General features: G+C 38.5%; 1 protein-coding gene across 4 annotated transcripts; it reads left to right on the top strand.

Annotated features, from left to right (window-relative positions):
* Positions 1 to 18478: 18478 nt before the first annotated feature.
* Positions 18479 to 47853, top strand: SLC35B3 (solute carrier family 35 member B3). Of its 4 annotated transcripts, none has more exons than XM_087763141.1 (10): positions 18479 to 18987; positions 23551 to 23829; positions 25172 to 25293; positions 27215 to 27369; positions 28925 to 29032; positions 33770 to 33867; positions 36756 to 36848; positions 37256 to 37367; positions 40480 to 40549; positions 47083 to 47853. In XM_087763141.1, exons 1-10 carry the CDS (start codon positions 18814 to 18816, stop codon positions 47150 to 47152), a joined length of 1281 nt encoding a protein of 426 aa, XP_087619267.1. In that variant the 5' UTR covers positions 18479 to 18813; the 3' UTR covers positions 47153 to 47853. The 4 variants fall into 4 exon arrangements, with proteins under 4 accessions (XP_087619267.1, XP_087619259.1, XP_087619277.1 ...); XM_087763133.1 differs by lacking the exon at positions 47083 to 47853 and adding an exon at positions 41662 to 45374 and having other exon boundaries at positions 18482 to 18987; XM_087763160.1 differs by lacking the exon at positions 47083 to 47853 and adding an exon at positions 41662 to 45374 and having other exon boundaries at positions 18958 to 19082.
* The last annotated feature ends 24236 nt before the right edge of the window (positions 47854 to 72089 follow it).

The raw sequence follows: 72089 nt of genomic DNA, 5'->3' as shown, positions 1-72089 counted from the left end.
CAGCTTGCCTGCAATGTCCTAATAATGTTGAAAGAACTTACTTTTTAGTCTAATAGTATGATTCTGACCCAACAGCAAATCAAACACAAAGAGACACTAGAAGCGTAAGTAATCCCTCATCTACACTAACAGCCTCAAAATCACCAAATCTAAAACGTGTATAAATTCTTTGACAATCTAAATTATCAATATGCTAATGGAAGATAATCTGCAGCTGCACGATTCTCACACCTACACCTGCAACACTCCTCTGTTATGACTCCTCTCCTCTAATCAAATCCTAGCACATTCCTAACAGCCAACTCACGTAACTTCTTGCACAGGCAATACTTTGCTATAATTTGTTTCCATTCATTTTGTTTATCATCATTTGCACTGAAACAGCAGTCAGGCAGTGTGTTTTAATTCCTGTACACTCACAGTAAAAAACAAGTTCATACCCCTGAAAAGCTTGCAAACCCCAGTCTCGCAATATTTAACATAATTACAAATATGTGATATCAGACCTGACCTTGCATTCCAAAAAGTGCTTCAATGAACCAAAATTCCCACTACACTGAGTGGAAGCAGCAACATGTCTCATAACACCTGAAGTCTATCATATCCAATCAGTACAGTCAAGTGATACACAACTTAATTTGTGACTGAAGAAGCACAGTTACTGAGTGATGTGCATCTTGCAATGCTGCATGCTGCAATCATTTTTATATCAAACCCATGTAATCACTAGACAGCCCTGGGGAACGCTATTGACTAAAGAAACAACTGATAACTTAATACTCAAAATGAGAGGTCTGACTAGATACCCTAGGACCATGCTGGCATGTTTGTTATCACACAAATCTCTGCCACTGAAGTCTCTGTTCCTGACAACAGGGATCAAATAATTAAAAAAAAAAAAAAAAGCAGCATTGTATATTTATAACATCGTACAATTGTGGGTTAACAGCCAGATCATGCTGCAAAGCGGCTTAATTCTGTGATCTTCCTACAATAGTTGACTTCAGATCACTAAAAGCAATGTGGTATTAAAAAAAAACCAAACACATATTAAGTAGTTTATATTTTAAACCCCTGCGTTTGATCTTAAGATACTTAATGTCATGAATTATGGAACAGCATATGAACTCCTGAAAATTGATATCAAATTCACAATAGATGAAATTTCATTAAAGAAAAAAAGTGCAACCAACAGGTTTAGACTTCTTGGGATATTGTGCTATAGACAGAAATACAGAAAACAATGGCACTGGTTTTGTTTAGTTTTTAAAGGTTGGCTTTCTGTAGGTTTTGAGTCTTTCTGAAATTATGTACAAAGAAAACTAACAGAAAATTCATCATCCTCCTCCATTTTTGTCTTTTTTTTTTTTTTTTTGTGATGATCTATGGTACTGCCAAGATGATTATACTTCACCATCTGGTTAACCTTATCAGCAAGACACTAGAAAACAAATCCTGTGCAGTACAATTTTATCTATACTTCAGTTATTCTGATCACAAGCAGTTATCCAAAACTATGAAAAATTGTTATGGAGTCTTGAAATGTGCTGAATAAACCACTTGAGACTGAATTCAACCAAGGGCTCCTGCACTTTCCAAGGAAAAACTTATCCCACAAAACTCTACTCATGATCATGGTTTTCACGACTGAGAATATGCTACATTAGATACTAGACAAATAGGTAATACTGGTTGGTACTGGTATTGGGAGAGAAGAGCTCAGAGCATCCAGAAGCAGGTTAAAGTTTTTCATAAGCAAAAACCCCCAAATATTCCAGTCTTGGTAAATTATTTGGGACCTAGGAAAAATAAGCAGCAATGACATTTTGCATTTGAATCTTCAGGGTAGAACATACATGTTTATCCTACAGAATAACAGTTACATTGAAAGTCTCACACAGTAGTTATCCATATACATGAGAGAGAAACACCTTGTATTTACAGCGTAAGAAATAAGCAAAAATAAACCTCTCATACACTACGCAACGGTCATGCTGATAACCATAAGTAATCTTTTAATAAGAACGCTACATTATTAGAGCGATGTGGTTCTGTGTTAATTCCATGAAAATTGCCTCTTCCCAGTTTTTGAGATGCTACAGTCTCCTAAATGGGCCAGAAACTAAAAGAAATATAGGCCATGCTAGAAACTGAAGTGCAAGCCATCAGCCATACTGACTGGTTCTTCTAATTCCTCAGTGAAAAAGATTTGCCAGAGCAGATTTTTTTCTTGTAGGCATTCTCAAAGAAAGGACAATGATCTGTTTTTCCTAAACAGCACCCAGGAAATCCTCTTATCTAATTATTGCTCCATTGTCTACAAAGGCTGAGCCTTTGTGAAGTAAGGGCAAAAATCCTAATTGGAGTTAGTAAAAGAATACCTCTCCAAGAGTGATCAAAAAAACTTCCTCAGGTTTTCTCTTCCATCTTTCTCTGGCAGAAATACCACAGTCTTACTGTCTATTGTAAGGCTGCTTCTAGCTCTCATCATCAGAAAGAAATAAAGAAAATGAGAAGAGAAAGCATAAAGAGGTAAATTGTGACTACCTCACAAGGTAGTCAATATTCAGCAGGTAATATTCCAAGTCGATTGTCCATCCTTAACTTTTTGATGCAGCAGTTTTTAAAAACAGAATTCAAACTGATCAGTTTTAGTCCTGTTTAGTCCCATGTCTGATACAAGGTCATAAACAACACAGAGGTCTGCTCTGTAAATGAATGCAAAATGTTCTACTTGTACATGACATTTCGATAGGTATGCAGAGCTGCTTTGGGTTTCTGCCATGGCCTTTATCTACCACTAAAGTGATAAACAAGAAAAATGAGTAAACTGCAAGGAGGTAGGGATAAATTACCACAGGAAGGCAGCACAGATAGAATCAACAAAAACTGCCTTATACTCCATGCCAGGCCCTAGTACAGAGCATGGTTAGGTGTGCGTGGAAAACTTGGATCTCAGTGCTGTAGAAAATATATGGTATACTGCATCGCACTGGCTAAAGAAAGGCTGCTATGAATTATAGCAGTCCCCAGAAATTCTCTAATTTATGCCAGAAGCTGTCGTAATCCCTCTCTTGACAGAGCCTTCTGTATTTCACCTCCTAGGAGAGTAGCATCAAATGATCTGCCTCACCGGGTCATGTACATTACAGGAATACACATCTTTTCCAGCAGGACTTCAATTTAGTGGGCAGTCCACCCTGTTATTTTTGGAAAGAACGAAGCCAGTCTCTTCTGATAAACACCTCACTTGAAAAGAATTGAAACAATTTTATTTTACAAAACAAAACAGTCAAATGCCCCTGTATTTATTGTTACCCAAATGAGAGGCCAGTAACACAACATAGGCTTACCCTTAATACACAGATTTTAGAGAACAACTGTAACCCTGTCACAGTTCATAGTTCACCAATCTCAAAAATTACCTTAGAGGACCACCACATCCTGCTAACACTGAACTTGGTGTTCTGCATTCCAAAGGAATTCCATCACTCTTAACCACCCGTACAATCTCTCTCTTCCTCATACCTACAGAATGCCAAGAGCTTTGAAATGCATTACTATGCAAATATCTTGGGTGCCTTTACTACACATTTATATTGCAGAGTAATCAATAAATTATTATTTCAATATTTATTGGAATCTCAGAATAAGAAAGAAGACAGATTACACAAATCCATTTTAGTTGATTAATGGGTACTCCAGCGAAAGGCATACACTGATGGAGTGGGTCAGTATGCAGACTATATTACTGAATATTTCAGCTCGGTTGTAAATATAGTATCTGTTTCTCTTAGGGACTGTCACACTGAGTGCAGTATAAAAGGCAATAAATTTCAACAGATTAATTAACTCTTTGGTTACTGGGGCTGTGTGTCACCTATCCTGGCACCTAATAAAAAATCCTTTAATGCCAAGACATAAAGAAGGGCCTCTTTGGAAATGAGTTATTAACAGCATTTCGTGAATAGATGGAGAAATTGTAGCCCAGCCATTTAAGTGTCATAAAGTGCAGCAAAGGCTGCTGGAGGCCTCTGAGGGACGCCAGGCAATACCATAACAATCAAATCTGAGATGGAAGAGGGATTGAGCTGTCCACTCAGAATTTTTATATTGTCAAAGAGCAGCGAGGAAATAATGTGATCAAGAAGTGAATTAACCTTGTGTGTGAAAGAAAGGGGATGATCTGATGGAAAAGGCAGTAAAGTAAAAATCACTCCATAATGCCTACATTGCAGGCTGGTCATGAGGGGCCCCTAATGTCTGCAGGCTGTCAGGGAACAGATCCAGCCCTCTAAGTACCATAAACCCATTACTTGCATTAGTCTGTAATTGGAATACATTTACTCATACTTTTTAAGTTCTTAGGGTCCTGGTGCTGGCTAACCACACAGCATTAATTTCTATAAATGTTCTCTGTTTCCATCCTTGTGATAGAACATGGACAGTCTTCTGGGGCAATTAATACTCAAAAAGGGATGGAAGACTTATATACCATGTTACATTCATACATATGTCTATATTAAACCATACTGTTTAATCTGGTTTCCTTGGTGTCAATTCCCTATGAAGCTATGCTGGCATTTCCAGTAAATAACAAGCTGCAGAAATTTGCACTGTTGGAATTGACACAACCATATGGGAGGACTATACCAAGGAGGAAATAATCCATACCAAGTCTAACAAGGTTGCTTTGACCTAAATGTCTTTAGTAACATGCTAGCCAAGCAAGAGGCAGTGAAAGTCATACAGTATACTTCTGTCACATAGGAGTATGCAATTTTTTTTTCTCCTTACACAAGACAAAAATTTTCCTTGGACCACTCTTTATGGAGGTGATGGGCACAGCCCAGGAGTAGATTATGTTTACTGGGCACAAGCCTCTTACGTATACATCATTCACAATCAGATGCGACACCAGTGAAGCCTAGTATGAACAAAATCATGCATGGCCATGCACACTTAAATTGACCCACAAAGACACAGGTGAATTACACAGTGGGCTCACACTTGATGTTTTGTATGTTTAAAACTATTTTCTGTTATTAATTAAGGCTGCCTTCCTCACAAAAAATTTGTTCACTATTACCTCAAAGCAGAACATATGACAGTGCAATGAGAGCTAAAGACCATCTAAGCAATTGGTTGCAGCATCACTATACGGACTGAGCACAAGAAAAGCATCCTTTAAAGGTCTAACAAATCCTTATCCTGACTATTAGAACTAACTAGAATTACAAAACCAATATGCAAGTTTAACAAAGATTTTAAAACGTACTATGGCTGTCCAAGTATTCTTACTTTAGCGAGGAAAATTTAGTTATCATCCATTCCAGCATACTTTAGTCCATCTAGCAATCAAAGTCAGGTTGAGAAATGCAAGCATGCAAGGTCTCCTTGTCACTGCCAAGAATATTTGCCAAAAAGAGTGTTTCCTAGCCAGCCACTGCCCTGAGAGCAAGGGCACAGGACTTCTGGTATAAGTCATCTCTCTCAATAGTCATGTTCAGCCACCATCCTGGGGATACCACTTCCTCTTGGCTTACAATTCTCGTCAATCCAGCCCCTAGCACTTCTGACACTCAAAATCTGAATACAGTTTTAGTTTAACCAAGAAGGTTTATTAAGAACTACTGTTGTATCTAATTTTCAGAGGGCCTAGAGGAAGTACTTTTGCAGCTCTCACAGTCCACCCTTTCCTCTAACAAACTGGCACTAATAAAAAAATCACAACTGACATTCCTGTAAATAGCACTTCATAGACAAGCTTTTGTGAAACAGTGTGTTTATATTTATGCAGAGGATTTACTAACAGCAGAAAGGGATATAAAATTAAACAATTCATTTCATAAACAGAAAGTATTTACTACTCATGGTGAATGTATTCTCTTCCTCAAATTCTATTCAGTAGGTCAACAATAGCAGGAGTTGAACGAGTTTGGAAAGCTTTGGACGTGCTTGTAACAAAGAGATTACATTATGAATATAACCGTTGAGTTACCCTTCTCTGCTCCTTCAAGATTGTCCACACTCTCTTATATGTTCATGACAAACATAGAGCAGAATACCTTGTGTCAGTCAGTATTATATCCACTTTTAGCTACCACCAGAAAATATACAAAACCTGCCTCTAGAAGCATCTCTCCAGGGCATGGAAAAATGCATCCCTAATCTTTCTGTCCCTTTTTTTCAACCAGCCAAATATCCAAAGCATCTAAGTGAACAAGCAATACTGGAGAATACATTCAAAGCTGAAATAAGGTTAGTCACTTCGCGACTCTGAAGAACAACAAACAATGTATCCAAATCTATTACCCAAGAAAACATGGAAACAAACTGTGCAGCCCTGAGCAGATTTAAAAAGCACTTCACCAAAAAAAAAAAAAAAAGTATTTGCAACAAAACGGCTAAATGAAAAAGTCTTTCTCCACGTCTGCAGAGCAGCAGTGAGTGCCAAGCAAGGCTCAAGTACAGCAAAATTAAATCTAGCAGAAGTCCAGGCACAGACTGCCAAGCATTGTGTGCAGCAGGGATACAGAAACCATTCGTCCTGCTCCCAGACTTCCAGTTCAGTATCAGGTGAAAACACCTCATAATTTTTAGTGACCTCACGCTGATAATCCAATTGCTTGAAATGAAAAATAGTTTTGCCAAAGAATATTAAATTCAGGCAATATTTGCTGAGCCTAATGGCATTTGAGCACATGGCCACAAAAAGAGCAAGACCAAAGATCAATTTTTCAGATTCTCTTTCAGTGTGGTTGGAAACAGACACTTTGCTCCTCAAAAAACATTACAAAAATTGACACCTATATGAAAAGCTTGTTTAGTAGTTCGGTTGCATTTTTGTTCCCTAAAACTTATGGCTTCTTAGTCCACGGGCTTCATGTTCTATTTATGAAATGGGCACTTCAATCCACAAACTACTAGGAGGAAAATTTACTTAACCCACAGTACTGTTCACGTTCACATTCGTGATCAGAGAAGCCTTCCTAATCCTGATTAACTCTTGAATCTCATCCAACTAAAATCAGGTTGGATGAAACTTTTTTCGTGACTATCCTACATGCCTAAAGATTTCTAAAAAAAATTTCACAGAACAGAAACATACATATATGAGTAAATAAAAAACTGACAAATGCACTGAGCCAGCAAAATTTTGAGAACAAAGACAAATCTGCCTGTCTTCAACAACAACAACAACAAAAGAAAAGAAGAATCAGCCTACATTTTAGACTGCAAAATGAAGTCAAACTCTCCTCAAAGCTGAAGCATTCTGGGACAATGATCACTGGGCTGTGAAAGGAATTAATGAGCTCTAATAGTAAAAGTACTACTGCCCACTGTGTTATAAATGCTTCACTCACTTCTTCAGTTTTCTCACCTATAAACAGGCACTAGAAAAAAACCAGCATGGTGTTGAAAGACTACTTGTGAGAGCTTACATCACCTTCAGAAATTATCAAAGACTGTACTAGTTCAAAGTATTATAGATAAATGGCTGGACTAAGAGACCACATTTCTATGCAGATGACTTTTCACTTCAGGAAACAAGCAAACAGAATGGTTTTCATTCTTTTGTAATGGAAAATGTTATAAATGGATGGTGTAAGTCATGAAACATCACTGTTCATTGCTTAAGGTCATGTCTACCACCAGACTCAATCACTTTAAACTGAACTCCTACTCAGTTCAGTTTTGTAGTCATGGAATTTAAACATCCACATGGGCACTTCAGCATGTAAAACACTAAACATCAAGAGACTGAAGAATTCGAGGGAAAATTACACAAAGGAACTTTGTTTCAATCTAAAATAGAAAATCTGTTGGTTTTCGAAGAGTCACTGAAGTACGTCCAGACACCTCAGCCAAAAGCAATGATTCTGGTTAGTGAGCCCTGGAACCATTGCGCTGGTGAGTGAACTATCAAAGAGTTCCTAATAAGGAAGTTCAAAACTAGCAGAGCTCTAGCTACTTTCAATAAGGAATGGCCTTTAAGATAGCTGAAGCATAATATCTTACAAGCAAAGGACCATGAAATGAATATTTTCATATAACCAGGTGCTCCTCTAATACAACTGTAGTGTAGCATGTTTTCAGAATGGCCAATTGTGATTAATGCTCACACAAACAAACAGAATAATACGAACCATGCTTACCAGTCAAGGCGTTTGCCACAGCCAATACCATAAGAAGAACAGTTAGTCATTTTAGTAAATCTACAAAATTTATTTTTCCCTCTAATTTCTTTTTCTCTCCTGCAGTAAATATGAAAAAAAGAATTGATTAATCTTCAAAATTAAATGCACTGGGTACACGGGAACTAAAGGCCACTAGTTTCTATCTAAACAAAATTTGTTCAACACTACCTTTAATCCTTTACAGTGAACCCTGCTGGTTCTTACTTGTGGAAGGATTTTCTGCCACCAGCTTTTGTGCCCCAAGTAATTTTTACCTTACTCACACACCATTAATAATGCTACTGCTCCAGGTATCACTAAACAATATAATTAATGGAGTCCAACTACGCTGCAACCTAGCCATGTTGCAATGTGATTTCGGTCTATAAAGAACATGCTGAAGGCCTTGGCAGAATTGGCCAGATTGCCCCAAATAATAATGCTGTGTAGGTTCAGAAACAAACAAACAAACAAACAAAAAAACAAAAAAACTCACAAAACCCACAAAAACACACCACCTTCAATATAACCAAGCAATTGGAATACAACTGTAATAAACTGAGAATAATGATCATGTTATAATGCTACTTAACTTATTCATAAATATCAGTTTAAACTGCTTAGCAAAGGAAAAAAGCTTGCAAGATGGACCACGGGGAAAAAAAAGACTTTAGATTATTGGCCTAAGTTCAGCAGCAGAGTTAGCAATTTATGGACTTGATTATACCTTCAAAATGAACAATAACCCAGTAACTACTGCAGTAGAAAGGTACTAAATTTTTATGATATGGGGTAATCAGGTTGGCTACCAAAGACATAGTAGACATGCTGCAAAGAAGAAACAATTCACATTAAAATAGCCGAGTAACAAATTCCCTTCTTGAAAAGGATATTTTTCTTTATATGATGTCTTTAGCAGACTGTAGGCTGTTTCTTTAAATGAATGCATATGACACACTGAATTTTCAGGCACACTTGGTTACAGAAACAGGCACTGCACTCTACATCATGTTTAGAAATAAATAGAGCTGTCATACCTGGATTCATATTGACATTTACATCAGACTCTTAATCTGTATAGATTTGACGTATAGGAAAAAGTCCATCACCCCACATATAAATGATGCTTATATATTCATAATCAAAATTTTCTTGGTTGTTTACTCAGTAAAGCAAAACTAGTTTCTTTATACATCTCTACTATGGCAGTAAATAGTCTGACATTTCAGCATATTTGCAGACAGTATGCTATGTTATTGCAATTACTGTTTATTTCCAGCAAAAAATTAAGGGGCAAAAATTATGGTGATTTTTCAAAAAAATAATGTATTCATTTTTGTAGAAGGTTGAAGAGAATTGTATTCTTTGCTTCATGGTGTAATGGGTACTCACAGACTGTGGAATTAGCAATTTCATGCAAAATCAGTAAACTTTTCACTTTTATTTAGTGCATGAGTTGCTAATAAAAATGAAATAAAAAATGAAGTACCCATGACGACTCAATAAGCACTCAAAGGAATGTAATGCTTTTTTAATTACTTAATGCCTACAGGAGTAACTCAGTTGCTATAAAAATTATGCAAGTGAAATTATAAAATAGAACATTCAGATTTTAATACAAGTAATACCCAAATATTTTTATGACTCTACTATGGGTTTTCCAATTTCTTGCTATCTTCTAGAGCTTAAAACAGTTCTTATACTGTCCTCTCCTGAAAGTTTATGTAATGAGTTGAGCCCAAAGTTGGGCACCATCCCCATGCAGTTAAATGTTGGATGCATCCATAGGGATTTCCAATGAAGGCAATGAAGCCACATGTGACATGAGACGATTTTTACGACATCATTGAAGATAACTGTCTAGATATCAATTTATCTTTGTCAGCTGCATTAATTATGCCACAAAATATTTTTCTGTTTAAGCATTTTAGATAGACTCTGGACACATTGTATCTTACCCTATTTCAAAAAGCCAATACACGATGTTTTAGAAGGAGAAAAGAAGGCTTACCAATATAATTAATCCTAATAAAAAGAAGTCAACGTAACACCAATAATGCTGATAAAGCTCAACCTTCAAAGAGATAACTCTTTGCCTGAAAGTACACATACAAATCCTTCCAGTTATTTACCAAAATGTGTGGAAAGGTTGATTTCTGTTTGGTTGGTTTTTAAAATCATATATTTACAAGCTAAGAGATGTAATGCTTGTCAGCAAACTGAAGAATGTAACCAAACTTCTTAACTGGGTATTTCTTGAAGCAATAAAATTCCCAGTGTAATCCAAAGCCCAGGGGCTCAGGTATCTGTGAGTCAAGGCCAGGTTTTAAGCAGCACACTGTGTAATGTCTATTCAGGTTTACTAAGTTGTGAAAGACTACGTAAGCTAAAGCCACGCAGGAAAGGAAAAGGGAAAACATAAACTAAAGTGAAACTGCTGAAACAGTAATAATAACTCAAGAGCTGAAGTGAAAAATACCAACGTGACACAGTACAAAAGACTAAGAAAAAACCTGAAGAGTCAGAAGAGACACTTGACAGACTAAGGATCATCCTGTTCCGAGGAACAATGGAGACCAACACTTCCATACCTTTTGGAAAGCTCATCAGATGTCTGCATGGAAAGCGGTGAGATGTTAGTGCTTCACCTCATGGCACATTAGCCCTAGCTATCCACCATGCATATTAGCAGTTGGTAATTGCTATATACTGGAACGCTATACATGATATGCTTGCACTCTTTCCATGCACAGTAAAAGCTGCCCAAATAAAAAGTGACCGCACAGAAGGTGTATTATACCAAATGGACTGTACATCATATGAATTAGTATTTATTTCTATTTTTCCCTAAGTTATTCCACATTATAAATTCCCCTGGTTAGAGAGGTTTATTTACTGTAAGTTTATACAAACTCAAGCACAAGTGAAGCCCTGTCTTGCTTGAAGACTCTAGATGCTATAGTAGTAATAATAAAGAAGATTCAAGCATGATTAGGAGACTTTCTTACTAATGGGAAAAAGGAGATACTTATTATGCTAATGTGCACAATTTCAAAAAAAAAATATTGTTATAAAAGGACAATACTATGGAAATAAAATGCTTAGAGGTCTTTTCTGACATACATTCTTCATACATTGAAATACCTACATAATAAACATTTTGTACTTCTATTGGTGCTACAATTAAGCTTGCAAAATGTGGGGGTTGGGGTCTTGGGGTTTTGGGCAGGCAGGGTTTGTTTGGTTGGGTTTTTTTAGATCAAAACCCATCTCTCCAGTCACAACTTTCTTAAGATAGCTATCTGCAATAGTATTGCTGATTATTTATTCTAATGCACAGGGTTTCACCTAGTCAGAAAACACAGGCAGCCTCTTGCTATTAGATGGGAAAGAGATGGTTCTTCAGGAGTCCATAGTAGTCAGTAGCTGCACAATGATCATGTGCATGTCTGAAAGCACACAGCACCCTGCTGCCTTACAAGACTATCGCCAGCTGGCTTGACCAGACCATTAGCACAAGAAAGCAGAGGTCCTGTTCACTGTAGCGGAAAGTAGGCCATGCCAGTAAATGTGCATTGACAATATAACACTGAAAAGCATCAACTAACTCTGCTTACTGTCTCTGTTCGTCATGGTAACATTGAAATCACACAGACAAAAATCAAAAGTCGATACAGCATCTGGGAGATTAAGTACAACTTTCTTGAGCGAAATGATACTTTTCAGGGGTGGGGGGGCGGAAGAGACAAATGCTTGCTCTGCAGTTGCCTCTACTCCTCTTCTGTAAGCTCCGAAACTTGAACAATTCACATTTCTAAGATGTTTTAGTCATTTTCATTGTCTTCATGCCATTTTAGTATAAAAGAGCAGGTAAGATCTTGAATACTAGGATCTCAGCGTAAGACAAATACTTAGAAGCAAAGCCACTCTCTTGCAGGCCCAGCACCACTGGTCCAGCCCTCTGATTACACAGTAATCATCAGCCTACACAAATTTTTCCTATGGCCTGTTAAGATACGGCAAACGATGGTGAGATTGTACAGAAGGAAGGACGTGGTCAATACATCACTCTTACCTCATCAGTTCCACACTGTCAGAGAAGATGCCAGAGGGTGAAGCTGGCAGTTACAGAAGTCTCTGGCTTTGACAGCTTTGATCACCTGCCTGTTGCAGAAATTGAACTACATTTCTCACCAACAAGACCACAGGAAGCTGGACCTGGCACATGTCAGTTCAAAAGAGATTCCATCCAATGACAGGTAAAGAATATCTTTGACGATGACTCTCTGGCTACTCTAGTAAATTCCCTGTAGTCTCCAAAATAGATTTTAATGTATGGAAGATATAACTTTATGTTGATTTGGGGCAGGGAGAAATAGGCTCAATCAATCATAAACATTTTCAGTGGATACTCTTTGCCATAGTGTGCCATATGGATCCATTCCCAGATAACTGCAGGGCAGAGATTAGGACAGCTTAATAGAACTTTTCATAAAAATGAGTTTGGCACATGGATGACAAGTTCTCAACCCTTGTAAAACAAGAGGAAGAGTTAACACAAGAGGGAGATCTGCATTCCCTTCTTACCTCAACCACTGAAGTCCATATAAACCGAGACATATGATTGTGTCTTGTAGCGTACCAGTTCTGATGCCCGTAAAGCAGTGACAAAGCTACTTCACAGAGTGCTGTTTTATCAATTCATGTTTGCAAGATAGTCATAAGACACTATAAAATATCAAAAAACCACCCATGAGTACAAAACAAGTGATGTGAGAATTCATTTCAAAACCTGCCCATGCGTAACGTTAGTTTCTTCAGCTTACGTTACGTTATGGAGTTTTTCACAATCTTTCTTGCCTTCAGAAAATTTGAGAATACATTATTTATAGTACCAGGTCTTTAGTAATAAATACAGTATATTGCTTTTAACGGCAATTGTGGTTAATTCCCAGCTGATTTTATTTTTCTAGCACATCAGCAAAGTATACAGAGTTCTTTGACTCAAGTTATTAACCGATATTATTAACTAATTCAGCAGAAGAAACCACTGAAATGTAAAAATTACTTCAACCCTCTTTTAAGAGGAATTAAGATGTAATGATGAAAGAACTTCAGAAACTCAATAATTTTTATTCAAATTTATTTCAACACGATATAAAATATTTTGATGCTTATCTAGAACTACCATTCTCCAGCCAAGCCCGTGCAAACCTATTCTCTCCCTAAGGCCACCAATTAGAAGCATAAAATAGACCTCATATTCTCCTTTCCTTCTTCTGAGGGATACCAATCCTTCCTTTCCAGTACCCACTTGACACCAACAAAACTGTTTGTTTTGCCTTCCAGGAACATACCTTGCTTGTCAAACACCTACCTTTCAAGTTCATGTATCTCAAAATACTGTATAACGTCTCCACTTACCCATTCCGTGACCTTTACAGTACTCTTCAGTCCCAGATATATCCAAGTTGAGAATCTCTTAAAGCTCCCTACAGCAGCTCCTTAGCTGAATACTACAGAGGCCAAGAACTTAAATGGCTTCAAAGCAAGATGGACAAAATGATGGAGGAGATGTTTACTAGTGGCCATTAAACTATCTAGACACAACCTCCACACAAGTTACTAGCACAAGCCGGGGGCTATGCTAGGAGGAGGACTGCTCAATGTATCCCCAGCTCCTATGCCCCTCCCTAGACTCCATCAGGGAGAGTGAACAGACCTTTGATCTGACCCAGTATTTGTTCTTAGATTAGGTCTCAAGCCCAGATATCCCTCAACATTTCATCAAAGCACACACCACGTATCTTCAGGACATATAAAAAGCCACATCCTTACTCAGCAAAGGTGCCAAATCTTACGCTTCAAGAAAGAACATCCATCACATCTTCACCTCTCAGAAGCAGGGCCTGAATTCAAACTTTGCACCGCCATGATACACCCTATTATTTACAGTCTAGAAGGCCCTAAACAATTACAGAAATCATGTGATAAGACAGTGAGAAATTTTTATATAGAAAACATTCTATCAATCAACCTGCCTCACTAGTACTTACTCTGCCATTGTCTCCAGCGTAGCACAAGACCTGCAGGCACAAGCGCGACAGCTTTTACTCACATGCTCTGGAGTGTCATCAGTGCAACGCTGTCAATTTTGGGTCATAACACGTGTTTAGAACTGCTTATGAATAAAAAGTTATTCTAAAGAAGGCTGCTTGTGACCTAAACCAACTGGTAAAGTTACTTTAACTCCCTCAGATCACAAAGTAGAAAATAATTTGAATACATCCTGGCTTAAGCACAATTTTTCTGATATCAACCAGTTATGACTGCAAAATTCCCTAGGATGTTATTCCAGACAAGTGGTAGAATATACATCTGCACACCCACTCTCTCTGAAGAAATTACTTACTGTTTGCATTTCCAAGTACGAGCATGTGCATGCACCAGTGACAAGACAGAAATAATGAAGTTGTATCTAGACAGTTATCAACACTTGATAGATTATTTGTCTGATCATATGTTCCATGGTTTAAGTGCAATTTAAAAATTTAAAAATCAGTATTACATTACTCTGTAATGTCAGAGGCAGAACCTTAATTTAACTTTATAATTCTAGATACAATAGCTTTCCCTTGAATATGAAGTGATGTATCACACATTTCAAACTGTCTATTCTATAATCGTAGAGCTTTTTGTTACTGTTAAAACTGCAATTTAGTTTCTGAGGCGGTAAAATGCAGCAGTACAAGGAATAAATTAGAAAAGGGTTTAAAAATTAGAAAAATCATTGCAGCTGAAATTTAAGTACAGAAAATTATAGGAAAGGATTCAGAAAACATTTATTAGAGAAGCCTAAATAACATATGCATTTTAAGGTAAAATATGTGCTTTTTAAATTGCATTGATACTGTGATACTTAACTAGCCATCCCCAGTTTGGGTAGGGACTTATTCCTAATTTAAAAAATATTGCTAGCAAAAAGCCAATCAAGTCTTTCTTCTACATATACCTTATTTATTTTGTTCTCATTCCACAGCATCTCAGAGTAACAGCAATAAAAATCTGTACAGAGCTGGCAGGAAAATCTTACTGTGAAACATATGGTATTAAATTATCAGTAACACCATCATATTTGTCAACAGAAGAGAGCTATTGCTCTTCCTCCCTCTTCCCCATGCTACAGAGATGAAAAGCCTCTCTTCTTTTTGTCAATCAAGTTTCTAGGTTCACCTAACTCCCACAAACTCAGCAGATGACAAGTTACGACAGCCAAAACGCGCTTTCATCTAACCAAAATACTTACTTTTGCATAATACTTGGTTGTCTTGAATGCAAACCCTAAAGCAGAATTCATAGAAAAATAGGAGGCTTTGCCTGTAATTTCCCCCCATTTTTTGTGAAGACAATAAACCAGTAAATTACATTGGTTTTAGCTGTATCAAGACTCACAAACTGCATCCTCATTTGCATATATCATGTTTTAGTCAACACAGCAGATTCTAAAATTATTTATTCAAAGCCAAAAACCACACAGCTCTGAGAGGTGGATTCAAGCTTTTGAAAGTGGTATTAATTTGCCTTTCATGCTGAAATATAACAAAAAACCCTCATTGTTTTGCTTCATTAGCTCCATTTTATTTATCAGCCGGGCGAAAATGTTCGTGGATACTTGTGTCACTAATGGTATACCTATTTACATGTTTCACAGGGAAACATACCTGTACTGGGTAATTTTTGCACACATCGGAAATATTTTTTACTCCTTTAAATTCTTAATAGCAACACACACTATGCCGTCCATAATCCACCAGCAAAAAGCCAGATGTGCACCTGTTAAAAATATTCCATATTTGTGTTCTCTTCGACAAACAAGAAATGCATAACACCTTTGTCCTGGTTAATTCCCAACCTACTATATAGGGCATGGGTACAGGCATACCATTTCACAGTTGAAAAATTAGAAATGCTCATATTCAAAGAGCTGAAAAACAATCTAGGCTAGATGAAAATACTACAAAGGTGGCATTTCTAAGTTAGACTGTAGTGAACAACAGTTTGTGTCAATAAAACTACAGCCAACAGCATTACTGTGTATCCTCGCCTACGTATTCCAGAAGAAAGACATAGGATTAAGTTTGCGCACAGAGTAAGCTTCCCTATTGGTACCTTGAGTTGGTCAAGAAGGAGAAGTACAGAGAGGCAGCATGAGAACTTTGAGATCTTTAATACTTCCACTGCCTCTGCTTGTGATGTACAATATCTATTTCCTGGATAAACAGAGAAGTTAAGTCCCCAGAGTCTGAATCCAGTACCTTTCATAAGCCCTAACTTCATTTTTAAAAACGATAAAAGAAAATGTAATTTGCTTTCCAGCTTTACCAGTAATCCATACGTGTTCATATTGCAGACTGCAAAAACATCTGTGAGATCAATAATAAACATCCTACTCATGGTTCATTCTTCTGCTTTATTTAAAGAGAACATTCCACAGCATACACCCCGCTCTGCACTTTCTCCAGTTTGAATGATGGAATATGGATAATAGAAATCCAAAAAATGCATTGCAAATAGCAAAATGCATGTTCTTTACAAATAGGCAGGAGACCTTCTGAGATGAAATCAAGCTGTCTAATTTCTACACTTCTGAATAAAAAAAAAATGTTACAATAAGACAGCAACAAGACTGAGAAGTCTCAAATATTAGGGAATATCAGAATCACATTTGCCAGCGTGTCTCTCCTCAACGCTCTTCCTAGTCAAGAGCCCCACGCCCCCAGGTTCCTCATTCCAGTTACGGTTTACTTAGTCAATCCCATTTAGTGGTACGGTTTGATTTTCCCTCCTATCTGCCTGCTTCCATTGAGTCATTCAGGCACACTCCAAATCTTGCCTCCTATGTATTTTAACTTGCCTTCAAACTAACTAAAGTTGGAAGCTTTGCGCTGCCTCTTGATACCTATTTCCTACCTAGCAGTAGCTGGAAAAAAATAACATCGTGGACAAGTAACCACTCCACTTGTATCCGTAATAGTAAAGTTCATTATAGATGACATATCTAGAGAATTTACTTATAAGAAGCTAGAAAATCCCAGCTGACCACGTGCAAGCTTGAATTTATTTACTTGAGTTAGTGGGGTAGTTCCTTCTACCACGGAGACAGCGAAAAGCACCATCACTATTGTTGCAAAAAAGCACCGTTGTTTGCTAAATGTGAAATCCCTCAACCCAGACAGAGGAAACCCAAACCAAGAAGCAGTGGAACCTCTCAAGAAGGTGGCTGCAGTATTTTCCTCGACAATCACTAATCCCCTTTTTCAGAAACAGCTATTTTGCTGAAGGTTGGGGGGGGGGGGGGCAAAAATATTTTTTTTTAATAAAGTCAACCTCAAGCACATACTTTCTTTTTGGTGTTTGTCACTTAATAAATATCCTCAAAAATATGATTTTAAATGCTGCTGCACTTGCTGCCACTATCCATAATACATACTGATTTACTACTCTAGCATTGGAAAAGGTAAAGGAAAACTTTTAAAACACTGCAAACATAAAGGCTTGAATTTCGCAGACACTACAGGACAACAGATATATATTTATGGATAACATTAAGTATTTCTGCAAGTTGTTACGAGAAACACAGCACTTCCATTTTATAGCCTGATATGATTAATAACTAGATTTTATGTATTTTCAAGTTACATCTAATTCATATATTTTCCAAAAAATGCCTTTAGCTACCTTTCTTCTAAGCTTTTTACCTGTTACTTTTGGCCATTATGTTCTCTACGCATTTTGCTGTTATTTCTCTCATTTACCTTTTGCGCCTGTCATTATTAAATATTTTTATTATTTTCTTCCTGCAGTCTCACATGGAAAGATCACAAGGCAGCCTCCCCGCAAAGCAAAATGTGTTTTTGCGAGTTTTATGAAGGCAGCCGCTTCACGTGGGTGATTTACTATGCAATATTAGAATAGCACAGCATCAGCCAAACCTTCGAACGAAATTTTTTGTCAAGGATTCCAAACTATTTCGATTTCACCGTGGTGTGAAACACGGCCGCGTTCTCCTGGGGCTTTTCCAGGGCATTAAGGCTGTCCCGCTCCATGCCGATCCGGAGCAGCGCCTGGCCGAGCCACGACTGGGCTGACAGGACACACCTGCCTGCCTGCCTGCCCGCCCGCCGGGCGCGAGGGCGGCCGTTGGAGGGCGGCCGTTGGCCCCGCCCCCTGCACCCGTCTCGCTGCGCCCGCGCCCTCGCCAGGCGGCCGCTACCCGCCTCCTCCGCAGAGGGAGCCGGCGGGCGAGGAGCCCCCGAGCGGAAAGACCCTCGCTCCTGCCGCCCGGGATCGCTTCCCCCACGCCGGGAGACTCGCACCCCGGTTGTGCTCCGACGGGGCACAGCGCGTAGCGGAGTTATCCCCCGCCGCGCCACCCGCCTACGAGGGACCCGCTCAGAGAGCGCCCGGCGCCAGCCGCCGCCGGGTGCGGATAACCCCGCTCCGCCCCTGCCGCCGCGGTGGGCGGCTCCTAAGGAAGAGGCCCCGCCCCCAGCGGGGGTGAGGCGGGAGCTGGAGGGAGTCCCCACCCGCCTCAGGCCGAGTAGCGGAACGCCGAGCGAGCGGCGCTCTCTCGATGCGCTCGATGCTCGCGCCGACCCCTGGCATCCCCCCCGCCACTTCCGGCGGCGCGGGAGGCTGGAGAGGGAGCGGGACGGGCGAGCGGCCGGGTCGGGTGCAGCGGCCGTTGGCGGAGGAGGACGGTTGGGCGCTTCCGCCGTGCCCCTCTTCCTCCTCCCCCGCCACACAGGTACGGGGCGGGGCCACGCACCGGGGCGAGCGGGGAGGAGGCGGGATCGCTTCCCGGGGAGCGTCACCCGGCAACAGGGGGCCATGGGCGCGACGGTGAGGAGCGCGGGGGCCTGGGCGGGGGAAGGAACCGGAGCTGGAGCATGAGGAGGAGGAGGCCGGTTCTGACGGGCGGGAGGGGTTTGGCTGGCCCGAGGAGGAGGTGTCCCGCGGCGCTGGGCCCTCGGGGCCCGTAAGCAGCGAGACATTCCCTTCCCCGGAGGGAGGAGCGAGGAATGGCGGCCTGTCGCGGCGGACAGCCTCTGTCCCAGCCCGGCCCGGGGCAGCTGGCAGTTGCTGGGGCAGGGCCACGTCGGTTCTGGCCTCCGGGTGCGGCGTGGGCCAACTCCCGGCAGCTCGGCTGGCAGAGGGCCGGGCGCAGGCGAGTGGGCAGGAAGGAGGCTTCAAGGATCATGCTGGTCCCTGTCCCTCTTCCCTCTTGTGCCTCCGGGGCAGGAGCCAGGTACCGCCAAGCAAAGGATCTGCTCGGGTTTCCGACAGATTGCGTCCCTATGACAGGGAGCATCCTTGTTACTGTGCCAGCTGCTGTCCTGCCACCGAGCGTTTATGGAATTGGCTCCAAAGGAAATGGATTTTGGCCGGGGCCAGCGTGGAACATGCCTTGCGGGGGTCATGCGAGCAATTTTTCTGGGAGTACCAAGATGCTAGTTTCTGCCAAACTGATGTTTTTACTGGATGTTCTTCAGGGTTAAATAAAAAAGCCCCAGCTCCGTCATAATGTTTTTTCTATGCTTGGTACAAGTCATTAACTTTTTGGAGGCCAAAGAAATTTTGCTTTTCTAGTTACTTGTTTATTTGCTTCTCTTTCGTTTTACTCTGTTTTATTTGTGTCTTAGGTTAAAATCTTGCTCTGCATGGGACTTTTTTTTAAAGGGGAAGGAACAAAAACTCTTTGATTTAAAGAACATGTCGTTTACATTTTTACACACAGGAGAAAGAAAAGGAGGGGAATATTTTACATTTTTTACACACATCAGGGCAGCTCTTAAGACACTTGACTCTTCATAAAACAGATTTTTGCTGCATGCTTGCTGAAAAGGTGAATCAGTTGCTTGAAGGATTTTGGGGAGAGGAGGATGAATAGCATTTTTGATACTTAGAAATATCACAGTTTGAGAAGTCACAGTGGACTTCAGAAGAGTTCTGTCACTGTTGGTAATGAAATTACGTGGTGGAGAGTGTTTCAAATGGATACATACATTTATAGTTTCTTCAGTTGTTAAATAATGTTCCTTGAAATGTTTCTTGAACATGGTAAATTCTTTGCTTTCTTTAGAACATAATAGAGAACAAACAATTACTCTGCATCACCTTCTTATGGATGGCCTTGGGTGTGACTAGAGCTATCAGTGTTGTTTCTTACTACTTTAGTGGTAGACTCAGTAATCTGCAAGAAATAAATGGAAAGATTGTAAGAATTGATGGTGTTCCCAAGGAAATATTTTGAATATAAAGAGTTGAAAATCGGAAAAATTGTGTTAATTGTGGTGTGGGTTAACGCCAGTAGGCAGCTAAGCATTGCGTAGCCGCTTGCTCACTTCCCCCCCGTCCTCAGAGGAGGAAGAGGAAAAGGAAGAAAACTTATGGGTTGAGATAAATTGTTTAAGAAGTGGAAAAAGAGAGACAGAAAACAACACAGGTGATGTAAAGGCAACCACTCCTCCCACAGGTAGACTGGTGCCCAGCCAGTTCCTGAGCAAAACATGGCTAACCTCCCTAAACCCCCTTCTCTCGCTTTTTATTGCTGAGCATGACGCTTTATAGCATGGAATATCTCTGGTTAGTTTAGGTCATCTATCTGGTTGTGCCCCTTCCCAACCTCTTGAATACACCGCACTCTATTCACTCGGGGGAGGGCGGGGCAGAGGGAGAAACAGAAAAGGCTGTGCAAGCTCTGCTCAGCAATAGCTAAAACATTAGTGTGTTATCAGCATTGTTTTGATCACAAATCTAAAACAGCAGCATACAAGCTGCTGTGAAGAAAATTAACTCCATCCCAGCCAGACACAATATATAAATACACGTGTTACTGTTTCTTCTTCCCTCTACTCCCAATTCTTCTGATCCTAACGCAGGTATTACACAAATAATATCTAAATTAGTGGCCAGAGTGGAAAATATAGGTACAAAATTATGCATTATACAGTTCACTCCGTTTTTGGACTTTTGAAGCACACATGACAGTACATGGCTGTGTCTTCTGCTGGGTATATGTCATTCTCTGTGTTTCAGCTTAGGTGAATAATGAGGCTCAGATTACTTCTGCAGCTCTTGTTCCTGCTGAGAAAGTGTGACATTAACAAATACAGCGTGCCTATCAAGAGGAAGTGTACACTGGACAGGAAAGATCTGAACAGGCAGCAGTGAAAATACAAGTTCAGCGAAGACGTCAGCAATGGATAGATTTCTAAATACATTGTCTTTCCTTCATGGTGATTTGCTCCTTGGGCTTGAACTGGGGAGTCCTAATTTTGTGTGCAGTTCTTCTGGGGAGAGTAGTAATTCATATCCTGGTTGAGTGACCAAGTAAGGATCACCGAGTATCTTCTGCAGGCACCTTTACTCTGCTTTCTGTGGTGGTGGAATGCTATAAACACAGGACTAAAGGGGACTGCTCAGTCATCGGGCCCATCTTAACAGCTCTACATAATTGCTTTCATAAACTTCCCCTTAAAAACAGTTTAGGTGTTCCTTCTTTCATTTTTAGGCTGCTCTAGAATACAGATAGTCTAGGGATGAAAAGGTAGTTTCTAGTAAAGTTTGTTCATCATCACTCCATGCCCATTTGCTCTCATGCTACTGTCCTTAAACTTATAATTATTTTTTCTCCTTAGTGGTAATCCCTGTGATACTTTTATTGAAAGTAAGTCTGTTTTCTTTTCATCAGGGTTGTGCTAGTCTAGACAATTTACACACTCATCTTATCTCAGTTCATAAGATGGACAATCTGTTCCTCCATCCTGATAACCTTTTTTGCAGTTGTTCTTTGAATCTGTCTTTGAGGATGATCAGAACTCTGTATGATATTGTGCATGAAGGCTCACTAGTGGCTCATTGCATGACATTGGTACTTTTCTATTTTTACTGAAAAGAGTCTACTTAAACTTTTTCCATTTTTTATGGCCACCTCATTTTGGGATTAGCTGGCAATCCACAAGGGTAAACTTTCTACCTCTTGCTTTTGGTTTTCAACTGAAGAGCTCTGAATTTAAACACAAATAATTGTTATAGTCCCTAAACTCCTGTTATAATCCCCAAGCTATTCTTTCAGAACTTTAATAAGAATCTTGTTCCAACCTAAGAGTAGGTTGTATCAAAAAAGAAAACATAACCTCATTGAAAGTTTTATATTAATCCTTAATTTTTCAGCTAAACTTGTCGTTTCTTGTATTGTATAACAAATTACCAATGTCCATGCAGATTACATTTAGTACATTTATTGCATGATCTAGCTTTTCTATACTAGCACATTTTCCATCTAAAAACAGTGGGAAAAGCATTTTTCTTACATGTGTGATGAGGGGAAGTATTTTTGAGCTGGGGAAAACAAACAACTAAATAGTTGAGGCAAACAGAATTTAATTACTGACTGCTCGCTGAACTAGGTGGTGACCTGCACTTAAAAATCTTGGGATGGCTGACCAGTGTGTTTATCTTGAGGCTGGAAAAAAAAAAAAAAAAAAAAAAGCCTCAAAGATCATACTGTCTGCTGAGCTGGAGAAAAGAATTATTTGTCTGTCAGTCTATTAAGCTGCTAAACTCCTTCTCCAGGATTCAGTTATCTAATTTTGTTTTCTATTACATGTGGAAATGACTGCATGTGGTTAATATTAAAGGGATTGCCATACCATAGACCTCATCAGATAACCAATTTAATGTCTGAGACTGGCTTCTTAATCTTCTTGTTTCCATCTTCATGTTCTTTTCCTCAGAAGTGTGTGAGAAATAGTGAATAAATGTGAGAATGAGGGGATAACTTCTTCCAGTGCAATGCTTGTAACCAATCATAGGCTCAAATCTGTAGTTTTTAGCAAGGCGTCCCATGTAGTGGACTAGTCTGGTATATTTCACTGTGAAAATGAAGTAGACAGAACTACAGTGTTTCAATGCCAGTTCTTTCACTGTGATTTGATCATGGGGATCACTTCTCTCCCAAGCAGTTGCTCCTGTGAGTACTGGCATAAAAGGGCTAATTTGACCTATTGTGAAACTGAAGCTGGTTTTCTCTTGCTGGTGTTTTGGGGTGGGTAGGTTGGTTGGTTGGTTTTGTAGGGTGTAGGAATACTACTTCCCACGTGAAGCAAAAGTGCTTTCATAGAGCGCTGTTGGCCTCTGATATTAACTGATGTTAACTTTAGACATCAGAAAAGATGAATAAAATTTGTGCATAAGAACAATCCAACAAAACTCTTAAACCTTTATATTTTCCATATGTCACATTCGTTTACTGTGATTGTTGGAAGGCTGTATGTTGCGTCTTATCTGACTTTAGCATTTCTTTCAGCTTTCAGTCAAAGGACACGCAGAAGGAGAAGAGCAGAAAGAAGATAACAATAGCACCGAATGCAGCGAACCAGGAATCATGGATCTGAAATTCACTTCATCAAGAAAATACATTTCCATCAGTGTACCTTCCAAATCTCAAACTATGTCTCCTCATATCAAATCAGTAGATGATGTTGTAGTTCTTGGCATGAATCTCAGCAAATTTAACAAACCTACTCAATTTTTCGTCTGTGTTTCTGGAGTTTTTATGTTTTATCTAATCTATGGATATTTACAGGTAAATGCTATGAACATGTGTCTTAGGCCAATTCCTCCTACCGCTTTTCTTTTTCAATAGCATGATAATATAGTATGTATTTTAATATGTATAGGCATTTAAAGTAGATATTGATTGCAAAGACAAGCTTTCCGAATTCAGGAGCAGTAAGTAATTGTATAATGTAAGATTCCATTATAGTTCATGTGCCTACAAGGTTGGGTTCAGTTGGACTTTCATAACTTGATCTTTCACTTCTGTGTGCAAGATATACCTTTCAATATTGTTTTAAATATGTATTTTTTAGAATGTGATTTCATAATCTTCTGAAAACAAACAAATTGTAGAACCATACAAACTGACATGTAAGTCTTCATTGGTGTTGAAACCTTTAGATCTCCTTGAGTTCTGTGAGTGCCATACAGTAACAGTAGTCTATTGTTCTCTCTGCTCTCCCTTCAGGACAGAGTTGAAACATGTACTATGGTTGTTTGTTAAGCAGACATGTTTATGCCATTTTAGTTAAACATTTCTCTTCCTGCTAACCTTTTCTCTTATCTTGAGCAACTACATTTCTGTTCCTTTTTTTTGATTTTTTTTTTTTTAAGTTCAGTGAGTCTTCTCAATAAAGCAGTGATTTAAAAAGTTGATAATTAAAAATCACCATGTTTCCAATGCTGTTTTCAAAAACAGTTGAGAAGTTTGTTAAAGTTACTTCCAAAGAGTTAGACAAAGTTATCGGTAATTGAAAGCAGAATCTCAAAAAGGAAAATACTAGGTAGCCTTTCATGTCTAGAACTGACACATCTACATAATTCTTTATGCAGTGTATGTGTTTTTCAATAACAAATTGCTCTGGGTTTACAGCCTGCAAATTTATAAGCTCACAAGTGCTATTTAATGTGGGCACTCAAAATATTAGGTGCGCATCCCTAAGAGATGAAAATTACCAGTAAATATGTCTGTTAGAGAAAGTTTGTATTTAATTTATTGTGAGCTATTTATAAATTCTGGATTAAAAACATTCTGCTGAAGTAAATGAACTGAAAACCAACTGAAAAGCAGCCAGGAAACCTTCTATAATTTGAGATAAATATTAAGGGATCGAATGTATTCCCCTGATTAATCAATCCATTAATTTCAGTGGATTTACACCAGCAGTAAACTTTCTCATTGCATTTTGGAGAACCTAAATTGTCTTTTTCAACACTTTGCAAGTTACATATGGCAGGTAAATTCTAGTTAGTAACCAGCAGCTGCAAAGGCTAGATTTGCATGTACATGAAGAAAAAAATCATCGATTTTGTTTTGATTTAATATTTTGTTGTATGTATGTGACCTTGGTGGGTTTTTGTTTTTATAGGAATTGATATTTTCAGTGGAAGGTTTTAAACCTTTTGGTTGGTACCTCACTTTAGTGCAATTTGGATTTTATTCCATTTTTGGACTAATAGAATTGCAGTTGATTCAGGACAAAAGGAGAAGGTATGTGTTTTTCCAAGCATTCTACCCACTGTCCATCAAATTGGAAGCATTTGATATTTATGGTAAATTTAACTTCTGTTGTGAATACTGTGAGGCATTGGTAGCAGTTCTGTAGTTAAAATAATGTGAATTTACTGGATGATGATAGAAAATGTTTTATAAGCACCCGCTTAGATTTCAGATCTGTAAGTAGCCTTGTTGACTCTGCTGTCGCTTTGTCTCACTTACAGAGCATATTCTATCCTTAAGGTAGCTGATACAGACTGACTCGTGTATTTGTTGCTTGGGATTATCACGTCTAGAATAGGGCCAACTGCACGTCACAGCACTTGAAGCCATCTGTCACTGAATACCTTTTCCTCAAACCTTGGCACCTCCTCACCAAGAGGTTCCTCTAACGTGCTGTGCATCTTGGAGAGTGTCAGAGGTCTGCTCTCTGTTTGCCATGTGGCTGTATAGGTTTGCTTCAAAGGATGTGCTTAGGTTTTGCATTTTTCATTTAAGATAGCACTCATAACACCCTGCCACAAAATTATTCTGTGTTTTCACTGCAGTTGAGAAAGGAGATTCTTGCTGTCTTGAATCCTATGGATATGGAATAGTTTGATCTGACGCAGTGTAGCCATTCTATGGCTTCCTGCTCAACTACAGCCTCTGCAAACTGTGTATTGAGGCACTCTGGAAGCTTGCGTAGAGGCTGTCATGGGCTATATGAATTTTAAAATTGCTTTAAAGCATTATATCCTAGTTGAGCATAAGTAGTTTTCCTCAGCTGTAGTCAACCTTGGCTAATTTTGCATATACTGATTTTAGGTAATAGCATTCTTTTATAGCCAAACGACATAGCTTTGATAAATTATTTTAAACACTGACAGCTTATATTTCAAGTTATTTGACTTTTTGAGGTGCATCAGGTAATATTGCGTAGTTACCTTTTGGGTGTTCCGTAACTAGTATTTAGGTTTTGATTACCAAGTAGTTGCTAATGCTTACAGACCATGATCCTATAAGTAAGTTACACTGGAAATGAAAATCTTAAATATATTTTACATTTTATTTTCTATAACCTAGGCATCTTCTTGTAGACATTAAAAAACTTATTTCTTAATTTTTATGCAGAGTTGTCTGTTTCTTAAATTTTAGGTTTTTCCTTGCATGCCTCAGAGTATGCCTACGTCATGTAATGAGTTATGGATAAAACAGGGTTACAGCAAGACATCTCCTTATGTTGCTTGATGTGGCTCTGAGTATGCATAAAAAACAGCTGAACATATGCACAACAGTAACTGTAAAAAATCACAAAGTGAGCACAGCGATTGCTAAAGATTACTGTTGGATCATCTGTTGTCAGGAGATAATTGCATCAAATTGCAAACAGTACATCTGAAAATGTTCGACAAGCCCCTCTGTTCATGATATCGGAATCACTTTGTCTTAGTTCTGTTGCATTTTATAAAACAATGGTACTTTTTTCAACTTTCTTCATTCTAAAAATGTCACTGTTCAAGTGAAAACTTCACCAAAAAAATTGACACAGTGACCATGACAGGACTAAGATTCAGGATATATTGGTATACCAGTCTTCTGTGTTTCCTTTGACAAATAACCTGAAGCCTTTGTCTTGATTCTTCTGTAAATAATACACCTTCTCAGAAGGAGGTTAAAGAATTAATGCTTGAATACTTCATGAGCCATAAAGTTTTTATTGTCTTCTATTTGAATGCTGTTTATTAGCAGTAATTGAAAGAAACGAAATTTGAAATCGGTCATTTATGTGCGTTTTTAAATTTCTATTACGGAATGAAATTCAGTGAGAAAGATGGTCAAGTTGTATTACAAACGTATTCCTTTATCTAAATTTTCCAAGCTAAATCTCTAGATGAGTTTGTAATACCAAGATTTCTATGTTTATATTTTGTAGAATTCCTGGCAAAACCTACATGATAATAGCATTTTTAACAGTGGGAACTATGGGTTTGTCCAATACCTCTTTAGGATATCTGAATTACCCTACTCAAGTCATCTTCAAGTGCTGTAAACTGATTCCAGTTATGATAGGCGGGGTTTTTATACAAGGTAAGTGTTAGTCTTGCTATTAGATGATTTGGTTTTGTTGTTTCTTTGGGAGGCAGTCATGTATGGAATCCTGTACTTTCTTAAATTCCACTGAGGCTCTTGGATAGAGAGGGACAGGTAGCATTTTTCCTATAGGAGGAAAAATGTGAATTTCTGAAGCATCTCCTCAGAAAATGTACAGATACAATTAGATGAACAGAAAATGTGGGGGAAAAGAAGTTGTGCGAGTCACTTGCAAAACTTCATTTTTATGCAGGCTTTCTTAATTTTTAAGTAATGTAACTTTGTTTTCTAGACCAAATCACTTCATAAATGAAACATATTCAGTACTGAAATGAAAAACTTGAAATGGAAAACAAAATAAAAATCCAGCCATGATTTGTGAAGAAATCCCCTACTCTTGTTTGAAAAGCTTGATTCCTAAATTCCTAAATTTTGATTAAACGTTTAATCAGAAATACACCTGACTTGACAAGTCTTTGGCTAGTCCTAAAGTCATAGTTCATATTCCAAGAACAGAAAAAGGGATCTGGAGAACAACAGATAAAGACTATAATTATGTGAATAAACATACTTCAGTATTTCTGGATTTAGAAGACTTAACTATATTATAAAAGTTTCTGTTTGTTCAATACACAAGGATTCATTAAGTCAGTAAAGCTCTGCATCAGCAAGTGTTACGGAACAGAATCTAGAATGATATATTTCTGTTTCTGTAGTTAATTCTGGCCTTCTAGTTGCAATAGAAAGCTGAACTTTCGAGGAGGTTCCAAGTTTACATACAGACATGTGGATGTGGTATTTACCTTTTATTAGGAGTCATTTTGTATCATGTTAATGCAGAGAGGCTGGTATTCCCTTACAGCTTTGTGAAACTTTATATTTTGTTGTAGTACTAGTGTATTCTCAGAAGCTGTGATTTTATTTTTTTTTTTAATTATTATTTTAAAAAAAATTTCAGTTCAGAAAAAGTTCCTTTGGAAGCTTATATCAAAAGTACAGCTTCTGGGAAAGGAATGTGTTATTTCAAACAAGATATACTAACTCCTGCCTTTTCATTTCTCTATTTCTTTCTCCACCCCCCACCAAGTCCCATCTCTCCCAAACTAAGGGACAATGCAGGGTTCTAAAAGTACCCAAATCATCTGTTAGCGTTTGGGAATGACTTCTGTCTAATCAATAAAGGCAGTCAAAATGTCTTGCATGAGGGAAAACTCTTAAGAAAACAACTAAGCTGTCCTGAAGTTGCCGGGATGGTGCTTTGTCAGGGAGGATGTGCTTTATGTCATTGAGAATGTGCTTTATGTTGTTAGGAGTAAAACTAAAACTGACCACAAGAATCAGATAGTATCTGTTAAGTTTCTCCTCCATAGGAACTGCTGTTGTAGAAGAAAATAATTCCAGTCATGAAAGGCCAGAGCATTAAGTCTTCTGCTTAAGTAAAAGAATGACATTGGAACAGTTTTTCCTTTGCCTTCTAGTCTGCCGAACAGCATAAACATGAAATTCTGAGAGTGTTAACAGTCTATTCATGTTGTTTGTATTGCTTTTGTAGGAAAACGTTATAATATCGCAGATGTGTCTGCTGCCCTGTGTATGAGTCTTGGATTAATATGGTTTACTTTAGCTGACAGCACAGTTGCACCAAACTTCAACTTGACAGGTAAAGATATATTATATTTTAGAGTTTAACAAAATGCTTGTTTTTTCCTACAATAAGCATTCCATAGAAATTCTGAGAGTTCTTGGTGGAGTGCCTTCAGGTATCATACGGACAATGCAGTTTGTGTTGTAGCTTTGCACTAGCAGAACTATATCTGTGGCAGAGGAGGCCTTTATTTTAAGTGTTAGTTTTTAGGTTATTAAAATTTCTGGAAATTCCACCCTTTAGGCTGAAATGTCTTGCGCTTGTTCTCAAGAAATAATTACTTCCCACTAGATAAGTTAAAATAAATATGGTAAAATTCAGTTTGACCATTTTAAAACTTCAAAAGATTAGTTCTCTCTTCTAGTTAACCTTTAAGTCTTTTTCCATTTCAGAACTGTTTACTTTATATCAATGGACAGTCTCACTCAGGTTTGCTGTAGTTCTTAGTTGGAGTGCCCATGTTCTAACTTTTCTCTACTGTGTAAAATAAGAAGCAAAGAAAAGATTTTAACCTGTTTGGGTTTAAAAGCTTAGTTGAATTTCTTTCTCAAAGGACAAGGGAGAATTGGTTATTCATAAAATGCATGTTATTTACTTGGCCAGTGTTTGTATTAATAATGAACCTTGAAAACTTTTGAATACTCAACCTTTAGTGTATTCTTCTTTTGAAATTCTGAGGTGAGTTACAACCATTATGACAGATGTTCAGTGTGACATCTGTATTTCTTAATAGTGGAGGCACTGATTTTTAAGTTTGGTTCCTAAAAATAATAATAAATTCTCAGTTCTAAGGAAAAGACTTTCTGTCCTCACAAAATATGATTTCATCTCATGTTAGTAATGATCAATTTGTGATGTTGTCTAAACTGTATGTATCTTCTGCCTTGCTCATAAATTAATTCTCATGCCTTTTAATATCATTTTAGTGCTACTGGTAGTGGAAGAAATTACAAAAATCTGTGAATTACAAAATTTGCTGTGCTTTTAATGTGCTTATGTGTGCTGTAACTGGGTGGCTACTTGAAAAAATATGTATTTTGGGTACAGTATGATGTTGGTATGCATGCAATTATATTCTAGTGTTTCTGATGTATAGGTATGTGTTACCATTACAGCTATTTTTGACTATAGCCTCTGAGTGCATTCACATGTTAATATATTCCTTTTGTAAAATTTGAATTGTTTTAAGTATGTGCTATGACTTCATTCTGAAAAGATTTGGAAAGTTGATTCTTCAACTGAATGGGATAAGATAAAGTGCAGCGAATGTAGCAAAGTCCTGACACCCTCAAAGATCCGCAAAGCGCAAGATAAAAAACTTTAAATGTCTTCAGAGAATAAACAGCGTTGTCTTTCATTATTAATTTATTTTGAACACTTCAAACAAGTCTGTATATATTTGCAGTTTAGAGCACTACCGTTTGGAGGAAGTTAGTTTTGTGAAAATAGAATATAGAACTAGAACTCAAAAGTCTGGATCTCCCCCTAGGAAGGTGATTGGAAATTCTTCTGCTCACTGTCTGAGAAGGTTCTTTCTGTATTTCTCTGTTCCCTCTTGCCTGTTTTGTTTTATTCCCATGTCATTTAATTTAATCAGAAGAAACTTTTCATAATGGGAAAGGTGGAGTTTGTCCTTGTCCTACATGAATTATGGAGATAGATGGTCCCTTCCTTCAAGAAATGTAGTGATTTTTGGTATTGGAGAAATAGGTGGCTGCTGAAGTGTAAAACCAGTGATAAGAATTATTAAAAATGTTGCTGACTCTGCAGAATGGCATATTCTTTTGAATAATTACACTTTTCTTGATGTAAATAACAGAATAAGAACCGAAAGCGGAGAGGCAGAATTTAATTTTGTATCTTCATATAGTATCTTCAAAGAAATAACAAAGTATTTAAGGATATTAAAACTTAAACAGCAAATTAAATTACTGTTTTCTAAAGTTGCAGTTTTATGTTACTGCCCCCTAAATTCCTGAGTTTGTTCTAGTGATTTATCCACATTTATGTAGAACCGTTTCCAAGCAAACTAGTATGATTCTAGCATGATTTCATAGAACTTCTACTAATTTGTTAAGAACAAGCTGTTTACATTTCGCAGTTGCAAGAGAGCAAAACTATACTGTGAAGTTAAACAAAACACATAATCTTTCTTGTCTGGTGTAAATACTAAAAATGGAGCATGAACAGACATAAAATGTTATCTGGATGAACAATTTTACAAGTCCTTTTTTTTCCCCCCCTGCTATTGAAATCTGATCTCAGTATTGCTGGGCCAAAAAGGGAATCTACACAGATTTTGTTTACACGTGAAAGAGGTCAGCCAAGAAAACAGAAACTCTCTTCTGCCAGAACAGGTGCATATTTGTAACTAAGGAAGAGGTATACTTTTCAAGATGGAGTTGGTGCTAAGAGCTCAAAGCATCTCCTAGCATTATCAGATTAGAGAGGTAGTAGTAGATATCCTAAATAGCTGCGAATAATAGATACAGGACTTCCAAAAGAGAAACCACAAGAGAAGGGTGTGCAGAAGGAGACAGTCTTGAAACATTGGTGCTACGGGAACTTCAACTGTTCTGGCATTACAGGTGTAAGTGGAAATTAACTATTTTCAGTGAAGACACAGTAAAAATATCAATTGCATGAAAATTCCTCCACCCTAGACTGTTGGTACAGGTGCAGTTTAGTCTTTTGCAGACTGAGGTGTTTTATCCTTAGCTTCACTGTTGTTAGGATGATATTACTTGGTTAGCTACCTCTACCATGTGTTCTAACCTTATGTACGGCAGGCTTCTAAAATGTGAAGTATTAAAGAGGTCTTAATGGGCAGGTAAACTTCAAACAACTCACTTGTCTAACACATTTGCGTGGCGGGGGTTGCCAGTGTGAGAATGTATTGTTGAGGAACTTATGTAAATATCTGATAGTTTATAAATGTATAAGCAGTGTTAATATTTTAATGACTTCAAGCATCACATTAATAGTGTAAAATACAATGTAATGTAGTGTTTCAATTAAGCCTGTTGGTGTAAGATGTCCAGGTTTACTTTCTTTCAGGAGTAATTTAGGACCAGTTCTTCCAATCATTTTTACTCGTGCTTTACATACTGCATAATGTTACTGGTCTCATTCATGGTTTTGCTGCTGCTGCTCGGCAGGTGCAGTGCTGTCACAATGAGTGGAACAATTCTTCTCTTCATACTCCAAACTGTGCATGTGTACATAACATTAACGTGTGTCTTGTCCCTACATTTCTCCTTTCCATGCACACTTGCGCTTCAGATTCCAGGTAACCTTTTCATCTCAATCCAATACTGAACCCATGTATTTGTCCAGTGATGTGCCTGGGCCATTAAGTACTGCTGGAACCAGCGTGAACCTCTGAATGCAGAGGAAGACATGCTCAGTCACTTCACAGAAGTGATCTGCAACAAGGCTATTGCTGAGCTGGAGGTGTTGTTATACCTTTGGACTAGAGCTGAATCCATGGAATTAATATCTCTATACTGTGCTCTTTAGCATAACCAATATTATCCAGGTTATCGTGTCACTTCTGTTGACTTATACCTTTTCCAATGCCTGATAACTTTGAAAAATGAAGAGTCTTTTTCTGTTGCTTCAGTTGCCTAAGTCTAGCCTGGGAAAGGAAATGGTTCCCAAAGTAAAAACGCTGGTTTGGAAGTTCCCATATATCCAGAAGTTGGCCAAGGAGATGCCACCTTAAACTTCATTGCTCTTAAAAATGTTCAGTCTTTCAATTCTGAAAATCCTAGGAGCCGGGATTTTTTTTCTCTGTCAGGAGCTTATACTCCATTTGGTCCATCAGAATGCCTGTTTTGAGACCTCTGATAGTAAGGACTTAATATTAAGAAAATATAACACTGCTTGTTTCTAGTCTTCCACTCCTCATTCTTCCCTGATACGGTATTTTAAGGAACCAAGACTAGAGCAGACAGTAAACATGATTTTGATGAGTGATATCTTCTGTAATGTTGTATACTTAGGAAAAGTGGTATTTCAACCTGTGTGCATCATTAATTTCTAACTCTTGCAACGTTAAATAAAACAGTTTCTACAGTCATGAAAGAATGGAATTTTGGAGGTTGAGAAATGAATTGTGACTGGTATGGATAAAGAGTTATTAATTTTTGTTATTGGAAAGCTGATTACATTATTGGCTGTGTAGTGACTTTGTTGTGAACATATATGGTAACGTAAAAGCATGGGGTTTGTACCTGAAGTATAGTTTTTTAAAATTAATATTTCAACAATGAAATATTCCCACTGTGAATCCTCCTGCATTTGTTTTGTCATTATATCTAACATTTCTATTTGCCTTTGTCAGGAAGAATAATCTAGGATTAACCACTCAAAAGAATATGTTCTCTTGTTACTTATCTTCATCAAAAATACCTCAATAAATGCAATTGACATTCTTTCACTCTTGTTACTACAAAAACTACAGCTAGCTTCTTCATAGCAATGTCCAGATGTTCCTGTCAAGCTTAGAGACACACAGTGCTTGGGGCTTAAAGTGGTTGAGGGAGTGCGGGTGGACACTGCTTTATACCAGTATAATGAAATAGTTTTGCTGACATTTAGAATATGATCTCGAAGGGGGTTTATTATTATTTTTTATTCCTGAGATTTTTTTATGTTTTTCACGATAAGTACAGAGTGGTTTTCATCACTACTCTGCTTTGCTGATAAATATTCTGAACAGGTTTTTGTTTGTTTGTTTTCTTATATTAGGTGTGGTCCTAATATCCCTTGCCCTCTGCGCAGATGCAGTTATAGGAAATGTACAGGAAAAAGCTATGAAGTTGCACAATGGTTCTAATTCAGAAATGGTAAATACCAGATTTGCAATTTTAAAAGAACACGTTCTATCATAGACAAGGCATAAAATGACAAAACATGAAAATTAATCTGCTTTTCTGTTGCATATGTAAAGAAGGGCTCTTGGTGTACTATTCTTGGGGTTTTCTGTTTCTTTGTTCGGGGGCTTTTGGTGATTTTTTTGTTTGTTTGTTTTGTTTTTTAACCTTTCAGGTGTGCTGCTTTCTGTGTGCAACTTCAAATGTATACTGCAGCTACAAAAACACTTATTCTAGCAACAATTTGTTTGTCTACCCTGCAGGCCTGAAATCAACGGAGTTTTTTCTGTATGATCATGCACTTAATCTCTGAAAAATATGTACTGTTCTTCTGGTATAGATAAGCATGTGTTACATGGAACATGTTGCTTTTCTTACTTTGCTAGACTTCCGATTCTAGAGTGTGCTAGCATTTGAGAGGCAGCCTTTTTTTAACCTTTTGAAATCAGTAAAACTCTGACTTTCGGAATGGGTGAATATGTGTGTTCCTGATTCACTGAAATACATGATTTTGAAAAAGTCTTGCTGAGTATTTTTTATATACTTATTTGGAATTGGATTACCTGTTCGTATGGTCTGACTTTTTTTTTTTCTTTTTAGACAAAACTTATATTTGAATTTGGCATCTTTTCCTCTAAAATTGAGTAAATACAAGAAAATCTTTTATTATAACAGACATTATTTTAATATGCCACAAGTAAAAAATTATTGAAATTTAACTTGCATATTTGGCATGTATTTGACATTTAACTAGAAAATCTAGTTTCTCATTTATGAGAACAGCTTCATAAATGGAGAGAAAATTAGTTAGAAGGAAGCTTCATTTATGACTGAAAGTGATTTAGGTTGGCTCAAGAAGTTTGAGCTGCAAGTTTCTGGAAAGTGGAAGACTATACCTGAAAAGTGTTGCTGCATTCTGGTTTTTTATTTTTGCACTTTTTCCTTAGTATTCACTGTTGACTGCTTCCAGAGACAGAGATCTTAGCTAGATGGACCTCACCTGGGACCTCCAGTCCTCACTGACTGGACCCAGTGCAGTCTTCTATAGCTGTAATCTCTGAAATCCAAAACAAAGTACAGCCTGTAACTCTTTTCGTGCCCACTTTGCATGTTGCCAGCAATCATCTGATGGTTTGTAAGTGCCTCACCTGCGATGCTCCTGTTACCTCCAGGATTTTGCTTTTTATTCTGTGTTAAGTCTGACAAATGTTGGTCTTCATATTGCATACTCATACTACTTGTAGAGAATCAGTGTAGTGATTAAGGATATAAAGGTTTTGCCTGTTTGAGGCCTAGAGATCACACTCCAGGATTTTGTTTGGAGAATTCAGTGCAGAAGTACAAGCAGAATTTCAGAAATCATTTTTCCAGACCTGAGACTGTGGGTGAAAATTTAAGAGGTCTTCTGAATCAGAGATCATGTTTAATGGACAGTGATCTGGAAATAAAATTGCATAGTAAAGGAACCTGTCATCCACAGGATCTCTGTTTCATTGCTGAATTTGGGACTTGCCCTCGATTAAACAATTCTGAAAAGAGAAAAGATTTCTTGAGGCTGAAATAGTAACCACTGCTCTGGAAAGTTACACCTGATTTTGCCTTGTGTGTGATTCTAAGGAAGTGACTTCTGTCACACTGCCTAACAAGGAACTAGCAATGTCGTGCTCATTCCTGTTGTGAAAAGTGAGGTCTTTGGGTAGTTTGGGAGAAAAGCTGGATGCAGAGGCAAATGAAGAACTGGAGACTAACTTCTGGGTGTATAAACACTGTAAAATAAGAGCTCTGAAGATCAGGTCACTGGTTTTTAAGAGGTTGAAAGCAGTTCTGCTCTTGAAATGTATATTCATCCTCCTTTATTGTAGAGCAATGATAAGGATTTTGTTGTCTCATGGCATTGTTCTCAATTGTTAATAGATTTATTTTTGTGAATGATTGAGATTAGTATAACAAGAAAACAATTGATGAAACCTGTATCAAAAGAAGTAGGCCTGTAATTTACACTGAGTTTTGAAAGTGTAGTAAATCAGAGTGTTCTAGCTGGTAATGTGTAGAACAGTTCTGTTCACTGTCTCCCTTTTTCACAAGAAAAGGCTGGTAAATGTTACCCAAACAGCTGGATGCCTCCTACTGCATGGGAGGATGTATGGATGGGCAGTTCCAGTTTCTGTTGTTTCCTCTACATGGAAAAAGATAGGATGAAGATTCTTTTGTTGCTTTTGTATGAAGCTATGAGTTAAATAAGAGTACAGACAAAATGAAGAGCTTACTTGTTTGCTGCATATAGTGAGTTCTGAGTACTGAACTAGGCTAGAGCTGGTCATATGTGAAAACCTTGTATCCTATAACCATCATGCAGGTGCGCCATGTACGTGAACTAAAGTGACACAGTTGAAACTTATGTGACGCTTCTTCTGGCAGTTGATAGTGATTATGTGCTACCCTTTGCACATGTAACGTAATATGGATCTTTACTGTGCAGGATAAGTAGCAGAGAACAAAATATGTTTAACATACTATTCAAACTATTTAATTATATAGTTGTGTGAAGTTTTATTTAGGCTGTGAAATCCTGAATTTGAAGGATTTACCACAGTCAACATTGACCTCAGGATATTATTAACTGACTAGCATACAAACTTTTTTTTTATGTAGTTGTGGGTAGGAAGAATGTCTCTAACACTTATTATTCACCTTTCACTGTACCTCAGCTATTATAGAAATCCTAGTAAAAATATCTTCAAACATGGCAAATTCAACTCTGAGAAGTTGAACATATTAACAGGGCCAAACATTTGAGAGCATTTAATTTTGTCCTTTTGTATAGTATCACCTGGTAATTATTTTCTCTTGAACTATTCTAGGTTTTGTATTCCTATTCAATAGGTTTTGTGTATATTTTATTTGGATTAACATGCACTAGTGGATTAAGCCCTGCAGTAACATTTTGCTCAAAGGTAGGTGTAAAGATTTCCTTTTCTCTATGAACAACCTCACTGGAAAACATTGCTCTGTATGGTTTAGAAAATCTCACCGCTTCTCTAGGTTATGTTTTCATCATGTAAACCGGTTGACTTGTATAACTCATACATTAAGCAAGTTGTTACAGTCTTTGATGTATAAGATAGGGTAATGTTTTAAAAAAAAAAAAAATCGCAGGACCAGATTTATGAGCTTATAATTTCATTATTCTTTTTCCATTATTTAACTAAAATTAAATAAGGATCTTTGCATGAATGCATTGTTGAACAGCTTATTATTGCTCAAGCAATTGATTAAAGTCTGTAGTCTTATGTCATTTTGCAATACCTCAGGGTTTGTTTTGAATTTTCCTAACAGGCTTTTGTTGTTGTTGTTGTTGCAGCATCCAGTTCAGACTTACGGTTATGCATTCCTTTTCTCTCTGACTGGGTATTTTGGCATATCCTTTGTTCTAGCATTGATTAAAATCTTTGGTGCCCTTCTGGCTGTAACAGGTATGAACAAGTGTGTGTGTCACTGGTGTGTCTCTAGCCGCATGTGAATGTGGAACAATATAAGTCCCTAAAGTAGGTTAAAAGTTACTGGAATCCTCTCCAGGCTAAGAAAGTCACCAAATACCATCTTCTCTGCTTCCGTGATAGCTCACGCACAAATAAAAAGTTTCTGTGATGTGGCGTTCTCAGCTAGTAATATAATAATTTCCTAGCAATAAATGCAAGTCAGACCTATCTGTGCTGACATACTGCAGGTATGTGATGGATGAGGAAAAGGAGGACGTGAAGGAAGAGGCAGTCACAACCATTATAGATTTTCAACCTTTTGTAGATATTCAGGCTTGACTCTTACGCTGTATGCAACTGGACATATTCTTCATGTTGAGTAATCGGTCATCTGCGAAAATCATGCGAAGGGATTGAAATCCTGCTAGCTGGGATTGTCTGGCTCTCTATGAATGAGGAAGCCAGCGAGCACAATGAGTGTCAGCCCTGTGCTGGCAAGTGATGACATAACTCTATTACAAGTGAATGCTTTTAACCTGTAACATTGTCAGTTTGTAAAACAGGCAAGTGACTGAAGTGTTTACGAATATCCTCAACTGTTCGAATAAGGGGAAATGACCCTGCTGTTCATTCTAGCAGCATTTAATTGTAATGTTAACGTTTTTTATGTATCTAACAACACTCAAGGAAAAGTCTGACACTTGACCATTTTTCAGCATCTTCCTGTACACCTGTTTTCAGGCTGTCCCTAAAATTATTACTCTTTACTATATGCAGCTGCTATAGAACGTAAAATTGTCTGTAGAAAATTGTTGCTTCCAAACTTAAAATGTAACTTGAGTGTATTTTTCAAAGGTCAGTTATTGCCTATTGTATTTATTATTTATATAGTCATTACAGTAGTCTGTCAAGAACAGTTACACGAGGCTTGTTCCTTCCTGAGGTTACCTTTTCTTAAAACTACAAACATTAGTCACGAGGGCCTGTGGGGGGAAGGTGTAGCAAGATGCCTTGGAGCTACTTTCCTCTCTTCCCTCTGTCCCTAAAAGCTGGTTTCCATCAGGTGATGCTCTACTTCATTCACCGTAGTGGAGAGGAAAATACAGACTGTTGTTTTCTGACCTGAGCATTGCATGCTCTTCTCTCCTATTAATTGTTGCTTCTGCAGCACTTCTGTTTCACATTTGTTTTTAACAAAGCTCAGTACGTCTCCTGACTGGAAATTGGCCTAGATGAGAGGGTTGGTTCATGTATTAAAATAGCTCTTTAAAAAAAAAAAAAGTCTTACTGTGCTAAAAAATGTTTTAAAATGCTGTGGAATAGCAAAACCTTCCCAGGTTTTCTTATGCCTGACCTTGACAATCCTAACACTTGAGCCCTTTCCATCTTGCCTGTAGCAATGTGAAAATGTTTATTGTGCCTTGGAAGAACACCACATTCATTACTGTCCCTCCCACCCCCCATCCGTCCTCCCCCTTCTTGGGGGGGAGTGGGGTGAAAGAGTTTAATGAAAATTGTATTTCTATTAGCAGAATGAGAAATTATCAGACTTAATTGGGAAAAAGAAGAAAAGGCACTTAATTTAGAAGGAAATGGTTACATAAATATTTTAATTAATAACTGATTTGAAAGAACAGAAATAATCATAATTAGAAAAAATGAAGTAATTTAACCATTTTTTAAATTATTCATCTGTAAACTGTTTTCTAATTAAAACTCAATTTTCTTTTTCATTCTCCTTTAATTTTTCATGTAATAGAAAATAATTTTATTTGATGCGCATAAATTTCTTAAAATGTAAAGAAAATTGTTACTAAAAAGTTGAGATCGGGGCAGATAAAGCAATGGTGAAGGCTGTTTCTTCCACTTCAAAAGATGCTGTTAAGTAAATATTTGTTTGTGGGGGAGGCTTGGGGAGAGCAAAACTTGCTTTACTAGCCATAACAGCATGAAAATACAGCAGTAGTCATTGGTTACTTTTGTCAGTATGTTACAGTAAGACTAATGCGGATGTAGTTATACCAATAAGGCTTTCCAGTATGGTATAGTAAAAAGTACTTCATGGTAAGCAAAATGTTTTCTGTTAATACAAAACATCTTTTTCTTCTGGTGCAGACAATTGTACCTGGGGTCTTTCTTAAGTGAGAAGCCTGCACTATCATATAACACCTTCTCAGGCCCTTAACCTTCACAGCTAAACTTGTACACCTGGCTGCATTGTTACATTATTCTTTAAACATTTTCTATAACTTTTACTCATTTATTGATTTTGTTTCAGTGATAAACTATATAGGTTTCCCAGTACACAATTTGCTAGCAACACTGTATTCTTCTTCATAGCAGATAGCATTGAAATTGTTCAAATAATTGTTGGAGGTATAGTTAATTTGAGAATTACCCAAACAGATAGTTTACTTCCATTTTTGGTAACAGCATTGTGTTCTCAACTCTTCTTGCTACCTTGATTCTTCCTAGTGATAAGGTCACATGTAGAAGAAGGTCTCTTGATGGTTTTGGTGAAAACTTCCTAATGCATAATCACTGAAGTCAGATATCCTTGGTCTCTTGGTTTTCTAACCAAAATTGTATTTCTCTGCACTGTTAGGTAAATTTTCAGTATCTTCAAAAGAATGACAAGATGCTGATCCCATTTCAGTTAAAAATAAAACCCAAAACACCACTGAACTGTAATAACATGAGGTAGAAATGCAAAGATATTTGGTGTATCGCCATTTTTTTCTCCTTTAACAGATTAGGTTATATCATCAGTTACTTTCAAGGATTGTGTGTTGCTTTCAGCTATTGTGAATTGATTAGCATGAAGTTATTAAATAGCAAGTCTTATTCTGGAAGTTTAGCTACTGCAGATACTGTGACTGGAGCTGATACTACTGATGCAATGTACTGGTTTCAAAGAGCATACGATTCTAGCGCTATTTTGCACTGGACTGGTGCATCTGCAGTCTGTGTTTGCACCAAGGCTGATCATCGTTTTAGCCAGACACTTAATTATGTAATGAGTTTATCTACTAATGTTGACAACTACATTATGTTCTTTTGCTGTAACTGAATTCTTAAAGAAATTTATATTTGTTTTCCTCTGCAGTAACAACAGGAAGAAAAGCAATGACCATTGTGCTTTCTTTTTTGTTCTTTGCAAAGCCATTCACATTCCAGTAAGTATATATAGTTTTAAATGGGTTTTTATATATTTTATAAAAAAAATTATGTTCTTGATCATGGAAATATAACAACAGTAATTAATCATATTCAGGCTTTAATGCTTTTCATTTCATATCATCTACAAATGTTGGCCATCTGCTGTAAATATTGACTGGCTTGTTGATGCTAATCATGCTAGAGAAAATAGTTTCCATTTCTCTAAAGGTCTGAAAGACAAGGTATTCCATGTGTTGGCTTTTTTTCTTTTTTTTTAAGAAAAATCTTACATAATACCTAGCGCTTAGGATACTTAATAAATTGTTTGGGTACTTTCTCTGTGGAGGAAGACTTGGCTAAAGGAAGGCATTTTCTTCATTACAGTATTGTTTCCTGTTTTATGAGCTCAGATTTGAGTTCTTAGCCTTTTTAAATAACTACAAGCTTCTATTATCTCGATATATTAAATTGCAAGACTCTTGGGTTTGGGTTTCTTCCCTTTTTTTAATCTCAAGGAAGAGCTTACATTGAAAAATGCAGCGAAGTTGCTGCATTGATCCTAATTGCTTCTGGTTTGAAACAAAATAGTATTCAATTTTATTGCTATGTATAAATTTATTTGAGATTTAAGAACAAAGCTTACAGCCAAATGCCCAAATGGAATTTACTCCAGCTAAAAATCTTGAGGCTTAAAATAATGGAAAACTGAAACAAAAATGTGCTTACATGGGGAAGTATGGATATAAGGCACTGAATGAGAACACATTTTGGACCAGTAATAGAGAGTGTAGCTCTCATAACCATAGGAAGGAAAAACATACTAAAACCCCTCAGGACTACTTTATTCATGTGAGAAAGAACAGCTACTGTTTACTTACTGTTTAACTATAAGTGTGCCTTCATAAGCTCTCCAGCCAGGATGAGAAAAAGAAGGGTGGAAGGATAGTAATAACAAAGATTCAAGCAAATTCTTTCTGAGAGTCCACTGATTTGGGGGGGGGGGAGGAGTCCTTAAACTCTTCTCTCCTTAATGCAGGGGCTTTATTTTTATTTAATCTGCAAATATTGCTATGTAATCGTTACAGATAAAGTGCCAATGGTAACTTTTGTTCCTCTCCCTCCCCTTTAGGTACGTGTGGTCAGGCTTACTGGTTGTCCTTGGTATATTTCTTAATGTTTACAGTAAAAATATGGATAAAATCAAACTGCCTTCACTGCATGGTCTTTGGAAAAAAAGTGTGGAAGAAAGAAAAACAAGGACGTTGTCACAAACTGTATAGGCAGTGGTTTATGCCTTGTCTAGACTATGACTCACTATTATTGTTTTATTGGAACAGTCTTCAACTGATCCACTTTCCAAAGGGAACGTTATTAAAACCAAAGGAGCTGAAGACATATTGTCTGTTTGCAGATTGCTAGAAATGCACATTTTTGTGAGCCCTTTCTTCAGAGCACTTGAGTTCATCATAAAAGGTGGTGTAGGCCACTGTCAGATGGCATTATCAGGCAATGAAGGACAGCAGCTCCTGGCAGACTGCTGAGAAGCTGCACTCCAAGTGGGACACAGTAGAAGACTAACTTGGGCATTTTAATAATATTGGCCATGTGGCTGATCTGAGATTAGTGGTTCTTTGTCTTTGTTAATTGTCTAGGCAGGGTAATTTAAATGTAATAGCATATTAACGTTTAATGGAACCTAATCAGCAACTGGTTGACCAAATTGCGATTTTAAAGGTGGAAGGTTTAGAATATGGTATGTTGTCACTCTTGTTCATTTTAAATAAAAATGTTCGGGTTTTTTTTTTTTTTAAGTTATTGATTAGATCATCACAGAACTTGGTATTTATTGTAATAATTGAAATTTTAATGGAAATTTTACGGTGTTACTCTTTTTGATTATTGCTTGCAAGTAACAAAAATGAGATTGAGTTTGTGTTCAACACCCATGCTTTTACAAGGGGGGAATGGGCTTTTAGGCCTGAACAGGGTGAGAACACAAAATGAAAAAGTCATGATTGAAACAATGGTGTAAGAAGCTGTTATTTGCTTATTCTGTGGTGAAATACAAAATTTTTAGTGGCCTGGGGCCCTCCATATCATAGTGTTGTAAAGAGGCGTGGAAGTCCTCTAAATTAGCATCATCAAATCAAAACTCTTCATTTTCAATATTGGAATGAAGAATAACAGCATCTGCTAATGTATTTGGAATATGTATTGTGTCAGTCTTTGTGTGGTCCTGTGATGAACTTAAGAGGATTAGGGTACAGATTACAATTTTCTTTATTTAATGACAGGAGGAGACAACGTACTACCAGTGTGTCTTTTTCATCCTGAATTTAGGAAGACTAAGTCCATTTATCTCTCTTACTTTCATATTCAACTCACTTTTGAATCGCTTCCCGTCTCTTTCATTTTATATATTTAACAATAGCACTTTAAAAATACTAATCACCGTACAGTTCATTGTTCTCACGTGGCCATGATTTTGTTGTTGTTGTTGTTGTTGTGTCCCTTAGATGCATCTTGGTGTGTGTTCTTTCAACTTAAACAAAAGTAAATTGAATAATAGAATTGTATAGTCAGGAAGAATGTACAAAGACTTGAAATATCTCATAGAATTGCCTTCTGCTAAAAATACTAGTTTATGAAAGCATTCAAAATGTGCAAAATGTTTTTCCGACATTTAGGAAGAATTGCTGTTCCAAGGAGCTCGTAATCAAAGCACAGACACAAAATGTGCCTTAAATTTTGCTTATTGAGTTGGTAGCTAGCATATGCCGTATTATGTTATAGAATACAACATGGAATAACATAGCCATCTTAGCACGATGGGACACATAGGTGGAGTGGAGAGCTGCACTAACGTAACTGCACTGTTGCCAGCACTCAAGCTACTCTGGTGTGTCAAAGCCTTTCAACCCACGTATGCCTAGTGTTGCCAAGTTATGAGAATTTATTGCGTGTGACAATTTTGTTTTTTAAATTCCCAGCTGCTGCGTGATTGTGTCCTGGATAAGGTAGAGGGATGTGAATTTGACGAACAGATACACCTTGAAAGAGAAGGATGGCCTGCCATGACTATCCATTTTCACGTTGCAGCCAAAGTTTTATGATAAAATATGAAAAAGGGTTACAGTTTCTAATTTCGTGCAAGAGTGCATTTGACCAAGTCAAGGGGCTTGATACACATTTCTTTCCTCATAATATTTATTAACTCTTATATTCTCTTGCATTCTTTTCACTAAATGAAGTTGCCCTTTCCAGTGAGGTTAAGTTACCTATCAAGCTTAAAAGAGGGACAGTTTTTGAACCACTGAGAAGAAGGTAATTATGGAGCATTTACTGCTCTGTTCACTGGCTTGGTGGAACTTGATAATTAGCATTAGAGCATCATTTTGGCTATTTTTCAGTCTCAGTTTTGCCGTCTGTAAACTCTGTCTGTTGCTAAACATTATTGAACTTCAGGAAACCAAATTATGTGAAAGCTACCATATATGCAGAAAGTCATAGTAAATATAATTTTTTTGACATCTGTTTTATATAAATAGATGAGAAGTCACTCCCAAAGTTTCTGACGAGAATTCAAATGTAGTATGTAGGTTGCCGAACTGTTCATATAATCCAGTTTTGTCTCTATTTTCTCTGGAGAGCGTAGCGTTCACAATAATTCCCCTTTTAATTTATTCTCTATTGTATACAAGACTGAGTTAATGGAGCACACGTTAGGGGAAGTTTTGATTTATTTTTTTATTAATTTTCCTTAACTATAGAAATGTATGTTTTGTTTTACAGGTGTACTTTAAAATAAGGTTTTTATAGACGAATATTGTAGGTTTAGTGTCAATAGCATAAATTTGAGTGTCAGATTTTTATTTTCAGAGCTGTGAGTCTAGTACTTGCTAATCAACAATATGTAAGCGTGTAACAAAAACGCACACACAAGTGAGAGTAGTTCATACTTTGCCACCTGTCATGGTCTGCGCAGTTTCATGCTTTCATTGAGACGTTAAGAAAACCTTCATTTCAGTGAATGCTGTTTGTGGGTTTTTTTACTAAGCTTTATAGCACATGCAAGTAAGAGAACCTTACAAACCTCCAAGTGTTCGTATTACAAAATTTTGTTTTAGGATCTTCTGTACTGTATCTGTATGTTGGTTTTGTGTTGTCGATGAAATATGAGTAAGGGCTTGTCCACAAAGTAATTGTAAGTTCTTTCTTTTTCGTGTAAGAGCACTTATATTGGGGTGTTGGTTAACCCTTCCTAATGTTGCTATGTAGGCTGATCATAATAACCTCTGCATTTTATACTCATTGGCTCCTGGACTCTTTACAGTAGGCATTATGAAACTACAGAAAAACCCATTCGTTCTTTCACCATAAAATTTATTACCTAAATATAATGTGAATTAGTTGCTTCTTATTCTTATGCCACACAACTTTCTCCTCTCTATAGAAAAACTGTGATGTAAGAATTAGTTACAATGGGATTGAAGTTCGCACTAAAATTTAAGGCTGCCCAAGGTCTCCATTGATGTCAGCAATCTACCTCTGTGACACCCTCTACTTCTGCCTCCTTTGGAGGACTGAGGGAGCTCCGTTTTCTTAAATTAGTAAGCATTTGCAGTTGCTTTCACATTACATTTTTTCATTTATTTGGCACACTTGAATACCGAAGTAATTGACCGTGCAGTGGATTTCTTCAGTATTTCAGTACATCAGGATCATCAAACTGCTAATTGTTCAGACACATGTATGTGAATACAAGTGTGGAAGAACTAATGCTCTGAAACCCTCCCTAAACCTACAGTGGTTCTTGATACTGCATTAAACTGTTTTTCTTAATCTTGTTTTATCACTCGTGCTTTGAACTTACCAAACATTTTAATCTAAAACAGGCATACGTCATTCCTACTTGTCTTCCTTACTTGTCTTTATTACTTTTGGATGCTAACTCCCTTTTTAACATGCTCTGTTGATGCACTATGGATTGTTTCAAGTTTCTACTCCTGCATTTAAGGGCTTGCGTCATACTATTACAGATTGGTCACATTCCATATTTTCTGCTTCATATCAGTTACGACTGTCTGGATGATTCTTTTAAATCCTTTTTTCTCCATGAAAAAATACTTCCTTTTATACTTGCTGTTATTTTCGGAAAGGTCTCGATGAGTACGTGGATGAGTTAACTCCTTGACCTCATTCCGTCTTCCAAGAAAATCACTCTTCTCCCTTGCTTGCCTTTGAGAACTAAAGGAAGAGGAAATAAATTATTGCAAGTGCTCTTTTTTCTTTAATAAGTGCCTTCCTTACTAACCTGGTTTGTCTTAATTGTTTCTTTTCTTTCTGCCTCCCATGCTCCCAGGCACAAACAAGCCCTTCTCTTATGTTTGATCGCTGCTTCTTCAGTCATGGAAACTTCTTGAGTTGTTTGCTGTTCTGGAAAGATGTCTAGAATTGCATGTGTACTCTGGAGGGCAGGAAATAATAAGTAAACTTTGCAAGTTAAGGAAGTAATTAAATGGATTCATACTTTTTTTTTTTTTTCTAGAGGGATTTTATATGCGGTTTGGGTAATAGCTCAGAATTTGTTAGCGGAAGGTTTCTTTTCTTTTACATTTTTACCTGTTTAAAAATCTTTATATTAATTTTAATATTTAATGTAAAACTCCTGACTATTCAGGCAGTTTATAGACATTAATTTTAGTCTTGCCTATGAGGCAGAAAAATCCTATCTCCATTTCAGTGATGAAGCAGAGAAGGTAACTTGCCCAAACTTGCCTTAGTAAGTCTGTGGTGAGCAGGGAATAGATGTTAATACCCTCAGTTATTCTGTGCCCCAAGTCCAGCAGAGCCCGTTTGTACCTGAAAGAAAACAGTACCATCGCAAGCTCAGTTTTCTTTTACGCCGGTATTAGACATTTTAAATTGTTTCTGTTCTGTGTTCTGTGCTAGCATAATTTAAAGTGAAATTAAGGCAGCCGTAGAACAGGTTTCCTGCATTTTGTTTGAAGCTTCTTTGCATTGTGTGCATTGTTATTGTCGTGTTGATTTGTTCTGTTTTCTGTGAAGACTGCTATGGAAACAAGCCAGCGAGAGTAACGGTCGGAGGAGAAGCATAATACCCTTCACTTTCAGGTGGCTGCGCTGAATTTAGTCCACCTTGCTACTGGTCAAAAGCTGCTGCCATTGGAAAACTGTGAGGAATTGTCATAATGTGAGGAATTGAGCATAACGATATCATGCCCGATCTGTATCTTTTTGCCATTCACTTGTAGAGAAGCAAAGACAGTAACATTGACGCACAAATACTCAGCTTAGACTGTAATGCTGACTTACCCCTTCTTTTCTATACCTGGATCAATTTCTGCTGTTCTGCTGGTTTTTTTTCTTGAGGTGTGATAGTAACGTATTGCTTCTCTACAGCTGGATACTTAAACATTTTTTTCTTTGTTAGATTTCTCAGTTTTATGCTTCCTCTTCTCTTGGTTTTTTATTTTGAGTGTAAAGTTTTACCTTGTAATTTTCATTACACCTGTAATACTGTGTTCAGTTCTGGGCTCCCTAGGACCAGAGAGATACGGGGCTACGGGAGAGAGTCCAGCAAAGGAACACAAAGATGATGAAGGGACTGGAGCATGTCTCCTATGACGAAAGGCTGAGAGAACCAGGATTGTTCAGCTTGGAGAAGACAAGGCTCAGACGAATCTCATCAATGTCTATAAATACCTGAAGGGAGGGTGGAGAAAGGAGCCAGGCCCTTTTCAGTGGTGCCCAGTGACAGGACCAGAGGTGGTGGGCACAAACTGAGACAGGAGGCTCCCTCTGAACATCAGGAAACACTTCTTTACTGTGAGGGTGACTGAGTGCTGGCACAGGTTGCCCAGAGGGATTGTGGAGTCTCTGTCCTTGGAGATACCCAGAAGCCATCTGGACGCAGTCCTGGGCAGCCAGCTGGAGGTGGCCCTGCTTGAGCAGGGGGGGTTGGACCAGATGACCTCCAGAGGTCCCTTCTAACCTCCGTCATTCTGTGATCGTAAATCTTACGATCTTTGTCCAGATTCTAATACTTCCACTTTTTCTCCTGTTTTCAAAGCGTTAATAAACATACTTAAAACGAGTATCTCTGTCTGTTTGGGCTGGCTACAGCAACTTTGTTGAAGCTGAAGAAGGCATGCTGACAATGCCCAGTGGTGTGATTCTAGGGGAACAGTGAGTAGCTTCAGAGCACAATCGCCTTGAGAGAGACCTTCATTTGGTAACTGCTGGTCAGTGCAAAATGAGAGTATGTGAATCTCTTAGAGCAAATGCTAGAAACTGGTAGATGAAATGGATGCTGTCAACACAGAACTATTTGAACGTACTCATTAAGGAGTTCAAAGTTGCTTTTAATTTTTCTGCATTTAGCTCTTACCATGCTATTGGGTGTTAGTACAGCATCTGATCTTCAGCTTGCTGTTTGAAGTGTTGCTACACCGTTTGCTGCCTGTTAGTTCTCAGCATTTTGCGTGAACGTGGTCAGCTGTGGTGGATGCCATCCTACCTGTTCAAAACCCAAGTATAAATACAGCTCTGTAGTAACAGGCATTTATGCGAGTGTAACTATGCAAAAATCTCTATCGTATAGCAGTCGTAGGTCCATAGAAAACTGAAGCAAAATTGCTATGTCAGGTTGAACATTTGAACCCCAACAGCACGGGGACATGCATACACACAATAAATGCTGCTGTAAACCATTGTACAACCTCTTGGTCACATGGTGATCTGTTTCACCTGTAACTGCAGCAGTAGAGGGAAAATTGATCAAATAAGTATCCTCTGGGCTTCTGTTAGTATGGTACATCTGAATACAGTGTGTTGCACGTTTGGCTAGGTAGTGCTGGCAGTAAATTGGATTTACCAAGCCAAGTTGTACACATGGTTTAAGAAGAGTGCTTGTGCTTACTTCTTGTGATGTCTACGTCTGGAGGAAATGGAGACGTCCCAGAAGGCTCTAGCATTCGTAAGAAAATGGAAGGTGTTTTTTTAGATCATGGTGGAATAGGCTGAGCTCTCCCTGTTCTCCCAAGGAAGGACAAACACAGTGCTATAATACGAGAAAGGTTATTGTTTCGGTTTCCCTCTGTGAAGCAATTGGTGAGTGCTTCAGTAGGCCCCAAATCCCAAAATCATCTTTGACAGTGCCCTCAGTGCTAACATACTTATGGACATAATAAAACTTCTGAAGAGAATAATCTTTTTCACATTATTGTCCACAGCTGGGGAACAGGAATGACGCAGCAGTGGCATTTTGGTGACAAAGCGTTGTGAAAGCTCCACAGCCCAGTCGCGTGTAACGTGATGTCATTGGCTGCACGCTACAGAGGTGCTTCCTTGCTGCGTGCTTCTCCGTGACTTCAAAACCTGCAAGCCCTTGTGGTAGTTCCATTACATGAGAACCATCGCAGTGTTTTGCAAGACTAAAGAGCCCTCAGCACAAAAAATTAAGGGCGCTACAGCTTATGCTTAGGAAGTGGATTATGTTATGGGCTGTCTATAGAACGTAGAGAGACTCAAATTTGCAGATAGGTGAGTTATTCGAACCCATCTCAGCCTTAATTTGAATGACCAGGCCTAGCTAAATAGCCATCCCTCACGAGCAGAACAGTGGTAGCAATAGTAATTGGAAGTGCCCCATCTCGACTTTCAGAATGATCTGTAGTTTAAAAGTTAAAAATACCCCTTCAGAAGAGAGCTGAGGGGGAGATGTGGCTCTCACTGCTGTGGCTGAGGAGAGAAAAGCCACATCATCCAACGATGAACAGGGCTGTTTAAAGATGGAAATGCCTTCTCTGCTCACTGGGTCTGTAAATGTAGCCTGCTGTATGAATAGTCTCATGCCTAATCCAGTAAATCTGCTTATGCTTACAAACAGGTAAAGGTACACTTATTCATTTTGAACTTGACAGGTGTTTCAGTTTGAGATAGACGTTGCAGCCACAGGATTTGGACAATCATGGACATGTCCACAAAGAGGATTTGGGGCCCCTGAAAGGCTTTAATGCATAAAGCAGAGTTCATATAGGCTTCAGGCAGCGACTAAGCAGAATTTAAGCTCTTTAGGCTTTAACATGCCTTTAATCTTTTGTTGCTCTAGCCTAAAGTTAGGATTATTTATTTTGTGTACTATCCAAATTTTGGTACTGGAAAATCATTTTAGTGAGAAGTATGCTAAAAATTGCCCTTAATAAGCAGTTCAAGTTAACAGCTGGTAGTATTCTATCCTTAGTTTACACCGTCCTGTGCAGTGCAGCTAATAGTAAAATCTGGATGTGAGTGCTTGGCCTCTTCAAATGAAGACTGTATTCTTGCTGTTAGGCAACAACAGCATCCTCAAGTTTAACAAAAGAAAACAAATTCTACATAACTACATAGGTAAGAACTGATTTAAAAGTAGCTAATCCTTACTATGAATCACACCTGATTTCCCTGGACTCCTTATCCTTAATAAATGAGTCATGCCTGGCTGTACAAGCTTGATTTGCAAACTCCATCTTTCCTGGGATTAAAGCAGCCTGAGATTAAGCAGTCATGCTTGCCAGGGATGAGACCAGTTATTGCTAAAAGCTTTTGGATCCCCAGGCACATAGGTAAAGGCAGCTTGAATTGACCATCTTAGACTTGGTAAATTTTGCATTGCAAGACAGCTTCAATATAATCTATTCTTTCTCAGATAAGAGCTCATTTTTTTCCAAGAAGTTGAAGCGGAGACTGTGTACAAATGAGAGATGTTTGGCTTTTAAATAGAAATGTCACTAGTTGGGAGAGCTAGCTTTTTTCCTACTGAGAGCTAAATTTGTATGGAGAACAGGTGTAGCGGTGTAGCGGAAAGGTGCAATGTGGTATCTTTTACCAGATTATATTTCTGCCCGTGCACTGTGGTAGGATGAGGAAAGAACATCAATAAAGGAAAGAAATGAAAATCCAGATGCGTTGGACAGCAATAGTGTTAATTCTCGGCTATCCTAATTTTCCTTTACGTAATGTTGGATGCAACAGATAAAAAGCAGGTTTCAGTAGCTGGACTAAGAATTGGGGACAGGGATTTTTCAAAACAATGGAAGACAATCAAAATCCTGTTGAGCCTTAACTGCTTTACTGCTCTGAAAATACCAAATTCAATCACCACAGAAGAGCACTAGACTGCCCCGCTCTGTGCAAAGCTTCCCTTGCTGTCTGTGGAGATCCACTGCGAAGACAGATTCATCTCCAATGTATACCTTGAATGATGGGCAAACGCGCTCTTTTTACGTATGCTGAGACTTCGTGGTCGGAAATAGGATGGCTCCTGTCAGTCATCTTCATTGCAGGTCTTTCAAAGTTGAGAATAGCTGTGCCAAACCGAAAATGAGCAAACTACGTTTGGTAGGTATGCAGGTGGCTGAAGGGAGCCGTGTGTGATTTAGTGTGTGATTTCTTTGGTCTGCTAGATTTCTTCTGCCAGAGCTATGACTGTTGGATCAGTTTAACTGTTCTCTTTCTGGTAATGGCTTACAGTGTTAAAATGTGTATTTTTGGAAGTGTGGATATTTGGGTTTTGCACAGTTTGGGGGGGTTCAGGTTGATTTTTTTTTCCTTTGTATTTTTCCTAATTAATATTCTGTGGTGCAGGGGATTCTTCATAAGTAACTTTCAATATTGACCTTTTATCCTCTCTGTTTAGTTTATTTAGTGAGACTCACAGTAAGAGCTGTCTGCACCTCTTCTTCCCTGTGTTCATTTCTATTATTGTAATCTCTCTTCAACAGAATTGGTAACCTATGTTATTTTCTCAGCCTCATGTAGTAAATAATGGTACATGTCTGAAGCTTATCACAACAGCAAATAAGATGGTGCATAACACATCGTCCTCTCCAAATTGCCACAGCAAGGAGGGCTGGCAGTACATCCATTACCTCTGTTATTTCTCGCAGAAAGCTTAATTTTTCTGCCCATGGATGTTGTAGGGCAGCAACAGAAAAAGAGCTGAGGCAGCTACATAAGGACGTGTGCTTTTGGGAGAACGTTGTTCCTGTTAGTCAGAGGAGCAACCCGCACTGGATTGCTTATGGTTTTATCTCCATATTTGCTCCTCTGCTCTCATCTTTTTCATTTTTTCATTCCTGTAGTCTAACTGGAGAATACCAGTTAAAAACCCGTCATCCTAGTTACTAGTTTTATACTATGCAAGTAATTTTTCTATCGTTTTGCATTCCTTTCACCATGACAACTATGACCTTATTGAGCATTCATAAGCCTATTCTTTTGTTATCCTTTTGAGCCAAGGGTATATGTACTATTTCTTTATGCAAAGAAGGTCTTGAATTATTGAAAAAAATAAGACCAGATCCCCAAAAATATGTAAACATTTTGCTCCTTTAAATGGATGATGGACGCCTAAGAGTTTGTGTCCACAAATTTCTGTGACATGAGACTCAGAAAGCTGCCACACAGTAAATTCAGTAGAAACTGCCCATGTGCACACACTCCTCACTGAAAAAAACATAAATTATCTCGTATGTATTGAGCACATAGGTTGTTACTGTGGAATAGCTGACAGTATAAGATCACCTTCTTCCCTATCTTGCAGTAACTTTCATGTGTCTGTGATCTGAACTCCTTTATATTTTGCAAGAAGTTGGAGTAAATCTGGGACTGAGCAGCCATAATTCCTGGAATACACGTGTAGCCTCATGACCTCAGAACTCTCTTTACAAGAAAAGGTGACGAAAAATCATAGCAAAGTCCCATTGCTTGTAGAGTCTATTAATATCCAACTATCAAAACACCAGTACCAGTAGCCTGTGAGCTGCACACTGCTGTAGGGGGGAACATACTATCTCTCTGCTAAGCCAGTTAATATTAAGCATGAATTTATACTTGTTAAATTACCTTACTGATAAATAAAAACAACACATTTTTCTAACAGGTGTAATTTCATCTCGGTTAATGTGTGAGCTTCATCCTGACTCTCTTAACTCTCAATGAATATGTGTAGTCAATTGATGATCTGTTTTGACAGTGTGGAATAACTGACACTTACGACTCTAACTTAATTCAGTCTCTTTGCCTCTGCAATGCTGGTATCCAAAAGCAAACCAAGTGATTTACTTGGATTTGTTACTCAGAAGTCTGTGGCTGACACTACTGCAGATTATTTTTTAAACAATGGATTAATAAAGTTCTGTTCAGTCACGACTCCCTGTTTCTCCACAGTTGTTTATAAAAATCTATATTGTTAGTTTGCAAGAAGTGCAATAACTACAAATTTGTACAAATTCTATTGAATGTAGTGCATTACACAGTGTACCATAAAGCCTGTTGACACATAGGAGCAGCATGGACTGCAGATCTATTGTTATTTCACTGCAAGAAGACTGTGACTGCTACTTACATTTCAGAGACCAGAAACCTCAGAATAACAGAATCTCACATCTTTGGAATTTCTTGTTGAAACAGAGGAGCCAGTGCTTCTGTTCTGCCAAAAAAAGAACACCTTTCCTGAAGAAAAAGAAAGTATTTGTGACCTTTCCTTGCAAATGAAGGACAGGGCACTACTATGAGCTCATAGGTTTAATATGCATGAAATTAGGGTTTTATGCAGAATAACTAACAACAATTAATCATGTTTAAAGAAATTGTGAATACAGAGATTTGTAGAAATTCTTGAAGAGCAAAAACGTACAGATTACTGCAAGAGCAGATCAACCAGCTCCTCCCGGGGGCTGAGTTTCAGCAATTTAAACTCATTCAAACTCAGCAGCCATACCGAAGCAATTGCATGTGTAATATTTGGCTTGGGCTGAGAGCAGATTGAATCCTTAGGGAAAGCGTAGGGAACATTTTGGTGGTAGGAGAGGTAGAGGTTTCTCCGGAAAAACAAAACCCAAGGAAGAACAGTTTGCACTTAATGGAAAATACTATTCGATCTAAGACGAGATGTTACGTTTTTAGTTAATGATACCATTAAAAAGCCAAAAGAAACAAAGAACTGGGTTGACAGAAGTGCTGGAACAGGAGACACTTACCCAGTGGTCTAGTTACCAGCCCAGTCGTCTTGACTGCTGGAGTCTCTTTCAGTCCCTTTTTCTTGAGAAGGCTGTAATGTCGCCAGAGATGATACTAATTTATAGAGTAGGTTCAAATATGAGGATGGAAAGATGGAGGGACACTACCCACCACATGGTACAATGCAATCTACTTGGGCATTTTTTTAGCTAGTAGAGAAGTGAAATACTAGAATTAGGTCTTCTATATAGGTATTCTATAAAAGGCGCATTGTATCTTACCAGGTTTACAGAATGAAATTGAATCAGCACATTTACAAATGATTCTGTTCAATTTTATTCTTTATATTTCCCCAGTGCTGTAGCTGGAGCATCAGTACCTGAGAATCTGTTCCTTACACTTCTGTTACTCCTCCAAAGTAAGGCTAGGATGGCAATTTAGCAGGAGGTCAAGAGTGCGTTCTCAATGTGGAGAAATATTGGGTCCTGTTTAACCCATTCTTTAGAGATCTGGCCACTCTGAAAGTCCTCTAAAACAGCAAGTAAAGGGGAAAAAAAAGGTCAAAATACTAATGTGTTTTTCTTTGCTCTTGCTCTAGACTTTTTTGGAGTAGGGCACTGCATGATTGTGGATTTTTTTATTTTTTAATGGTGTCTTCATTAGGAATATTAAGTGCTAGTACTTTATTTGAGTTTCTTAATTGGCATTCATGTAACAGATTTTTAATAGTTTATCCTAAGGAAAGTCTTGAGCTAAATTAAAATTAACTTCAGGTTTTGATAGTGTAATGCACAGAACATAAATTTTATGGGGAAGTTGTAACTATCCCCAGCCAGAACAGTACAGTTTGCTGCTTTACCCTCCCCCTGCCAGATCCCCCACACCTTTTCTCTGCCTTGCATCCAGGCATGCAAAGGATAAAACATTGGAGGAAAATGTATAACATCATTGTTTTAAAAGTGCTTAAGTTGAGGAACTAAGATGCCTCTCTGTAATTGAACAGTTATGGCGCTGTGTGTCTACAGGGCTGAGGCGAGGCTGAGAGCTTTAGTTACGTTCTCTGCTTTGTTCTTTGCTATCTCATAAGTGTAACCTGAATTGAATTTTCTGGATTTACAGTACTTTTTGTTTAGAGTATTTGAACCGCCTAGCTGTCGCCGTTTGTGTTGGGGTAACACGTGCCTAGCTCTGCGTCGCTGGTTCCCAAACAGCCCTGCAGTACGAAGTTGCCCTCATCGTGGAAAGCAAACAGAACCAACAGGCAGTCAGCCACATGTGAAAAATGACAAAACATTTCTCCCCATTTCACAGAAAAAGAAGAGAGGACGGCTGACACGGGAATGCTGCGCAGGGTGACTCTAACATGGGCCTGCTGGATCCCAGCCTGGTGCCTTTATACCATAACTGCTGTATTTTTCTTCCTTTGTTTTATAGGTTGCACTTTTGGTCGGTGGCTTTATGCTGCTGTTTTAGGAAATGGTATAGCATGGCTTTATTCCCATCAGCTGACAGAGATGTAAGAATTCGATTGGCTTGGTAACTGCTCTCATTCTGGCTGATATAACATGAAAAATGTAGTTTGAAAATCCCTTCCAGGGCTGCTGTGGTGGCCCAGATAGGACTGTGTCAGAGACCCCAATTCATTTCATAGCCTTTCAGTCCTCTGGATGCCACGTTTACTAAGTAGACTCCCACAGGTTTCTCCACGGCAGGCAGAAGGGCAGCTGAGCAAAGAGCTTAGTCAGTGCTTCAGCAAGTGTTTGGATACTTGCTGGAGATTCATCAGGAAATGCTTCTGATGCCGTAACTTCCTAAGGCTACCTTAATTAGCACACAGGCTTGCAGCCTCCTCTATGCCAGGACGCTCTCTCACGGCAGCAAGATAGAAGTAGGTCCCTTTCCCACCTAGCTACAAAGAGAGCTGTGAGTCTCTTGGGCAACGTGACCCCAGAGCAAAGAACTCCCATCCTCGTCTCTGAGTTCTGGATTAAAATGTTCACATGCTCAACTTTATTTGGGGGCAATAATGTTCAAATCTTGAAAGCCTGAGTATTCACAAAGTAAAATTGATCCCTACATCCCACTTTCCAGACAGAGAACGCAATTATGCCATGTGACTTCTGCCTCCACTCAAAATGCCTTGACTAGCTACCATCCAGCACCCAGCTCCTCCTGGATAAACAACAGGCTAGAAATTTGTCACAAAAATTGGCAAATAATGTTGAATTATAAATATATTTAAGAAAATTGTACTGTGTTGGCTGACAATTCATTAAAAAAGAGGAGCTGAAATTGATCAAATGAATTGTTTGTTACTAATTATTTGCCTAGTGCTAGCTGTGATGTGAGACCTTGAGGGTGGGAATAAATTATCTTAATGAGGGATTAGGTTAAGGCACGTTATAAATTCTCATTTCAAGAGCTAACCCCACCATTAATATATTTGCCTATAACTGTGAATCTTCTTTAATAGCTGCCTGTCTTCTTTGCACTGCATAAAATTTTCCTCCTTTTTAAATCCGTGTTCTGTAAAGGAAGTATGTGGCCTCCCAGGTTTTATCTTCATTACAAACACCAAAGAAATACCGAGGAAATAACAGTAAGTTATATTTCATTATGGAGAAAGAAATGTTCACATCCCAAGGACAGATGAAGTACCAGATACCTTCTACTGTGAGCTGAACACATCCCTGCTTTTGAAAACCTCGTTTATATAGTGCATGTGGCCTTAGAGATATGGTTTTCCAAGTGAAATGAGGATGGAGAAATGGGGATAGGCTGCCTTGTACAACTTGGAAGGGAAAAGAGGAACAAGGATATATATATTGTTTGGCTTGTAATAGAGTCAATAGTTGCCTCTTATGATCCGAACACTGTACAAGCTCATGATGGTAATGTTTGCCTCAGACAATCCAAGTAGCAAGAACTTTAAATCTGATCTTCCTCCATTAAGTTTCTGTAGCCACATTATTATCATAATTATTATAACTGCTATTAATAATTCATAGCAAAATCTGAGACAGGTAAATCATAGGCCGATTGAGATAGGGACCATTTCTCTTTATGTATTTGTGCAATGTCTCATAACTCTAGATACTACTGCAATGTAACGACCATGTAATGATAAAACATTATGTTTTTCTCTCCCTGTCTGTTTCCCATTTTCATTAGTTGTCCTCAAAGCGCCTTTAAAAGAAGGGCCATATTATTGTCTGTATTTCTACAGGCAGGTCAGCACCCGCAGTCACTCAGCAGGTCGATGGGGCAGTCAGCGCCCAGACACCCAGCTGCCCGTGCCCTGCCTCCTGGGCATCGGTCCTGTGCATGCTCTTTCCCTTAGATACTGCTTCCTCAAGAGATCAGCAGTGCTGGCTGTTTTCTAAGTCGAGGGTGGAGAAGTAGGAGGACGCATTAGGTGGTCTTGCCTTTCTGTGAACTCGTTTTGTTTCAGAATTTATTTGATTGAATTTCCTCGGTATTTTTAAGGCGTGATATAATGCCTCAGTTTGCCAAGAGCTTTAGAGCACTTTTAAAAATGATGCTTTACTTGTCTTCTTTTTGGTTTGTCAAATATGCAATGCTGGTTTTTACTAGTTACCTGCGTCCTCCTTTCTGCAGCACTTGGTGTATAATCGGTTAAGCTCTGTGAGCATACAGGAGATAACACGCAATTGATGCAAATTGTCAGAGCTCTTTGGAGGTGCTGTTTGTCTCGCTGGAAACAGAGTTGGGCCCTCTCTGCTTCCAGAGAGACTTGTTTCCGAGCTCCATCAAGCCCCTTGCTATTGAAATTCAGAACAGTAGCAAACTTCCCAGCATTCATTATCCTACTCAGTATCAATTCAGAGGCAGCACTTGTGTGTTTGTGTTTGTGCAGGAAAGATTCATCACATTTTTGGGTCAGCTACCTTGTCAGCTCCACAAACACATACACACGCACACACAGAGGGAAGAAAAAATGAGCTTCATACGCTTCATTCATGTCAGAACTCAACAACTTTAAGAGTGCAAATATTCTGCAGTCACTCATGAAAAGAAATTTTTAATAATAAATATCTAACAATTAATGGGCTGGTAGCTGCAGTTGTCTTCAGGGCATAATATCTAATTTCCTTGCAATGTTTCATATCCTTACTTTTCACGCTGCAACAGTCTATCATTAAAACCGAATGCAGGTTTCTATCACTTTTATTTATTTTTCAAATCAACTTATAAATCAGTGCCAGGCCTTGTTACAGATGAGTTCCAATAAATTATCGGCTGTGGACAAATTCTGAATGTTAAACATCTTCTGTTTCTCCCGGTTTTTTTCCCGCTCACTGTGCTCCTGTGTCGCCCTCTGAGCCTGGAGCGCACAACAGGCAGGGGTTTCTGGAGGGTTTTTCCCCCTTTTAAACCAGATGAAAGCCTGGCTACTTAATTATGTGCTATTTAGATGATGTAAAAATGTATTTGTTTTTCAGGAAAAAAAAATACCTAGGGAAACAGTTTCATGCAACCTGCAACAAAATTTACATCTCTGGACTTCAGTAAGATAGACGTCATCTCTTTTACTTCTAGCTGACAGGTAATTCCCACAGCGACTTGCAACCCTAATCTAACTCATATTAATTCTTTTACCAAAATGCTCTGTCGATGCCCTTTGGAAGCAGGTCATAAGTGCTTTTGTGAGCTAATGCTAACTTTTCCTTAGCTGATCTGTCACTTCTAAATTGGGTTATTGAAATTAGCTGTGTATTGCTGATTTTGATATGACAGTTAAGTAAATTTTATTTGTAGTTTTACCACGAGGCTGAGATGCATCAAATGGCCCAAGGTGACATAGCCTTGCGTGGCTGATGGGAAACTCTGACTATTGTAATTAGTAAAATGACCTTTAAAAATATTCTGCGTTGCAATCATCTACAGCTGGGGTGCAACAGTGAGTGAATTAGCTGTGGTCCTTAGCCTGGATGCACTCTGTGTCATATGAACATGTATGGAAGTAAAGATGCCCAAAACCCCATTCATTTATACAAAGCCCTCTCCAAAATGTTGCGGTCTCTCCCAGTTTTCCTTTTTTGGGTCTCCTCCATTCTGCTTTTTTTTTTTTTTTTTAACTTTTATGCCTCTTTTCTCTTTCACATCTCTTGGGTTTTCAACACTTTCCCTCTATTGCTAGACATCATGGTTTCCAATCCACACAGACAGAGTATGATTTGGTTTATTTTACCTCCTTGAATTCAAGTAAACTCCAACCCATTCCTTGAATCATAAAGGGAACCAAGAGGAAATTGGCCAGTGTTCCTTCTCTTCTTTTCCTTTTTAATTTTTTTGGCATAAAACCACCTGGTATTAGACTTACTGATAATTTGCCAAGTGATATTTCTGAGCATTGTTTGACATTTACCTTGCTGGATAAATTGTGTCATTCGATATATTGTTGAGTGGCAGACAACATTAATCCTTAGCATAAAATAGGATATCCTTAAAAAAAACGGAATTTCTACACAGCATGGCTAAGCCATGGCTTGGATGAGAGCCAAAAGTGCAGAGTATGCAGCAGTTTTAGACACTTTCTTTCCATCTGAATTTTAAAGAAACCCACCTTGTAACTATATGGTGTCAGCCTCTGGCTTCATCTGAATGCAGTGAGAAAATCCTTGGTGTGTGTTTGAGGTCTCTTCTGATTCCTGCCTAATGAATCATTTTTAGTCTTTTTATGCATCTCTTCCCAAGTACCTGCCGTTATTTCAGTAAAGCAATTACTTTTTTCCCCTAAATTCTTCCTTTAAGTGCGTGTCCTTGTAATTGGCCAGATGAAACCATCTTATACCTATGGCAAAGTAATTATCTATATGATTTGGTGTTTCTCCTTGCCTCTCTGCTTAAATGCTCCTCAGGGCAAAGATACTGTTGGTTTCATGGTCTGCTCTACATCCACTGTGAGCACAACAGCAAATGGACAAACGAACACAGGTAGAGAGTTGAGCCACAGACTCTCCCTCTGATTAAAGATGTAACTTTTCTATACACATGCACCTATTTGCCCTATTTATCAGTTCACATGAAAGACTGACAAGGGGAATTAAAGATATCTTGATCTGCAAAACCTGCAAATCTGGCAACAGAGCAAAACTACAAGTTGAACTTTGCTATGCTGCCCTGCCCTACTAAATTTAATTCAGCCCATTTACACCGTTTGTGTGATACAAAAAGCTGCCTAGAACAAGTACTGAGCTGGGAATGTGCAATTCACAGCTTTCCTGGGGAGGCGTATTTTAAATCTGGACCCAGTGAGAAAAAGCGACTGATTTTTGCATCCTTCCCCTTAATTCTACCTAGATGATAAGGAAATTGGGGTAAGAGGCAGAGACAACCTTTTCCACTCTCTCCAGTGAGCCTTTTGAATTTATTTCAAAAGTATTTGATAGGGCTGATTGATAGGAATGCACTTATATATCCATTTAAATCCTGTAGCGGCTAAGCTAGATGGGAGAGATGTTCCTACCACGCACTATGGGGACGAGCCTGTGCTTACAGAAGGATCCGGGTTCCTGGGTCGGTGTGAGGAAAACTTCCCAGTGCTTCCGTGGACCTCTGTCGCTCCTGTGCTCAGGTGACTCCTCTCAAGCTGCATGGGATTCGGAGCTCCTCTCATCAGTCTGTTGCTCTGTCAGCAGCGTATCTTTCCAACGTAACGTGGTTCTATGAGATGATTCTGTGATTCTAACACAGGTATGTTACACCTTAACCATAACACAAACATCTCACAAACAGACCAACTGTACAGCAAACAACAGCCACGTACATGCTTTCCGTTACCTGTGATGCTGAATTGCCAACAGTTTGAAACTCAGATGCTTTCAGCCAGATATCTAAACTCATACTGAGAACCCTGGATTTAAGCTGAGATTTAGCTGTTTATGCTCAGTGTCACTGAAAAGCAGGGCACGATTATTTCTGTGTTTGTACAGAAGCTGATTTCAGGAACCCAGACTGAAAAATAATAACTGCTATTGATATTTTATTACTGAGAAATTTCTTTCTTGATTTTCTAAACCCACTGCGCTTCTTGGCACTATATAGAGCAATGTTGCCTTATAGTCAGGCTGGAAGGGAGTATGAGTCAGGACTCCAGCTTCTATCCGCAGCTCTCCCATTGACTTCACATGAAGTCTAGGGCAAATCTCACTCTTTCTCCATCCACACCCTGTAAGTTCCTACGACAGATCAGTAGGTGATACCACTTCCCAGAATCGCTGTGAGGCCTAATTAATTTGTAGGGTGCCTGGAGTTGTTTGAATGAAAGGCGCTATAAAAGTGGAAAGGTGATATTACTATTATTATTATTGTTGTTGTTGTTTTTGTTGTTGTTATTATTATTATTTCACAGGAGCCCTTTGCATTGTTCCCAGGAGCAGCCTGTGCTTGGTGGAAGAGCGCCTTCCAGTCTTTCTAGACACGAGCTCTATTAACATACAAACGAACAGGTCACACTGTTCTTGGAGCAGAACTCTTTAGCATGTTAATGACAAATTCACACTAGTGGCCCCTGAGTGCTCTGGAGAAATACAGGTTTTGCTTAGCGCTTAATAAAAAAAGGCCATCATAAAATGTCACTTGGGGCCGATTAATACTGTCGCAAGAGATAAAATGGAAGATGAAAATGACATAAATTTATCTTTTCATGGGTGCCAAATGTGGCTTCCACATGTACTGCAATCTCACTTTTAACGTAGTATTAATTCGGGGCTACTTGGCAGAGGCATCTATGGGGCCAAATTTGGAAGTGAAGGCTCACAAAAAGGGCTCAGCTTCTGTTCCTGGGCACCTGAAATGATCAGCTTTTGTTATGACTTAGAAAAGAGCCCCAAGTCAATCTGGATGAACGTGGCAATGGCCGCTGGAAGCCTGGGGATAGACCCACAGCCGCCATATCCTGCCCTAACGTCACCAGAGGACTGCTACGACCAATTTCATCTGAGGGTTCATCTCATGCCTCCAGCTACTTAGTTTGGTCCTTTCGTGCAAGGTGAGCATTTCTGAAAATCTGTCCCTGCATATAAACAGATGAGCTCTTTTTTTACACTTAGTGCCACAGCAACATGCAGTACTTCACAGCCGGGTATATTTCAGATGTGAAAAGGCATAGGAAAAACTCATGCTCTTTATTTCTTACAAAGCATAGTTTAAGGAATATTTGTTTAATCAGGGATCTACAGGCCACTTACATGAGTTACGGATGAGAGAAGAAAATTTTTCTTTTTTTATCCATAGCCTGAAGAAGTCAGCAGAAACCATTCTCCTTGATTCTCTTGGGCCTTGGACCAAGCTCTCAGTTAGGAAATGACATTTTATTCTTGAAGAACATTGTTTGGTGGCAAGATTTGTATGCATGCCTTTAAAAACAGCCTTCTTTTTATACATACTTGATTAATTTTCCTCTGTCACTTTTAGTTTAGAAGCCAACAGCTGCAACAGGGCACAGGAGTGTACAGTGGCATTACCCATATTCAGTGCTGGCTGCTTGTTGCGTTGTCCATGATAGCAAAGGTGAGTTGTTCCATAAGGGGAAAGCGCTTTAGGGCTTACAGCAGCCAAGCGCAGCGATCAAGCAGAGCTCTGCAGCAGCCAGAGGCTGTCCACCTGCTGCTCCAGCCAGAAATGCTCTGAAAATCGTGGCAGGGATTTGGAAATGGCATGCTGACACTGACGTTGCCATTTTAAATTCAATCAATTAATGCTATGAAGAGGCAAAACCATTACTATGGTAGATATACTGCCGTTGCCATCATGGAGCTAAACATTATACCAAGTGCTGATACTAAGTGGTTTTCTGAGTCCTATAAAGGTTAGGTTGTATCTTTGAGGAGTTCATGCATTTCTTTTTTTTTTCTGATTAGTTCTTTTTTTGTTAGGTATAATGATGGAGTTTATAGAGAAGTGAATGACTAAATGAAACCAAAAAGCAATATAATTGGTATTTTAATTGCGCAGATACCAGCTTCAAAATTCCAGTAGCAAACCAAAGTTACAGTATTTACAAGGAAAAGAGCAACAGAGATATTTCTTCACAGGCTTTTAATTGGAATCCTAATGAAATCACTTTGTGAAGGTGTGGGGTGCCTGAAGCATGCACGTGGTGGCAAAGAAGGTGACTTTGTGTGTTAGCATTCAGAAAGAGTACAGCCTGTGGCATGGTTTAGGCAGGGTCCACTCAAAGCTTCCCAGCTGCGGGGAAAGTGAATTTTGCCACTCCAGGAATGGGAAGCTGAGCTTTCCAATATATCGTTCCAGGCTCCTGTTGCAGTCGATGGGCAGAGAGGGATTCCTCCAAGGGGCAGCGGTGGCTATGTGTAAGGACCTCTGTGACATGTGACAGGACTCCCTTTGCCTTCATTCCGGTGTTTCCCTCTTAGGAAAACTAAAGCACCAAGTAGAGGTGAGCAGCTGATTTTCACCCGGCATGAAGTTAAGGGCTGGCATGGAGGATGGCCTTTACCCAGCTCAGGATGCTTTCCAGGGCTCCACAGCAAGACCTAGACCCCGATCAGACTTCTCCTCCAAATCACCTTCCTGTCACTCTCCATCAATCAAAGAGGAAGAAAGGTCTCAACAGTCTGAAGTTAATCAGGGTGGCTTGGGTACTCCTGGAAGTGTATTAAGAGGACAGTAGCCAGCATGTGACATTTCCTAAGGACAGACAAGTCCAGGGTATGTACAGGATCTTAGTCCACTGCAACTTTGGAAATGGCAGAAATGGACAGGCTTATATTTTTTCTCACTTTCACTGGTTTTATGCAGAAGGAACTGTTCTGACTCCTATGAAATTACTCTTTATTTCTCTAAGTATGAGTGTACTAGTGAGAGTGCTAGTGTACTTACAGTAGTAAAACAGCATCAGCCTAAGGTATTAATGTTTGAAAACCTTGGCCTAGAATAAGGAATATTTGTGTCACATGAGAGTCTGCCTCTGAGGGAACAGTGGTATTTTGGTCAGCATTCTCAGGTAGTCATATTTTTGCATGTACAGAAAGGATCTGTTTTTCAAAGGTGCTACCTGCCTAGCAGGTTTCATAGGACTAAGCAGAACTGCTTTGATGAACATTTCGGAAAACTAAGGAGCTGTTTAAAAGCATGAAACAAGGCCCTGGAATCCTACCTGAAAGCTCCCTTTTTTATCTGATTTTAGCTATCTTATAGTGCACTGCTACATCACAGCAATTTTCCCTTCCTATTACAGAGAGGGCAAAGAAGGAGGAAGAAACCAACCTATCAACCAGACTGAAGATGGACACGACCTCACTCATTCATCAAATAGAATCAAAGTCAATACCACAGTGTCAGTAAATCCCATTTAATGATCCCTCCCCAAAGAACTTTTACTTGTAGAGACCAAATGCTCAATAAGCCACAGGGGCAGGAATCATTTGTAAGACAACTTTATGTTTTACCAAAACCACTAAAACAGTCCAGGGCTGCTAAGACCAATTATAGTAGCTAGCCCAAAGATCACTTTGTCTTCTGTTGTCTAGTGAAAGGCCTCTATTAAGCATTACATTGGCAGGGGAAGTCAAGATGTGGCACTATCCAGACATATCCTACATTGCTAGAATAGCAAAACAAAGTCTTAAGCTGGGCGAGATTTTTGCTTCATAGGAAAGGTTAAATTCAGTCTTTCAGAAGAAAATGCCCATTGCCGTGTGAACATCTGAAGTCCTGATTCTCATCCCACATACCATCTTCTTTCCTTTGCAAAATTCTGGTGACCTGGGTTTTTTAAAATGCAGCTTTCAACCGAAGACGCAGGTAGGTTTTAGCTGGCATCACAACCAAGCCAGCACATATGGTAGTTGAGTCAATGCCATCAATTGCATTGTGCCCATCCCTACTCTCACCAAACTCAGTAAGAATCTGGGGAGAGCAGAGTTGATGGGCATTAGCAAAGATTGTAAAGCTCTTTGGAATTCATTGGAGTGCAAGAGGCCACGCCTATGTAAGATCTTGTCCCAGTGTGAAAAGCAGCAGAACAGAAGCAAATTAAGAATATTTATAGGAATAACCGAGTGACATTTTGTGGCATATTTTACTCAAGAGATCATTCTCTTCCATTCTGGGCTTAAAATACATCATATCATATCATGGAATAGAAATTTGATTTGGAAGGGACCTACAGCGATCACCTAATCCAATTGCCTGCTGTAATAGCGCTTTCTTCTCTCTCTTCCTCCACATATAGATATGGGTCACTTATATGGTGTCTGCATTCTCCAAATAAGCAAAAAAATGTACAAAATTTGAGACTATATTATTTAATTATAGATTTAATAATACTAACTTTCAGACAGAGATGGATTATCTTTTTAGATAGGCTAAGTAAACTCTTGATGCAGTAATACCTATCTACTCATTGACGAATATCCTTCTGCATAAAACTTACACATTTTCCTTCATTTGAATAAATCCAGTTGTGCACAACTTCAGGGCATTTATTCATAAGTATTCTAGAAAATCTTTCTGAGAGTCAGTAAAGAAAACTCAAAACTTTGTCTATGAGAATAAAGTAGTATTTGCCTGGCTAGAGTATTTTGGGGGTTCCACAATCAACATGACACTGTATTAAGGGAAAAAAATCCTCATTTTTGCTTGTTGGGACAGATCCAAAACACACCAACGTAAGATGTCCATCAACTTCAGTGAGCTCTGGATGAAGCTTCCAGTCTAGGAAGAAAGATGCTGCTGTGCACTTCAACAGCAGCAGTAACCCTAGCAGTTATCTTCCCCCCTACACATATCCAAAAAGCAATTTAACGCACCAGCAGCAGTTGCCTATTAATCGGGCTAGAAAAAAGGTAGCCTGGGAGGGTGGGTTTAAAAGAGGAATGTGGCACTATTATGTATTGCTTGCAAAGTAAACAAGCAACATCAGTATAGTCATTTCCTAATTACGAGCTGTTTCATAAACTGTAAATGCTAACATGGGAGAGGTAAATCATAGCAATTTAATTAATAAAACACTTTAGACAATTAAATCCATATGTGCATGTCCTGGGGCACAACATCAATAATAGAAGCTTGCAGGCATATTTTGGAAATTTTATGCAATCATTTGCAGATCTTGTAGTCAATAATTGGTACAAACTGTTTTAACTCTTCCTTGCCTGGTCTGGAAAATTGAAAGAAATTGTTAATTACTATTATTATTATTGATTTCATTACTGTTATTATGTTGCCCATTTTTCCATCCTATGTGTGTATTTTAAAATTATTTCTACAAAATGAATCTGACTTCTTCCTTACCTGTATGTGAGCTCTGTACACAGTATAATGAATGGACTTCATCCTAGAAAGGTAATAGTCTTGTTGTCCTGGTCCACAGAGCTAGACTAAAATTTGCACATACACTACAACTTCGGGCTCTGAAGTCTGAGTACAATTTCTGAACAATGGGGCTTGAACTCTGAAGTTGCAAGGATCTGTCCATAACCAAAGATATCTTAAAGGATTTTGGAGACCCCAAGCACAGACTTGAATGGAGACTTTGGCAGTTCCAGATAGACAACTGATGGATGTGCAGAGAGGCTGCCTCCTGTGTGCAGTAAGTCAGACTCATGCACAGGCTGTTATCCTGATACTTTGCAAACCAGACTGACAATGATGTGGAAAAGCAACAGGTAATCATAACGAAAACAGTGCAAGATCTATGTCCCATACAGTTTTCCTGTGGGACACAGAGCCTGACAATATAATATAAACCTCTATAATTTGGGATATCTAGCAGTGCCTGTTAAGTTTGGGAGCCCATTTGGCCACAACAGCAGCCACACACTGTGGTAAACAGGCCACATGCCATTCTTCTACAGACAAACTACTAGCAATACCAAAGTCAGTCCAGCATTTATAAAATGTCCAAACATCTCTAAGGAGCTAGCCCCAGGATGAAGCAGCTGGCTGCAGTTGAGCTCAGGCAACACTCAAAGAACTGGCCAAAGTATCGTGTCCCCACCTGCCAAAAACAAACTCCTGTATACCAAGGAAGTGCTGGGGTCTTCTAAGACTCATTAAGCTTGGAGAAGGAAATAGCATGGATCACATCCCTGAGCTGGCTCCCAGCTAATTTCCAGTGTCCACGTACAGCTTTGTTCTTGCAATTTCAAGCAATAATGAATCCAGCCCTGGCAACATCAAAGCGTGGTATGATCTTTGAACCACTATAACTGCATGTCCTCTGGGACAATGCAAATCACAAAGACTTTTAAAGCAATTAATGGATTCAGACCCATTTACATCAAAGTTCCTGTTCTGATTTATGCACTGCCATGACAGCAGTGCTCCCTGCGACAAGGCAGTTCACAAAGTCCCAGAAGTAGCATATAAATGCTGGGGACATCTTCAGTTAAGGGGATCTCACAGTGGGCAGTCTTCCAGTAGAGATCAAACAGGTGTTAAGTCTCCAGGGAAAACAGTCAAGCCCTCTGAGAAACTCCACTTTGAGTCATACATGTAGTTTAAGCCCCTGCATCTTAACTGTCTACCCACTTTGAACCTTAAACGTCCACCCTCTTCCCAAAAAGAACCAAAGAAGAGATTTAATCCCAATAAGGGAAGACTTGCCAAAGACTTAATGAAATTCACCAGGAGTTTCACCATTTCTATTGCTGTCATATGAAAAACAATGGATGATGACTTAAAGATAAGTAGAGAGATTAATTAGCTGGTGAAGTGATTCTGCTGTTTATTCATAAAGACACTATGGGGAAAAAATCCCTCCTCTGAGAGCACGCTACCACTTCCCATGACTTTCAACTTCCCTTCCATTTTTGTTGTCTCAAGTTATGTGAGGTATTGCTATTACTTTTCTCATAGTAGAAAATCAAGGGATTAAACACGTGTCTCTCTTCCTGATCTTTAGGGATGGTGTTTCTACTGCCTGTTGTTATTTGCAGGATCAGGATTTCACACGCTACAATCTACAGAGCATTTGAGGTCTTCTGACAGAGTAAAGTAAGCATGAATCACTAATGCTGCTACTGATAATGATGCAAAAATGTTTGTCTGCTGGTAGGGAGAAAAAAAAATCAGGAACCTTCTGGAAATGTGGATTACAGAGTGAGAGAGATTTAACAATTTCTGTGCTCAGTTGAAAAATCATTGTAAATTGAAGCTTAGCTTTTTCAAATTCCTTTTTAATTATTATTATTCAGATCTTTGGTAATTCCACACAGTATACCACAGCAGTTTTATTTTAAACTGTGAAGGCACTTGTAACATGAAATTCTAACATGAGGGATGTTGGTTGTAACTATGTGCGCCATTATCAAGTAATTTGCCAATATATAATAATGAGCATTTGCTTTTTGTTTTTGTTTATAATTATTTTTTCTACCCTGTAGAACACAGTAAAACTCTTGGTTCATGCATGTTTTCACAGCGTGGGGCAATATCAAAATGAATAATGCTGAGGTGGTGACTGGCAAAGTATTATGGAGAATACGCTTGTATGACATCGTTTATATGTAAATCCTGCTCCAGTTCATCAGGATGTTAAGCAATTTCAAAGCCATACTGCACTGCCTTGCTAGCCACTTGAAGGAGTTTCTTCTATTATACTGCTTTGATTCCTGATACGAGCTGGCCTCCCTCCTCTGATGAGAAGTGAGCAAATGCCCTCACTGCATTTCAAGTGCCATCACACAGCCGTGCTGCCAAACATTGCCTCTGATAACACTGCCGCTAACTCCTGTCCTCCAGCTCTAAGACCGTCTTGACATCTGAGACTAATTTTCCTGTATGTGGTTCAGTGGCTCAGTATTTCTTTACTGCAGAAAATCTTAACTGAAAGGGCAGAACAGGCATGCAATGTTCAGAACTGGCACCCCTGTGGGTTGGCTTCTTTCTCCCGTTTGGAGCTATCAGAGAGCTGAGACGTCACCTCGAATAGTGGAAGTTAAGAGAGCCACAGAAAAGAGTCCTCACAAAGGGCCTAAAAGTACCACTGTTAGTTGTTCCAGGTAAAAAGTGAATATGACACCTAGCATGATTAGCCAGGATGGTCAGACCATAGGACCTCATCCAAAGTTCTCTGGAGACAACAGCAGAACAACCTACCAAGTCCTTCATCATTCAGTCACTGCAAACCTACTCAGCTTCACCTGTATGACTCTCATCCAATATGACATGCTGTTTCATTTTAACTGTCTATTCAGATGATTACAAAGATTAACATCTTTTTGACAACGTCACTTTGCTTCTTGGAGCAACATCACAGGCATCTGGAAGAGCCATTAGCCGTGTGGCAGAAAAATGATCACCATGCGCAAGCTGAGTTCTGTGGGCTTCAGAGAAACGGGAAACCGTACAGCAATATTGGTTAGTCTAAAGGGTTTTTTCTAGTATTGTTTGAATGTGTCTCTTGAGGTGAATCCTGTTCATTGTGCTTTTAGACTCAACCCTTCTGTTCTAAATGGGTAAATAACTCATTAAAATCCTAATTATTTAAAATGTTGTATCTACATTCTCTCAGAATGAACATATATATCCTGTATTTATACTGTAATTATAAATTGTGTTTCATTGATAAAATATACCACTGCTTGTTTCAGCTCTTTCTTTTGTATGAGCTAGATGACTTGTTAAGACTATGTATTCTTCAAGAATTAGAGATCAGATTAGCCCTGGCTGTACTTTTAGTTTAAACCCACAAATAGTCCTACAGAATCAGCAAGATCATTTCCACGTTTAATGGTAAGACAATTGTGGATTGGCAGACTGTGATGAAGATGATTGTTCTGATCATGAAAAAGGAACTACTGTCTCTGTTATCCCATTTGGGTTTAGGATTTTTGTTACAGAATTTGCTCCACAATTTAATGGAATGCAGTGGAAATTACTCTAAGATTCAATATTGAATATTTAAACTATTTTCTAAGATTTTTTTAAACAGAGAAGATTTTCATTTTCATGAATTCCACTGTGCTCCGTCAGAAGACAAGTCTTTTATATGAAACTTTTCACTCATTCGAAAGTAAAAGTAGACATATCTTGAGCAAAAAAGCCATTTCAGTTTGAAATTCAGTTGTTCTCACATTTCCAATTAAAAAAATCACTCTCTTACTAATTTTGTGGAGCAAAACATGTATATCAAGGATGGCTGCATCTTTTATTTTCATAATTGTTCCTGCTAATTTGTGATTATCAATGCTGTAGACTGACTCTGCACGTGGACTTTGATATCTCTGCTAATATAAGGTCTTGTGCAGTTGTATTTAACTGCTGAAAGGATACCCAAAAGCCCAAAAACAATTCATAGAAGGTTATTAAGCAGAGACTGTTATGTTCAATCAATCAACTTTGTTAATGCATTTGGACTTTTTAATCCATCCTATCGGTATGTTTGTGGATTCAATTTTTATCGAGTCTGATGCGTAGCAGAAAACTATCCTGTATGATTTAAATTCATGATAGGCAAACCCTGTGAAACACAGGGCTTGTGAGATGTGGACTACAAAATGCTGCTGCCAAGGTGGCCCATTGCTATATACCTAAAAAAAAGAGTGAGCAGCTCTTAAACAGGAATGATGTTGGTCTTTTTACACTGCATGAGCCTGCCTTCCTGTTGTCTAGAAAAGGGATCCGTAAACAGCATTTGCTGCTGGCAGCCATATATTCTCGTTGTTAAAGAGCAGAAGCATCATGGCCTTGAGTGAATGTGAGAGGAAGCGTTGGATAGGTTAGACAACCTTCCCTCAGGCCCTTGAGCAGCTGAAGGGAGGCCACATGCAAAGGAGGTGCTTAGAGGTTACTTCAGGTGTGAAATACTGTCCTTCTAAACTGGATTCCCTCCTGTCATCACTAGACTGGTTTAACATCTTATGGATATTATGGATGCTGAGTATTTTTTGCAGAGTCTGTCAGGAAATGGAGACATCTACTGGTGGGACACCATCATCATCATCACCATCATCATCATCACCATCATCATCAATCGCCATCGTCGTCATCGCCATCGTCGTCATCGCCATCATCGTCATCTAGTTAGTCTTATTAAAATATTGTTATAGTAATAATTATTATAATACTGATAGCAACAACCACAAAAACAATAAAAACCCCTCACTGCTGCTTTAAACCAAAGTTATATGGCCAGATGATACAGATTTAGAGAACACTGGAAGTGTTTAGCACAGATACTCAATGATGAAAAATCCACTTTTTTTAAAGGCAGAAATCATACTGTCATTAGAGAGGGGAAGTGGTGTGAATCCAAACAGCTCCCTGATATATCCAAAAGTGAACACAGTCAAAAATTAAACATGGGCAACTTCTCATTGTAAGAATAGGGGGTTTATTAAAAATTATTATTTATATCCATGAAAGCCCTCTCACTGTCAGAATTCAATGCTTTTTCTCTCTTCACTGCATTTGGTAATAATAAAAATATATTTTCAGGAGATTGTAAGAGCTCATGGTTCTTTTTTTTTTTGGTAATAATAGCTACATGGTTTTAGATATCTCCCCAGTAAATTATAATTTAATTTTCAGCTATTTAAAGGTCACTTTGAATAATATATATGCTGCTTAATAATCAGTTAAAATAATGGCACCTTTCAGGAGTGTAGGCTAATAGCAGTATTGCCTTTGTGCAGGCCTTTGCTGTTTTCATTTGTTGTGTGATCGGTGAAGCAAGAGAGAAGTTCCCCTCATATGCCCAAGCCAGATCTTCAGTCTCTCTTTCTTTCTCTTTTTAATGGGAGGAACAAAAACCTTTTCGCAATCAGCAGTAATCTCTCCAAAGGTCTTTTAATTTAAAAAGTCATAAGTGTTAATTAGCTATTATTAAGTGCCCCCTGTATAAATTAACGTGATTGATGAAAAAATCAAGGGTAATGAAAAATGTAGCAATGCATGTATTTTTAAGAGACTATATTAAAGATGAAAGTCCCCAAAGACAGAAACTGAGGCCTGCTGCACCCGTGCCCTGCCTTTATTAGTATTAATAATAAAAAATATATAGATATATATATCTCAGGAATGCACATGAACACATTGGATGTATCAGTTGTGACATATTTCTTGCTTCATTGTGCTTTGAACACCTCTTTGTGACAAAGACTTATTCCAATGCGGTGTAATTTGTCCAATTTCTTTTTGGTTTGTGGACGGAGGATGTTCTTTGAAAATGGAAACTGGGATCCAGAGGTAGAGAGAGAGAGAGAGAGAAAAGAGAACTGAACTAATGGATTGACTGTTTTTCTCATTAATTTTATATGTATTGTGGTAGGGCACTACTGTGGTTTACAAAATCAGTTCTCATTTTATCTGTTATCAGAATAAAAAACCAAAGTATATATAAGAGAAATATTCCTTTCCCAACAAGGCTGATTTTCTTCTGTGTTATAAACAGTTTATAACTATTCTGGATCCTGCAGCCTGTTTGCTTACATGAACCTGATTGGACCAACATTCTTTTAATAGCATTTCACAAGGAGCAGGCTGGGTTAGGCCACAGTGACTGCGCATCGACAGATGTCTCCCAGCAGAAAACGTCTGAAT

Source organism: Nipponia nippon, unplaced genomic scaffold (assembly GCF_047370975.1).
Source record: "Nipponia nippon isolate SJK-2023a ecotype South Korea unplaced genomic scaffold, ASM4737097v1 scaffold_1, whole genome shotgun sequence".
NCBI lineage: Eukaryota > Metazoa > Chordata > Aves > Pelecaniformes > Threskiornithidae > Nipponia > Nipponia nippon.
This window is presented reverse-complemented; position numbering and strand designations above follow the sequence as displayed.

Coding starts and splice junctions, on each gene's coding strand:
- SLC35B3 (XM_087763133.1), top strand. CDS start 18,814: ATGCGCTCGATGCTCGCGCCGACCCCTGGCATCCCCCCCGCCACTTCC. Junction 27,370..28,924: donor AGGCGGGGTTTTTATACAAG/GTAAGTGTTAGT, acceptor TTGCTTTTGTAG/GAAAACGTTATAATATCGCA. Junction 40,550..41,661: donor GCAAAGCCATTCACATTCCA/GTAAGTATATAT, acceptor CCTCCCCTTTAG/GTACGTGTGGTCAGGCTTAC.